The 72089-nt window shown below is 39.5% G+C and overlaps 2 protein-coding genes across 3 annotated transcripts; both read right to left on the bottom strand.

Moving 5' to 3' along the window:
• Window positions 1-328: 328 nt before the first annotated feature.
• Window positions 329-5175, bottom strand: krt5 (keratin 5). 2 transcript variants are annotated; one of them, XM_042004234.1, is made up of 10 exons: window positions 4500-5175; window positions 2768-2976; window positions 2599-2659; window positions 2401-2496; window positions 2134-2298; window positions 1926-2051; window positions 1599-1819; window positions 1446-1504; window positions 1329-1345; window positions 329-1286 (listed from the first exon to the last, which is right to left on the bottom strand). In XM_042004234.1, exons 1-10 carry the CDS (start codon window positions 5052-5054, stop codon window positions 1080-1082), a joined length of 1716 nt encoding a protein of 571 aa, XP_041860168.1. In that variant the 5' UTR covers window positions 5055-5175; the 3' UTR covers window positions 329-1079. The 2 variants fall into 2 exon arrangements, with proteins under 2 accessions (XP_041860168.1, XP_041860167.1); XM_042004233.1 differs by having other exon boundaries at window positions 329-1345.
• A 22775-nt stretch (window positions 5176-27950) lies between these two features.
• krt8 (keratin 8) lies at window positions 27951-33022 on the bottom strand. The gene is made up of 8 exons (XM_042003444.1): window positions 32481-33022; window positions 30760-30968; window positions 30129-30189; window positions 29929-30024; window positions 29479-29643; window positions 29239-29364; window positions 28883-29147; window positions 27951-28797 (listed from the first exon to the last, which is right to left on the bottom strand). Exons 1-8 carry the CDS (start codon window positions 32901-32903, stop codon window positions 28565-28567), a joined length of 1578 nt encoding a protein of 525 aa, XP_041859378.1. The 5' UTR covers window positions 32904-33022; the 3' UTR covers window positions 27951-28564.
• Window positions 33023-72089: the final 39067 nt, after the last annotated feature.

The raw sequence follows: 72089 nt of genomic DNA on the forward strand, positions 1-72089 counted from the left end.
GTTGACTTAATGCAACTATGTTGTTTTGTACAAATATATATAAGTTGTGTGTGTGACTGTATTTTTGAAGGGGGATTACATTGTAAACTTAGGTAGGATTCAACACCCACTCTATTGCCTAAATGTGGAATATGTATATTAAACTGTCAATTGTTAGCATGCTATTTTAGTTTGCTAACATGTATAACATTTTATGTACCTAAATTTTATTTATTTTAAAAGTTGAAAAATATTGTTAAACTTATAGATCTCTGAATATTACTACAGTAATATCTGTAGTACTACAGCTACAGTAGTTTAGAAAGTAAGAGTATCACATCAGCCAAAATGAATATCAGCACAGATTTATTTCAGATGTTTTGATGGTACACTTCACAATAAATCTGGTACAACCAGTCAGCCTTAAAACCAATGTATTTAACCTTGTTCAGGGTGAAAATGGAAGCAAAGTGAAATGAAAACCACCATTTATGTAAGGTAATGCAGAGCTCATTTTCTCTCAAAACAGAAGATGGAAAAAGAATTGTATAAATCAAAGATGTGTTATATGTGGCTGCTTTTGTTGATGTTAAACTGCACAATGAGAAAAAAAAGTGAGACAACAGAAGACATTCTGCATAAAAAAGGAGTGATGGATCTTGTGCAATATAACTGTCTGCAAGACTAAACACCCACTCCCCCCTGTAAGAAACTACTGTTGTCATTTTTGTGTGCAGTGGTTGTTGTTTTGTATGGATTCTCTGTCGTTACACTACAAGTACTGTCTTGTCTGCACAACAGCACATCCAGCGGCCAAAAGACAACCAGGCTGACTGATCAAAGGAAGACAGGACTGACTCACAACTTTGTGGCTGTTTTTTGTGCTCTAACAATCTTTCTGTCTCAGCTTGTATTTAGATATTAATTTCTGTCTCTTTCTCTTGGTTGACACGCCCGCTGGAAATGGTCAAGTGCAACATGTTCCTGAGAATGTTCTGTGTCGGCAAGGATGGGGAAGGGGGGTTTGGGAAAGCCTTTATGAATGGGACAAGAGGAGCATAATGATGGAGGAAGAGTGGAAATGAGACGGCCTGGTATATTTAAAAACGACGGGAAGACTGGAGGGTGCTGCTGCTGCTTCTGATGCTGCCTCCACCAACGCTCATGGAAGTCATGCCGCCGCCGCCGTATCCTCCACCAATGCTCATTCCCATGCTTCCGCCTCCACCCATACCACTGCCGAAGCCTCCGCCATAGCCACCGCCGAAGCCACCGCCGAAGCCGCCACCCATGCCGCCTCCCATGCCCATGCCGCCTCCCATGCCCATGCCGCCTCCCATGCCCATGCCGCCTCCCATGCCGCCACCTAGAGATGAGAATAACACATTTTTAAATGCTCAGTGATTACTGACAACTTTCAAGCTTTAGTTTGTACTGGAAATGTAAAGCAATATGTCTATACATACCAATGCCACCTCCTGAGGACTGTACATGGATGGTTGCACTGTCACCACCAGTGAGAAGTCTGCAGTGAAGTTCAGAGGAACAAGAATTTATATTCTAATGATAACTGCACAATGGAAACTGTAAATGTAAGACTGAAATAGTTAATTTTTTACCTGGATTCCTCTCCTTCCAGAAGCTTCTTGTATGTGGCGATCTCAATGTCCAGCGCCAGCTTGACATTCATGAGCTCCTGGTACTCACGAACCTGGCGTGCCATGTCCTGCTTGGCTCTCTGCAGGGCCTCCTCCAGGTCCCTGATGCGGGCCTTGGCGTCCTTCACTGCCAGCTCACCACGCTCCTCAGCCTCAGCAATCTGGGCCTCCAGGTTGGTGCGCTGGGTGATTGAAAAGTTAGCAGAAGATTGACATGAGAGGTTCCATTTTAAGAATGCTGTAAAAATGTAAATCATTTCCTTTCAGCATAGAGTGGGGAAATGTTACCTGTCCTTTAACTGCTTCAATTTCATTCTGGATGCGGGTAATCATGCGGTTGAGCTCAGAAATCTCAGTCTTGGTGTTGCGAAGGTCATCTCCTGCCTGTGTTGCGCTGGTCTGCATTTCCTGGAACTGAAGGAGTGAGATCAGAAATAACTGTTATTACAGACTCAACTGACCTCTCTGCTTTTAACACTGCAGAGTCTCTACTTGCCTTTTGTTGGTACCACTTCTCAGCTTCTGCTCGGCTGTTGTTGGCGATCTCCTCATACTGAGCCCTGACTTCAGCCACAATGGCATCCATGTCCAGGTTACGGCTGTTGTCCATCTCCACAATGACTGAAGTGTCTTTGATCTGTCCCTGAAGCTCGCGCAGTTCCTGCATGCAGCATAAGTTTTTTTTTAAAAATTTTGAAAGAATGCATTTAAGATAATACAGGTAAAATAGCTATTTATATGGCCTTCATGGACATTTTCTCACCGCATCATAGACGGCTCTGAGGAAGTTGATCTCGTCCTGAAGGGCATCAACCTTGGCCTCCAGCTCAATTTTATTCATGTAGGCGCCATCTACATCCTAAAGTTGGACAAGTAGTTTGCATTGGTGAAGGGCCTCAAAGAAATTGATAATTCATGCACCATTTGTTGAGAGGCTGTATAACAGCAGATCCACTCTCACCTTCTTGAGGAGCACAAATTCATTCTCTACAGATGCGCGCTTGTTGATCTCATCTTCATATCTGACAACAAAAAAAGGATATAGAAATATGAGTGGATGGAAAACAAGGTTAGGCATCATTAATGCAAGTTGACTTCTTTATTCAGTGATGTGGCAGTCTTGAACTCACTTGTTCTTAAAGTCCTCCACCAGTCCCTGCATGTTCTTCAGCTCTCCCTCCAGCTTGATCTTCTCATTGCCGAGCCCATCAAGTTGTCTGCGGAGGTTAGCAATATATCCCTCGAACATGCTGTCGATGTTGGAGCGGGTGGTGGTCTGGTCCTGCAGCAGGCTCCATTTGGTCTCCAGCATTTTGTTCTGCTGTTCCAGGAAGCGGACCTAAAAAAAAAAAAATACAGATTCCATATTTTAACTTGCTTTGAATGGGAAGCATTAATAACTATGACTGTAAAATCCTACCACTCACATTCTGTAAAAATGCATCATCAAAAACTTATAACAGACAAATACATTGATGATCGTCCTTTTCTCCTGTATTTGTCATGCTGGTTTTGAGGCTATGCTGATCCACTGAGCCACACCCCTGTGTGATTATTTCACACATATAGCATTTGTATACAAAATATTCCCAGGTGCTGTATTTACACACCCCTCTGGGAACTGATGTTTCAGACTCTGTGCATGGTGGAAACTCTTTGAAAATTTTAACTGAACTGTGTTTGTTCTAAAGAGACTATTATTAGTGTAAAGCTGACATAATCCTGGCACTGTTCTCTTGTTTCTGTGATAAAGATGCAGTTCTCTGACATTCAAGTTTAAAATCCAGACATGACTGAATGCATTTGCATGTGAGCTGAGTACTTTTACTTTATCTCTTGACAAAAGTTTCTGGTGCCACACCTCACCTCAGCCCCTCTCCTAAACACTTGCCATTAGCCACGCCTGGAGGATGCATACTTTCACTGAGTGAACTTGCCTGCCTACAAGCTCAGGAATTATTCCAAGATCTCTGAAGGTGAACCTGTCATACCAAATGAGTGGTCATCCTTTAATTTTGGATTATTTCTGCCATAATTCAGCATAATACATGCACTGAAATGTTTAACGCTAACTCATTTCTTGCTATGACTATTTGATAGCATCTTATTACTATTATTTTAACTTCTTTTCATGTCTGAAGTGTAATATAGAAGAAAACTTAAAACAATCAGGTCTCTAGAGTAAAAACACCTGAGGTTTGAGTACTTTCTTGAGAACTTCTCTTCCTGACAGAACTGGTCCATCATGAGTTTTTTAATTGTAGATCAACACCTAATGAATTGTAAATCTAAAACTTAAACCACAAGTTTAATATTAACGTAGAACTACATTGCAAACAGTTAAAATGTAATCCACTTTCTGCAGCACCACTTAAAAGGTTGCTTGTTTGTGCTGCCATGGTAACAGTTGATAACCTGATCTCCTCTTCCGCTCTCACTGAAAGGCACTGGTCACTGGATACTACCTCTCTAGTGTTTCCTGCCTCTTACTCTGTACAGAACCAGCTGGCAAGAGGCCAGTCATGACTAATTGAAGTTAAAGGCACCAGATGCAGAGCACCTCTTTGAAATAAGGCATGCTGCACTGCAGTTTAAAGACAAAATCATGTTGATGTTTATGGTACTGAGCTGGTCTGTACAACTTGCAGAGCCGTAGGCCTTAAGTGTGCACAGTACTCAGGTTTGGTTTAGTTGAATAGAGCTCATTTAATAGTGTAATATTTAATGAGCTCATGTGGTCCTTTGCAGAATGTTTGCTGCAGTATCAAATTCTCATATCTAACTTTCTTTAATAAAGAAATGTAAGCATCTGTAGTTCATTTAACAAGTATATGACATATAAATGAATAAAAGATTGCCTACCTTGTCAATGAAGCTGGCGAAGCGGTTGTTGAGGGACTTGATCTGCTCCTTCTCCTGGGTACGGACAGTCTGGATGGTGGGGTCGATCTCGAGGTTCAGAGGAGCCAGCAGGCTCTGGTTGACTTGGACGTTTGTGATGGGAGCCATTGCCAAACCTCCTGCACCACCACCCATGCCAAAACCACCACCAAAACCACCACCACTGCCGAAACCACCACCACCACCCATGCCAAAACCACCACCACCACCCATGCCAAAACCACCACCACTGCCAAAACCAGCGCCACCGCCAAACCCGGCGCCACCGCCAAACCCGGCACCACTGCCGAAACCACCACCACCACCAAATCCAGAGCCACCACCCATGCCTGACCTTAGCATTGAGCCACCGGCCATACTAGATGTGGACATGGAGTATGATGGCCTCAGTGAAACAGCGGATCTTGAGGAAAATCCTCCTCCACCAACAGACATACGGCTGCCACCGCTGAGACCACCACCGCTTCCACCATAGCTGGTCCTGGTGGTTTTCACGTTGACAGTTCTGACTGACATGGCTGGTCTGATTTCTTCTGAGGAAGAGGGATTTGCAGAGAAAAGGGAGAACAGAGACAGATAGAAGTTTGGCAGGGCAGTGGAGCACACTAAGAGGAGAGCCAAGTCCCTCAAAGTGACTTCCCTTCGTCCGTGATGGGCTTTTATCTGCCTCTGACCACGGAGGAGGTCCCAGTAACCTCAACCACTTCTGCACCTCCTCCCAACTCTCATCCAATCGCCTGCATCGTGTAGGGTGAACCCACATACAGGTAGATTTGGCTTTGAGCAGCTCAGCCCGTCAGACAGGTAACAGTGCCGCCCTTGTAAATTGATCCAGGCTTGACACACCCAGGTGCTCGCAGTGGAATGGCATCACCGCCCAGGGCGAGGGGGGGAAGGAAAGACATTTTTACTACGACCATTTGACTTAATTAGCTAGGGGCTTTCTAAGAGGTGTGGAAGGGAGTGGAACTCCAGTATGGACTCACCCAACCACTTTTTCTCTCTTTTATCCTTTTGCAAAACTTAAGACCTGCAACTAAAGTTTTAATTTTGAAGCAAATTCTGACTGCTCTTAACAGTAACCGCACATGCATGCATGAAAGCAAAGTACATTTTAATGATGCAATTGTTCATAGTTGGTCCGTAGTGTTCATAATGAACTATGGTGAGCTTTCTGTATTTTTTTCTTTTTTTTATCTTTATAAAAAAGACATTTTTATGTATTGTATACTTTAATTTATACATTTTTTTTCTGAGTTTAGACCCTTTGATAGCTTATTATAGACAGAGTGTCATGCATGCTCTAGCGTGGTAAAATTACTAAATTTTTTAGGCTAAAACAAAAAGAAAAACATTCACTTTTGCAAATTGTAATATGCTTGTTTTTCATTAGCTGTGCAACATGCACAAGTACTGCCTGTTCAAAAATGACCTAATGGATGTAGGAGTTGGATGAAAACTGAACAATTGACTGTCACACTAAAAAAGCTGTGGCTGATTAGGCTTCGGAATAAAAATAATAAATGGTTAGGATTAAATATTCATAAATGCACACTTTCAGGTTTGCACCTTGCCTGAATTATCTGAACTGTACATTGAACAATTTTTTTATTACAATTATCCACAAATTTTGCAGCTTTTTTCCACTGCAGAACATTTCCACAGTCTCTTCATATTGAATATATATATATATATATATATATACATATATATATATATATATATATACAGTATATATATATCCATTTGGATAAACAGAATAACTACACAGCACAGGCAGATTAACTTAACTATGACATTTCTTTAACTCAAAATTTGTTGACTTATAATCTCTCAGATGCATCTTAAAAGTTCAGGTTATAAAGGTTGAGAAAGGACTTAAAAAGAAAAACTGAACTTGATTCAAGATAAATACTTGAGAAATTAATTTTTTAGTAAGTAAAAAATAATATGTAAGTAGCTCGCAGAAAGCACTTAAGAAAAGGAAACTGGTTTTGCAAGAGGTCAACCTGAAGGCAGCGAAGTACTTACCCATAGCACATAATTAGAGTTACACAATGATTGACATTTAAAGTAAGATATACATTTAACTTGTAATATTTAGAAGATCACTTAATTTAAAGCAAAACTGCAAACAGCAGAAAAATTAACAAATTTATCTAAAATGCCACCTAATCTAACCTTAATCCAAGTTTTATGTGTGTGTTCAGGCCTGTAGCTGGTGGTTGCTTCAGGGCTTTGCAAAACATCAAACCATTTATGGCTCTGCTTGCTGTGACGATCATACCTCACTTCAAATCAATGCTTTGCATTAAATTTAGTTGCACAACATAAACATCTATTGCGCTGGTTTAAACAGTTCCATTTAAAAAAAAAAATCATATTAGTTGGGCTCTTTTGATGTAAGATCAGGTTGAAAAGTAGCCTGAGTAAAGGTGAAAAGAGCATTTCTTGTTCTGACAGAACTGGAACTGTCAATGCCTGTTGAAAGCCATCTAACAACTCTTCCCAGACTCTGTCTCGTAGTAGCATCTGAGTAAGCTGTAGGGCACAACTGTGAAAGATGGAATAAGCTGCAGGGCACAGCTGAGTCACGCCCAAAACAAAAATGCCAGAGCTTTACTCTTGCTTTAAAAATGTCCTTGTCCAAGAAAACTGCAGCGTGCACATTTAAAGGAAAATTTTTACAAAATGTTTCCTGTTAATACTGTAGGTGCATCAGCTATTCTAAACAGATTAGATACTTTTAGTAACCTGGTTTGTTTCAGTTAGATTGATTTCATGCACTAGAATCCACCCTGTAATCAGGTGTGAAAGGGTTATTATGAGTAATCCTACTTACATGATGTTTTTTTTTTTTTTCACATCGAAACATGCTTCACCTCCATGCTAGCCCCATTACATCACACCTTGGTGAGTCCAATGATGTGAAAACAAGACATTTCCTCAAACTGAGCTTTACAGCCAAGACGACACATGACTGAGCTTATTTACAGCACCAGATGCAGAAATGTAGATGCAGAAACACTTTTTTAATAGATCAATTCCTTTATTTATCCTGAATGGAGCAATTGTTGTGCAACAGTGGAAGCAATGACACAAGTACACATCAGTCACTCAAAATGTATATATGGTAGAATAAAAGTAAATATACTAAATTAGTAAGGGTAAAAATATAGATCAAAAGTATAGGTTAGCCACAGGATACCAAAATAAATGTAAAAAACAAAGGAATTAAAATAAAAAGATGTAAAACCAACACTACAGGTAAACTATCTTCTTATCCTTGAGGTTAGTAGGGAAATAGCTAAAGGTATAAAGAGTGTTTGTATCTATCAGATTTAGCAAGTGGAAGTTGAACAAGTGAACCAAAGGAACTGGAACTGTTGATGGAGAGGATGTGAGCAGTCTAGCAAGATAGATTCAGCTTTCTTATAAAACTGTAATTTTAAAGGATCCTGTAAAGTTTTCTGAGCAGATATTATTTTTTTCTGTTTTACCCGCAGTGACTGGAACCAACAAATGAAGGGAAAGGTAATCACACACTCAGTAAAAAACAATAAAATGTTTTCATCATGATTGAGTTAACCTAGAATTTGGAGAGTTTTCTAAGACAAAAGAGACCCTGCTGGCTTTTCTTGCATTGCTCTCAAATGCCAACCAATTGTCTATTATGGGTCCTAAATACTTGTAGGACTCTACAATTTCTACATACTGTGTTTCAATCACTGTGCTGTCAGGAGAGATTCGTTAGTGTCTAAAATCTATACACGTTTTCAAAGATAAAAACAAATCTACACCATTTTAGAAAATAGATGACTACGGGCATGAAAGTTTTCATCGCTGTTCAGCAGGGTCACGCTCTGTGTGTCATCTTTGAACTTCAGTATATGATGGTTTTAAAATGTGCTACAGCAGTCGTTAGTATACAGTATAAACAACAGAGTTAAGAGGTGAGCCAGTCGATATTACAGATAGATAAGAAGAGGTTTAAAGTTCGCAAAAGGGTGTCTTTAAAATTTTATTTTAACCCCCATAAAGTAATCCAAAGCAATTTACAAAATAAATGAGTAGTCAGGCCCATAAAAGAGGTCACCATAACAGAACTCTACTTAAATAACTTGTGGCAGAATAACTCAAAGAAAGAAATTAAACAAACTGACCTAACAACTGAGACACGAGGGAAGGTGGTCCATACAGAGAGCATTACACTCCCAGAGGGTAGAATAACAGATGAGGAGAGCTACAAGCACCTTGGCATACCACAAGCAAACGGCAACCACAAAGAAGCCACAAGGAAAGCTGCCACAGTCAAATATCTGCAATGAGTAAGATAAGTCCTGAGAAGTCAGCTCAATGGCAAGAACAAGATCTGGACTATTAACAGCTATGCCATTCCTATGATCAGACACCCTGCTGGGGTAATAAGCTGGCCAAAGGAGGAAGTTCAGACCACAGATGTTAAAACTCGGAAGCTGTTCACCATGCATGCAGGGTTCCACCCCAAATCCAGTGTCCAGAGGCTGTACACTAAATGCAAAGAGGGAGGCCGAGGACTAGTAAGCATCAGGGTCACTTTCCAAAATGAAACATCCAAGCTCCATGAATTCATCAGGAAGATGGCCCCAAGGGATGAAGCACTGAGTGATTCCTTCAGGCAATGGAACCTGGAGGAGAATGAAATGGAGGAACCATCATGGGAGGACAAGCTCCTGCATGGGATGTACCACCAACAGATAGCCAAAGTGGCGGACATGGTTTCTGATGTTTATATACAGATCATCAGTCACAGGTGAACGGGCTGCTTTCTCTGTTTGACAGAACCGCTGTATTCTGTCTGTCATTTACCTGTAAAAGTTGTGCAACCATTCAATATTTTGGTCACGTAGTGGTTTCTCTTGACTATTTGTACTTTGACAGGATTTCAAGTCATTGAGTATTTTTAAAATATGCTTGTATTTCATCTGAATATTTTTGTAAAAATCATGTTTTTACTGACTCAGGACTCAATCAGATATGCTTAGTAATTTTATGAAAGCAAAGCGCATGACTGCTCTCAGCTGTTCACCCATACAGCTGTTCTGTTCAGTGCCACAGTGTTTGTACTTTATTTAACTATTAATACATTATATTTACATAGATTCCTGTTACAGTAGTGATGTTATGATGGTGTTATTTGTCTGTGCGTACCAAGCAATTTGTGCACATATATTTAAAGATTTCTATGCGAAGAAGTCTTTTTAAACACGAAATTATTAGATTTATGAGGTTGAATATAAAATATTTATGTGTAAAATAGTAATGTGCATTTCTGTAATTTGTGAATGTATATTTTTTGTGTGTGTGTTTATATGGTTTACAAACCATGTCTTGCACATACAACCACCCCAAGTGACACACAAATTAGTTTGCAAATCAAATTTTACACGCACACGTGATATTGAGTGGATTTCCTCCTCATAGCTTTCTAGTCAGCACATGTAAAGGAATGTTTGCATGCCCATTTTCTATGTGAGAACCAAACTTGAGATGGGAGTTCACTGAAACTTGGCAAGGGAAACTGCTTAGAGAAGAGTTATTTATATGACACTAAAATTATTCTGCTGTAATTTTTTTGTACCAGTTTTTAAAGTGTTTGTATTCTACAAAACTTAAATGGATCTTGAATCACACCTTATGAGAAAATGCAGATACTGGGTAAAATTAAAAATTAAAAATATACATTCAATCATGTGCTGTTTGTTGCACCTCAGTGATAAGATCAGGTGAGTCAAGTTGAGAAAAAAGCATGCCATCTTTTAAAGGGCAAATGTTGGCTCTTTAGCATGATACTTGTACACTGGAAATAATGCTGGTCAAAGAGGAACCAAAGGTATTTTGCAGGACATGGATTTGGAGTCATGAGTCTGCACATTTATACAGGAAATGGCCACTTTATTAGGTTTATCTTGCAAGTACCAGGTTGGACCCCTTTTTTACCTTCAGAACTGCCTCAATTCTTCAGGGAATGGATCCAACAAGGTGTTGGAAACATTTCTCAGAGATTTTGCTCCATATTGACATGATAGCATCACACGGTTGCTGCAAATTTGTCGGCTTCACATACATGATGTGAATATCTCGTTCCACCACATCCCAAAGCTGCTCTATTGGAATGAGATCTGTGGAGGTCATTGGAGTACAGTGAACATGTGGTCTTCTGCCGCTACAGCGCATCTGCTGCAAGGTTCGACATATTGTGAATTAGGAAATGATATCGTTCATACCGAGGTTGGAACCAGTGGTTGAGTTACTGTTACCTTTACATCATCTTCTGCCAGTCTGCACATTCTCTGATCTTAGACATCAACAAGGCGTTTCCATCCAAACAGCTGCAGCTCACTGGATATTTTCTCCTCAGCTCTATGAAAAAAAAGCACGAAATATTCACAGTAAATGTTAAAGATGTGTTTCATAACTTATGTCTAGAGTATCAATCATCTGACACAATGCTTTGTTAAGCAATAGTCTTTAATCTTTTAGAGACAAAAGAATAAAAAAACAAAAAAAAAACAAAACAGAAACGCCACAAACAAATGAAAACATATAGTTAACCATGACCTGGTTAACTGGGAATCTACACAGTTCAACTATACACAACCTTCCAGCATGTAAGTGCATTATTTGGGGGTGGGTTGGGGTGAGGGTTGGTGAGCAGGACAGGGCAACTATTTTTAAAATTAGGGTGCTTCTGCTCAAATAAACCAAGCAAACCAAGCAAAAGTCTCCTGAAGGCAACTCACTTAAGGTTAAATCATGTTAACAAAGCTGCCTTCAAACACCACATCATGTAAAACCACTAACTGTGATCCCATCTCAGAAGTCAAGCTTCAAGTGTAACTAGAACTTAAAATCCATTTTATACATTTTAATACTAATACTGCTCTCTGTAGTATTTTAGTCATTGTCTTGATCATAATAGGCTGAAATGATTCATTAATATGTATATGTCTTTTTTCAGATAAGAACGTTTTGCTTTTGCAGATTTTCACTGCTTTGTGCATCCTGTTGCACTTTTCAAAGCTGTTTTCTTTAAACTGGAATGTTTTGTTATTAAAGTTTGACGCCAATGTGCACACAGATTAACTACCAGTTCCTAATCATACAGCTTTACATAAACAACTATGTGGGAATGTTATCGGACCGAATCTATCCAGCCAGAGGGGAATTCTACCCAATAAAGAACAACAGCCACACCTTTAGAGTGTTGAAGATGTAGTATGAAGTCAGATACCAAAGCAGCAACACACCCTCTGTCCAGGACACATGACCTTTATTGTTTAGTCTCATAAACAGAAGAAATGAATTACTTGACGTGACTTTTTGTCAGCTTCTTTCAACACAACTAAACCTTTTCACTCGCTGAAAACCAAACTATGGCTAATCAAAACAGCCAAAAACAGTATAAAAACACTCCAGGATTTTAGTTAGCTGTGCTACTCTGGCAGAGACAAGGGAAGAATTCAGTCATCTGCTGCAATTAAGAGATTTTACCCAAATAAAAGACCATGTTTGCTCCTTTGTTACTTACTTTCATGACATTGCAGCTTAATCGGTAAACTGTGAATTTTATTCAAGCAGCACCTGTCAGCATTTTGCAAAGGTGCCGTTCAGTGGCTGACACCCATCTATAATTTTAATCTTCTGCAGCCACACCCAGAACTACAATATCTGAAGGGCAAACTAGCGTAGCAGATGCAAAGCTGAACTTGACAGCAGCTGTGCAGAACCACAGCCTTACATATCTCTTAATCACCTTTAGCAGCAACTAAAACACAATGGATCATTTACATCTGGGGTAGTTTTAAAAAGTGATGATAATTTGTCATATTGGAACAGAAAGTTAGAGAGTTTTAGGATGATTAAAACCTTTAGTGTTCTGGTTAGATGGGATAGAAAGGTTTTTTTCGTTATTTTGTTAAAAAGATAAATGTGTGTCTACTGAACACGTGAAAAGCATCAAGAATTAACTACAGCATTGTTTTCTAAATGTAACTGGATAGACACACATCCTTTAAAATATCTGGCTTTTGTTGAGCTCAGTGTACAGTGTTATTATATAACCTGTTGCATTAATAAAATGAAGAGACATACCATCTTAGTAAATTACATTTAGATAGTACGATTAAATTAATTTTATAGCAACAAGGTGTGACTTTCTCACTGAAAAATAATGCAGAGAAAATATCTCTACACCATGACACCAGCAGCAGCCTGAAGCATTGATACGAAGAATGATGGATTCATGTTTTTATGCCGTTTACTTCAAATTCTAAACCTACCATCGGCATGTGCCAGCTAAAATCAAGCCTCAACAGACTAGGCAACATTTCTCCATCTTCTATTCCCGGTTTTGGTGAATCTGTGTGATTTGTAGCCTCAGTTTCCTGTTCTTAGCTGACAGGAGAAGCAGCCCGTGTGGTCTTCTCTGCTGTAGCCCATCTGCTTCAAGGCTGGACGTGGTGTATGTTCAGAGATGCTATTCTGCATACTTAAGTTGTAACCAGTGCTTATTTGAGGTACTGTTGCCTTTCTATAATCTTCAACCTGTCTGTCCAGTCTCTTCTGACATCACAAAAGACATTTTGGACAAAACAACTGCTGCTCACCGGATAATTTTTGTCTTTTTCTTGACCATGCCTACAAGCCTAAATACATTTAGCTGCTACCATGTGATTGGCTGTAAAACATTATTAAAAAAAGACCATCTCAGTATGACATTGTTCCTATGACTATAGTAGCTGTAAGCTCTTCAATATAACTTTTTTTGTTTAATTACAGGGCCTTTTTAGTCAAACATGATAAGAATCTAAAGGTCCACAAAAAGTCACACAAAAGAAGAAATAAGTAAAAACAAAGATCTAGCCAAATACCTTTCCGTGAATCTAACAGAATACCTTTGGGGGGATTTTAAAGAGATACGTGGAGCAATACATGTACTAGATACTAGAAGCCAATTTAAAAAAAAAATCTCTCCTGAAATTTGTGTAACATTTGTCTCGTCCCTGCAGACAAAAACCAAGGCTCATCAAATTAGAGGATATGCCCGGTACTGGGCTAAAAGTTGCTGTGACTCATGCTGGCCTGTGTTTGTAGCGTCATAAATCTAAACCAAGCCCTGCGATTGAACATGGAAGTTGCTGCAGCTGACGAGCTTTCAGTTGTTGTACTCATGAGTGTAGCAGTGAAAGTAAACTCTGATAGAATCTCAGGTGAAAAACTTTATGCCATTACCTTTTGTAAAAGTAAATCCCTGAATACCTGCTCTTGTAGGCAGACTTAAGTACAATAATGCCTGGATTATGTTAGGCAGCTTTTCTACAAACCAGTTCATGTGAAGTCTGCTGACATATTGAAGTTTGGAGAAAAGATGGGAAATGAACCCATTAGTAATGTCAGAAATCTGATCTTAACTTTAATTTCAAATGACATTAAAAACCTTCTTTTCGAACTGGTTAAGATAAAAAAAAAGAAGAAACATAACAGAAAATTTTCAGAACTCTACATTTCTCCTTTTGTTTGCTCTCCTTTTCTGAAAGTTACTAGCCTTTAAAATGAATGAGGCAAAGGAAAATCAGCAGACTGTTAAACAGTTACATGCAGACCTTGCAAATTTAGCATCTTAGAAAGCAAAACATTGACTGGAAAAAGATTTTGTTCCTTAGATCGCCACCATGAGTTCAACATACACTCATTTTGAGCAACTTCAGGCTTAGTTGTCACAAAATAAGCCTAAAGCTGATTTCTTTACTTATTTGGCATCTTGAACTTTATTCTATTTTTTTCCCATGAGCAATGAAAGGTCTGTTTTGATTTTCCAAACAGTTCAGGAAAAATGAATGCCTGATTTGGTTTCTAGCAGCACTACTTCCTCTTATGTTGGACGGAGACAAACCTCAGGGCTGCATGGCTCAGTGGGTAGAGTGGTTGTCTTGTAACCTGAGGGTTGGTGGTTTGATCCTGGCCTGGAGAGCTCATGTCAAGTTGTCCCTGAGAAAGACACCAAACCCCAAATTTTGGTATCGTTGCAGGTTTAGTAGGTAGAGTATAGGTATAGTATAGTAAAGCGCTATATAAATACTTACCATTTACCATTTTAATGTAAAAGAACTAAATTAAAGAAAACAAATACAAAAGGATTGACAGGATTAGTTGGTGTGGGGTGGTTAGTATGGACCTTTCCAAAAAAGTTACCTTACCCACTTTGACTCCACCAGGAAGTACCCCATATGAGTTTCTTCAAAGTTCCTTTTGTTAGCATTTGAAATAAACACAGCAGCCAGCTTTCAGCTGGACTTTGCTCTCCCTTGTGAAAGTAAAAGCAAAGATCTGTTTTTGTCATTTTCATAGTAAATCATATGTCTTATGTCTATGGAAGTTGTCTTACAGACGTCTTTCCCACTTTACACTTTGACAGATATGTATGTCATTAAAAACCAGTGAAGGTGTTTACATCACTTCATTAGGTCAGCACGTTGGTTTCAGATGGTACTTAATACCACCTCTCCACTTGAGAGAGATTTACGAGTTTCAGAAAAGTTTGCATGGACAGAACAGCTGTGTTAACAACAGAGCTTTAAAAAAAGATGTAGAGCAGGTAGGATGAAGAGAAGCCAAAATAGCAGGAAAGACTCCCAGAGTAAGACAGGAAGAGCATGTAAACAAGGAAAAAGTGTTTGAAAATAAGAAAAATGCATTAAAAAATGTCAAATCTATATCATTATACAGTCAAATGCTGTTATTTGTTCACACATTTTAACTTTTGAAAGATTAAAGCTGAAGTAAATGATTCAGTTTCATCATTGACATCAGCTGTTCTCAAGGTGAACTGTTGATAAAAAAACTGCATTAAAATAAGATAAAAGTGAGCAATTTTCACCAACATTTGCAAAAACAAATGTTTAAATGTTTAAAACTGTTTTGCTGACTTACCACCCACTCAAAGTTATATGAGATACGTGACAGGTGTGCCAACTTGCTGGACCACACTAATATTTACAGGCCTTAAACCCCTGGGGCATGTATGAGGGTATGCTGCAGATCATAAATCAAACAGTGTGTCCTGACATCGCATGACACTTTAAACAAATGTGCGCGTCACAGGTAGGTATTATATTTTAAAACTTTCATTTCCGCAGTGCTGTGCATGCCTAAGTGACATGTACCCCAGAGATGAGGTTCAGCTTTTGTGTTTACCTTCAGAGCATGAGTGTACTTGTCAAAGTTCATCTCAGCTGTTATGTAAGACCTTTTCTCATTAGCAGTTGGATAATCAATCTACTCCTCTACAGATGAGGCTACCCTATGGCCATGCTTCACGTAGAAGAGTAGCTCTAAGCTAAAACATGGGAAAAGTTGGCATGGATCCTTTTTTTTTTTTCAGACATTTAAACATCATGTTTTTTTCTTATTTTTTGATAACTTAGCACATAATGATGGTTGATTTTTTCTCTTTTTTTTCTAAATTCCAGGCTGTTATTAAGTCACTGCAAATACAACTGCAACAGTTTGAGGTACTCACAGCATTTATAAGATGTCTTCATTAGCTTAATGATAAATGCAAACAAAATTATAAATCTTGATGTAGCCAATTTTACATTCAACAGCACTAAAACAAAACAAACATTGCAGCATAATGCTGTGCTGTATGTTGACTAGTGAGGATAGCAGAAACAAAAATACTGATTTAGAAAAGTCACCCTCCACTGTGTCTGTACCTTTTATTTTTTTTTATCCTGTCCAGCATCATGACAGCAGAATGATGCTCTGGCTGCCATATTGTGCAGAACAAACTTACTCTGCTATGAGGACCCTTATGGATATGGGTCTCCGCTTGAATCATAAATGTTATTCTTTATTATTATTTTAAAATGTGTCTTTGCTTATAACCGCTGGACTGGTGAAACAGCAGAAGCTAAAAGGTAGAAAGAGGAGAAATAGGAAAAGAAAAGACGGATAAAGGGAAAATAAAAGAAAAGGTAGAAAACAAAAAAGATAAGGACCACCACATCAAAGATAAACAGAAAAACTAAACAGCTGCTGCACCTGTAAAAAAACAGTAAACATCCTAAAGGCTTTTAAGAAAACACAACAGACTATGTGGGTGTGTATGTAGGTGTGTGTACTAAGCATTAGGGTTGAGTTGTGCTGAGTGATCATGCAAATGCAACTAGGCTACCTCCAAGGACCAGAGGCAGACCGAGAGGGCCCCACACCCCGGGCAACCAGCAGCCACCACAGAGAGCAGAACTGAGACAGCCCACCGCAGGATATGCGTCCAAGCACAAGGAGGCAGAGGAAGGCTCCAGCCAGAGCCCCCCCAGCCCCACCCCCGGTCCATCAGCCCAGCTAGGCACCGGCCCCGGCCTGGCATGAGCCAGGGACAGAACCCAGGACCCAGCGTGCCCAAGGGCCACCCAGCACCCTGAGGAAGGCACGGCCTGACACCCGGGAGGTAAGGCCAGCCCAGACAGCCGCCTTTCCTGTTTCATGTTTTCTCTTAACCAACCTTTGCACATTTTTACACAACTGAACATATTTATGTCCAGATGCCAGTGTGGGAACCTACAGGTTAAAGTCAAATAATATTATGCTAGGCTCCCAGATTAGGCCCTGATACCTGAATATGAATATCTGAACAAAGTTACATAAATGAGTAAATATATCTTGTTTTGCAAGTGGTTCATTGTTGTTCACTGACTAAAAAGGCATTCAAAACAAAGAAGCAAATACAAATCTAAATAAGATGGCAGAAAATGGTTTGGTGACTGTATTTTGGTAGTGTTTCTGCATTTTGCTTTTACCTGTCATTCCTACTAAATAAAAAGCAGACTAACACAGAAGCTAAGAAAGTTTCTGGTAGCAAAAATGATGTTTTTTTTGCCAAGAGATTCTAGAGATCTGTAGCACAGTCAAGGGAAAAAACCTCCAGTGCGCGTATGCCTTATCTGCAGTGTCCCACAACACAACGAAGTAACAAACTCAAACACTTGGTGGTGGACAACCACCACTAAAGGCCTATTTATGCTTAACGCAGAAGATACACAGACTGACGGACAGTTTCCCCATCTTGTGCGTCAGTTACGTAATTTGGTCCGATTTCAGGGAACTTAGTTATCTGTCGCTTGACGCAGAAGACGGAGCAATACCACCGGAAATCGTGTTGGCAACTCACAACCAGCGAAAGGAAGAAACCAGAGAAGAAGAAGAGGAACAGCAAGAAGAAGCTTCACCTTAATTTACATCAGCAGAGAAGAAATGTGATCTTGAGGTAAAAAGCACGCTTACAAGCATATCTTAAGCGTATTGGATTGTTTTTTTTCACTTTCTCGTCCAACTACAACTTACCCCAGTAGTTGTGCCTCAGTCACATTTGAAAAGGTCATCTGAACTTAACAAACAGGCAGTGAGTAATTAGCCTCATCCCACAGGAGCCACTTCGACTAAAGCAGGCAGCAAGCAAGCATGATCAGTTATTTGATCGTGACATCTAAAAAATGCTAAAACTTAACTACAAAGGCTTGTAATAAAAATGTTCATTCTCTTGACAATTTTTTGCACTACAATCTGCATATATATATATATATATATATATATATATATATATATATATATGAATGATCAAATATATGATAGATTGATATCCTTTTTTAGGTACAGAAATCATTTAGTAATTTTTTTTTTTTTTTTCATTTTATAATGAGACTCTACCCTCTGCATAGATAAGTGACATCTGCAGCTATTGGCAAAATAGTATTGAATAGTATGATGCCACAAATGTGCAAACTAGTTTAAGATTTGTTTAGCTGTGTTTCTTGGAACGGTTACCTAACGCATCACATCTGTCATCTCCTAACATAACATGTCTTGAATGTAGCATTTTGGCTGCAATCCCAGTTTCTAGTTGACGTGTAAATTCTCAGCACAGTAAAACTGTGAGAAGAAGCTAAAGATGAAGCTAACAAACATTTTAAAAGAGGGTAGAGTCTCTCTTTCATAGCACTGCAGCAAATGGTTGATGGGACACTTTAAAGGACTGCAGTGGTTTTAAACTCTGACTTTCATTAAGATTCAATACATTTAGAAAATATGAAACCAATGACTATGTGAAAGTCTTTTGCATCTGAAAGGTTACATGTACATTTTTTAATGCTTTGGATTCTGCCTTTATATTCCTATATCCACAAATCTGCAAAACATGTTTGATCTATTTGAGCTAGAGCTTAATTTACACGGTGGCTGATCTACAGGCATCAGTTATTCATCTGAGATTTTCATGGGTGGCTGGTGTTCACTCCTCGGTCATCCTTAGACCTCAGAGTTTATGCACAAAGACAGGCCCTGACAAGACCTAAATCTGTTCTAGTAACTGCTTTATGAGATCTTTTCCTTTTTTTCTAAGATCTGTTTCATACTTTGAGAGTTATGCTGCTGCCTTGCCTCAACCTGCTTTCTCCTGGCAGTGGTAAGAACAAGCCTTGCCTAAAGGCACCAATCAGTGAAATGAGCAGGCTGTAATAAATGTGTTAGGCAAGTCTGGATAAAACTGACAGTGAAAGACTAAAGATGAGCACTGGGTGCCTACACCTTTGAAAACCTCTTTATTTGGACTTTGGGGTTACAGTGACAAGCCAGAGCAAGTACTGGGTAGGAGACAAGGAAAGGACCTATGAGACATCTTCTCTCACACACAGGAAGCTCAAATAACCTTTTTTACTACTCAGTACAACTAACTATGGGTCAGTAATATAAAGTAACAAATTCATTTACCAAAGCAGTGCACTTAACAAAAATCTGACCTTCTTGTACACTACATTTACTTCTACTCAACTACCTTACAGAGCAATAATGTACTTTGTTCCCCCAAATCAATATAAAAAAATATTTGAAAACATGAATTAAAAAAAAAAAACCTAATGTTTCTAGTTATGCCAGCTCATTTTCTTAACTTTAGGTCCTTGCCTAGAATATCTAAGCTTAATTCCAGAGCAAGCTGCAGCTCTGTAAGTCTAAGTATTTGAGACATGGGAGCAGATTGAAACAAGAGAAGCAAACAAACCAAACTGAAAACATGTAAGGTGGTCAGGACAATGCTGTGCATGTACACTTTAAAGACTACGGTTTGTTACAAGTTTTTGTTGGCTGGGCCATACTTTGCTCGTTCATTCATGCATATGCATCATCAATATTTGGGAACTTTGGGGAATTCTAAGTGGATATGTAAATCATTGTCAAACGACATGAGAATTTAAAAGTATAAAAGTCCATTTTTGAACACTCAAGTAGTTTTCAATGCACAACACCAAACATAAGCTATTATTAATCTGGCATAAACTTTATGTCTGAGCTGGTAACTGAGGCTTGCATATTCATCCACACTGTGCCTCTCAGAGTGCAACACTTCTGCCTGTTAAAAGCTGAATATGTGTTCTTGTTTATTGTGGGACACCAACATCTCCACATCCATATAAACAGTTGGATCATACCCCCATGAACTCCCAGAGGCAGCTGAGATTTTCTTGTGCCACACTGAGCTAGTTAAAAAATGTTTTTCAGTAGGAAATTGTAAAACCTTCTAACAGCTACTGTGCCTAACACTGGGAAAAGGCTGAAGGTACAGTATGCCTGGACATAATCTCATTTCAGATGGACAGAAACAGAGTGGGTGTGTTCTTTGTTCAGACAAGTCCAAATTTCAGCTTCTTTTGGGAGAAAACTGACAACATATTAAGACAATCTGTAATTGTAATTAGAGAAAGGTACAGGTTTGTAAGAGTATGGCAGTGCATCAACGCTGCTTCACTGGCACCTGTGAAGGTACCACTGAAGCAATGTGGATACTGGAATTTTGGAAATATATGCTATTATCAAGGTGACATCTTTTCTCAAGAGGTCCATGGTTATTACAGCATGACAATACCAGACCTCATTCTACACAATTTCTAACATTGTGGTTTCACACATAGTGTGTGTGTGTTTGATTTGGCCGGCCTGCAGTCCAAAGGCCTCTACTACGAAGCCGGATTTTCTCTTATCGAGATAAGAAAACCCGGGGTTTTCTGAACGATGATGCCGGTTCACTTCCTACAGGGATAACTCAGCATGGTAACTTAAGCTGAATGACTAACCTGCTCTGGAGCAGGTTATGTTCTGGATAAAAGATCAGTGAGTATAAAAGCAACACCTCCTGACCAATCAGTTCTGTTGGAAAAATGGCTGCCCATTCCTAGAACATCCTGTCCACTTTGATGAGCATATCACAAGGGGAGAGCTTAGGAGAGAACAAGTTTTTACTGGTAGATGACTAAATAAATACTTGTCACCGACCGCTTTAAAGAATGTTTGTGTACTTGTTCTTGACTTGTTCCCAACTCTGTTTAACTCCACTAAGGTTGCATCTAAAATAATGAGGTTAATTATAAATGGCCGAACTGCAGTACCTTGAATTTATGGAAAGCACAGCTTGTGCCATCATGGTGAGGAATTAATATTCCAACACAAAATGCGCTCATGCATGGTTGCTGAGCTTCTAAAGAGCTTAAAGGAAAATATAAAAGAAAGGAAGGTCACTGAGGAAGCGCTCTGCCCAAAATATCTGTGCTGTAATAAAGTGAAACTGAGTGATCAGAGTGCTGTCCGTTTATATTGTAATTTGTATAATCTCACAAATGTATACATTAACAGAGTCAGCTATTTTCTGCCAGCATTCCTTCTTGGCTGTTGCTGTGGCAACAATGTTGCTTTTGGCCTGAATGATGTGTTTAAATTCTTCATTATATTGAAGAATAATTGTCTGCTCCTCCACAGTAAAGTAGGCTGCTCTGCAGGGTTCTCCATGTCTGCGATGGGTTAGACGCTGCAAACACCACCCCTTTTATGTGAGCGTGCACTGATCTAGATGGGTACAGTTACAGAGGTGATAACCAGCTTTGTAGTACCGCTTATCAGGAATGCAAATGTCTGGGTAAATCAACCTAACTACAACAATTAGGAAGCTTTAAACATGATTTGACTTTACATGCTCTTGGCATCAAATTTAAAATGTTATATTTTCTAAATACACTGAAGTTAGTAGGTAAATAAAGATAAAGATAATCAACAATTCCCATAAGTTTTTCTTGTATTAAACAAAAAAAAAACTACATTAAGAATAGATTGCCAGTATTGTGTAGGACTACTTGTTTTGTTTAGTGCTTTGATTTAGGACTTGATTCAGACTTGTGTTCAGAATATAAATGGATGACAATGGACAGAGGGGCTTTCAGATAAACTCAGAGCAACAATCGAAGTGATCTACAAGTTTACATCTACAAGTTTACCACACCGTACAAGTAGTCACACATGAGAAATGGACTGATGAATATGTCCAAACACAGTGAACAGCTGTTCCAACAGTAAATTTAATTGATTATTACATATTGAAATACCTTTAAAATTTTACAAGATGGAAAATTTGTTGTCCAAAGTGTGTAACAACGCAATACTACTTCTTTGTGGGAAACTCCTTGTGATTTCAGGTTGCTGCATGTTAAAATGCTAAATACTACTGCTGCGACTCCTATGCACATTATTCTTTAAAGGACATAAATTCGACATCAGACCAGATAATTGAAATAATGTCACAACATCAAAATGACTGATGTGAGTGAAGCTTAAATTTTGGGGATTTTTTTTAAGGAGACACCGTGCCTTAACAAAGCTGTGAGCCAACTAAGGAAACTTTAACAGGTACACACCCACTTTCAAGTCTTTCTCTCTCTTGCAGTGGCATGCTTTTCAATCTTAGCAAGAAAATAGACTGAGAAAAATGGCTGTTTGGGCCCAGTCCAACAGCATTAATCCACCTGGATTTTCTTGTAGCACATTGAATTTTTGCAAATAAACTTGCAATTATCCAGTTTCTAATATGAACTGCTAATGGCTTAAAACTTTCTAATAGACAGATAAAAACCCTGTTCACCATTAGAAATGCACCATGTGCTCTGGAGGAGAACAAATCCTTACTGGAGCATTACTGGGATTTAAAAAAAAAGTGCTCTGATCTGATGAGTGCAATCAGTGCAGAAAACACACACACAGCAGTTCTTGACAGCAGAGTGACAAGGATCAGAAAAGGCAGTCTTCCATAACAAGGTACGTTTCTTTGATGGTGGATGGAGATTTGTTGGAATTACTATCCATAGTAAAAAATAACATAAATTACAGTATGTTTGCTAAATAAATCCTGCCTTGTTCAAACCATTACTTAGATGCATTTCCATAAAAAAAAACAACTCATTTTCAGTTTAGAAGTTAGCATTTTGTGGTGTTTAATCTTTTGGTGACAGATCAGAGCTGTTACACTGGCTCAGTTGGGTATACCAGCAGTATGCACAGATGTTTCAGATTAGATTTCATTGCTGTTATTCAGATTACATACCATATAGCGAATATCAAAATAAGATTTTGCTGCATTTGTCTCAAAAAAATAAAAAAAAAAGTGCAGCTACAGTGCTTTGTTTACTAAGATTTACATATTTGTAGACAATGTTGCGTATCTCCTATGAAAGCTGCTGAACCTTTTCCCAGAGGCCAGCCATCTGAACAGTCCATGGTGAAGATGACTGGAGCCTCTGGTGATGTTTGGGCACTGGTCAGATAGTGTTTCTGTACAATCATGACAAAATCCTTATGATCTTCTCTCTGCATGGATTTCCAGTCAGAAACATTACAGACTCCCAACCAGACATTGATGCAGCTGATAATGCTTTCTATGCTGTCTCTGTAAAAGCTGGAGATGATAAAAGGGGAAGATACAGTTCAGATGCTGCACTTTACACTGGCTTGTCCTAAAATGTAATTTGACTGACAAATTATATTTAAGTGTCTTACTGGGCCACTAGAAACTGTCTGAGCAGCCTGAAAGCAAACTTGGATTTCTACACGATCACCCTATACAAGTCCTTTCAGATCAAGATAGAATTTTTTATGACAAGATAAAAGTGACTGCTTAGCTGAAATCAGCTGTAGGATTAAAGCAGATCCACAGCAGGAAAACCTTTCCAACACTAACTGAAACCATTGTTTCAGCTCAATGCCTCCGTTACTGTACTAGTCCTGACCTGCAGAGTAATTCAAGTTTAGGTGATCAAATGTTGCCCCCTGGTGGCAAAATATAAGAAGGGTGGACATTTAATATGTTGTCCATTTACTATCATGCCACTATGCATGTGTGTCTGTTTACGCTTTGCTTATTACACAACCAAAGCACCTCACAATCATTGATGTGATGCCTTTCTTTCAATTAACAAAATCCTTCAGGAAGTAGCAATGAGATATCGACAGAGCAATTACTAACTGAAACTATTGTAAATGAAATTGTCCATTTAAAATCAACTTGCTTCTACATTGAACCTTACAAAACAAAAATCCACACCAGTGGTAGCAGATCTGCCACTCACCAGCCATGTGGAAAAACCCAGTCACAGACCGTACAGCCGGTGGGAGTGCTCAGGGGTCAAACTGCCAACCTTGTGATTAGTGGAAAACCTGCATCACTACATGAACTTTGTTTGCCTATGACGTCGTGGCCATTTCTATTTTTCCTTCATGGTGGGTGGAATAAAGACCAATTTCTGATGAAAATCCACTGTACAATAGAAGACGTAAACCGTTTACAGGTTCAATATTTTCCTGATCTACAGGGCTGCAGCATGCTTCTTATGCCATGGATTATTGTTGACACACACACACACACACACACACACACACACAAACAAAATAAAAAAACAAAAAGAAAAACAAACACACACACACACACACACACACACACACACACACACACACACACACACACACAGGATTCTTGATTTCCCTCCCCACACATTTAGCTGTGATGCCTATTCCACAAAAGCAGGGTACTCACAACTTATAGCTCATTGCAATGATGACTAATGAGGCTTCCCAACAATTTACAGTATCAATCCATTTGGTATTATTATTAAAGGGAAGAAATAATCGACCAAACAGAAATTTACCTAGTTTTGTGATATGTTTCTTTTTTCTTTTTTTTTTTTATAGATAATCTGTGTTTAGCATGTGGAAATGTTGAAATCTATAAAAACTATTACTTTATAGAACTAGCAGAGTTCTCTACACATAAAATCAAAGAGTAATTTTAAAACTGAAGATGTTTGCTAGAATGTTAATGCAACCATTGTTGGTGGGAGGAGAATCCTGAGAGGGAGGAGAATGCTGTAATGCGAGACTCTGCGAGACTTGGGAGGATCAACATGGCGCGCTACTGAAAAGAAACAAATGCCCCAAGCTAACAGAGAAAAATTAAAATAATAATAATATATATATTAAAAATAGGGTCGATATTCCAAACCACACCAATCCGGTCACTCTGGATCACAGCGAAGAAGATCTCACCAGCCCGACGGATTTAACCGAAGAAAGCTTCCAGCGGATCTTGATGGGGAAGTCGAATGCTGCAACTACGAGCTCCAAAACAGGCTCCAAAAGGGTTCGCCCGGCGGATTCCCCTGAAGCAACCAGTCCAGTTTCTCCAACTGGCAGCGATATAATGGATATCTTAATCTCCATCAATAGAAAGCTATCCAGTTTCAATGCCCAGGTCTCCCTGCTGGAAGTTCTTCATCATGAGTTCCAGTCTTTAAAAGAAAGTTTGGAATATTGCCAAAAGCAGGTGGAAGCTCTTGTTACGGAGAAGAAGAAATCAGTGTAATCTCAGATCCAGAAGGGAGATTCATTCTAGTAAGATTATCTATTCAAAATATGAAGTTATGCTAACTTATTTGGCCCAAATGTTGATTCTTCACATCACTTTCTGAACATGCAGATACCACACTAATCGCAGGAGGGGATTTTAACATGGTTCTGGGCTCAGCTGATAGAATTGATAACACTGTAAACCCTCTAAACTGGCAATCAACAAACACTGTTAAACAATATTTGGAAGATTTTGGACTTTGTGATATATGGCGGTCTTATCACCCTAATATCAGAGAGTACACCTTCTTTTCTTCAGTTCACCATTCATACTCTAGGCTAAATTGTTTTCTGGTTACCAGCGCTTTGGTGAGTGAGATTTCAGAGACACAGATTCACCCTATCACTATCAGCAACCATGTACCAATTTCCTAGCTAAAAGCTGGAGATTTAATACAGCGTTGCTTAAAGATCCCGATTTTATCAGCTACTTCACAAAAGAATTGGCTATATACTTAGAAAACAATGACAAACCAGGAGTCCCAGCATGTGTTCTGAGGGAAGCAGGGAAGGCGGTAATGCGAGGCAAAATTGTCTGATTTGCATCACATAAAAATAAGAAAGAAAACTAAAAAAAATTGGAATTAGAACTAAGAATAAAATCATTAGAGTGCTTCACCAGATAAACCAACGATGAACCAAATAAGGAAGGCTAGACTTGAATTAAATGAAATAATTAACAAGAGAACAGAATTTCTGGTGCAAAGATTACGCTTGGAGACATTTGAACAAAGTAATAAATGTGAAAGATTTTTAGATAATCAGTTAAAAATAAATAAAGAAAAATCTACTATATCAGCTGTTAAAGATTCAGTAGATAATGTTACGCATGACCCAGATGCAATCAACAACATCTTTAAAGATTGCTCCAAAACTCTGTATACATCATACTTAGATCCATCAGACAACGATATCCATCTTTTTCTTAACAATATAGATCTTCCAGGTTTAAAACAGGAACAAGTCAATTTAGATTGACTTTAGATTCCCCCCTCTCAGTGGAGGAGCTACATGAAGCCCTTAAACATATGCCCTGTAAAAAAGCTCCAGGTCCGGATGGCTTGGGGGGGATATGTTCTTGTACCTGGGTTGCCTAACCTTGGTGTAGGGTTAGCGTGGCCAGCGGTTGGGCCCATCGGGTTCTTGGGCGGGGCTCTGCTAGAGGGAATGGGTGGCCCTTGGGCCTGTGGGGTGCCTGCCCTCCACTGGGCCTGCTCACCGTCGCCCTGTGTTGCCCGGTGCCCCTGCCCTGTCACGCCGGGGGGCTCCAGTCTGGGGCCCCTCTGCTCTGGTCTGAGTGGGCGGCTGCTCTGTCTGCTTTGACCATCCTGGGCTTGGTGCTCTGTAGACCTGCTGGACCTTTGGGGCCTCGGGCTCCCCCCATCCCTTGCTGATGCTTCGGGGTGCTGCGTGATCACGACCCCCTTTGCAAGCAAACATTTCTTCCTTGTTGCATGGCCCCACAAACGTGCTTGTCTCTGTATCCGCTTCTGACTAGATGTTGCTGATGTTTGTGTGTTGGTTCGTTTCTCTGCAGGTACATTGGATGACTACTTTTTCATATCATCATTATCCTATTTTTCTTTATGTGTCATGTAGTACTGTGGTAGTTTATATTGTTTTTGTGGTGTGTTTTAGGCAGCCTAGACAACTGTTATTTCCACATTTTAATCCTGTTCTTTTCTCCCCTCTTCCTCTATCCCCCAGTCAGGTTCGGCACTGACATATAAAGACAAAAAATAATACAATAAAAATAAAAACAAACAATAAAAAAACTTAAGGGCAGCCATGTATATAACATGTCTCCCTTGGTAGAGCAAATCTGTCAAGCAAAATATGGCACACAGACCACCGTTCTGTATGTTAGGATGCTGGACTGGACAGGGTAAAAAAAACAAGAAAAGAATAAATAATTTACCAAGATTACAGCAGTTTTAAGTTAAAATCACTTAATTATATATGACAAAAAGGTTTTTTAAAAAAAAGGTTAAAGCTCACCTAAAACCAGTTTAAAAAAATGTTGCGGTCTACTGTTTTAAATCCTCTTTACCCTGGACCCAATGTGCCATTAATCAAGAGTGCCGTTCCATCTAGGTTACAAGTTCGCCTGTTCTTGTATTTTGTTTGCTGGCTCCAGTTTAAGACTAAGTGAGACAGCTAAATGGAATGCTGTGTTGTCTACCAAAGAAACGCTATGAAACTAATTTCACAACTTCTGGCCTGATTTTGTTAGATTAGTCTTGTGTGTATTGCTGTCATAAAGCTGTTGTTCTGTGCTAAGATTTGCAGAGCTGAAATGATTTTTTTGTTCTGCACCTTGACTAACTTGAATTCCTGTTACATTTAGTAGTAGATCTTCCTAGAGTTTAGAAGGAGGTGGATTACAGATATCCCAATATGGCCTGTGATATTGATGTATTTTATCGACTTTTTTATAAGAATCCAAATCATTCTAAATAACTTTGTAAAAGTAATCTGTCACGTTTCCTGGATTTATTTTATATATAGTTATGACATCTACTTGTTAATGCATTATAAGTCAATATTATTTGTTTTCTGTCTTTGGGTCAACATTTAAAATAAAAACAGATGAATCCTTTGTTTCAGTAAACACATTTTTATTCAGTTTGGTAGCAAAAACAGCACCTCAGGACAATATCTGACATGGGCAGCCTCCTAAGGGGTCGAGCAGCTTCAGTTACAGGACACGCACAGGGAAGACATGCACTACCTACTGTAGCAGGCAATTTTAAGACATTAGTTGACCAATGACACTGAAGCTCTGATTCACTATATTCACATTCCTTTGACAACGTCACTGTCCGCATAGTGCGAAACAACGGCCCTTCATGTATGAAACAGCAGTTGACTTCATGGGAACTTGATAAACATACTTTGTTTCCTACTTGCAATTTGCCCATTTTTAAACTTCTTGTTGTGACACAAAATTACTTCTTTTTAGTACAAAGAGTCAGACATCAAACATACAACGTAAGTTCTTTGGTCCCTTTTAGATCTTTGATCTTTGGTAGTGTTATGATCATTTTTTGCTTCATGAAAAACATGTTTATGATGTGGTGGAGAATGGCTGGTAAGCATTTTACTTCAGACTTGTTTATTACGATAGTTGAAGTGGGTGAACTGTGAGTACAAAACTACCAGAGAGGCAGAGGAGATCATAGCAGACGGGCAGCTACACCTCTAAACTAGACAGCTCAATCTTCATAGAGCTCAGAGGACTCAGAAACCACTCTGCCATCCTTGGTCTCAATTGTCTTGACAATGACATTCTTCTTGCTCTGGGTGGTGGTGGAGGTGTAACCGCCAACATTGCCACTGCCACTGCTGAAGCCGCCACCGTAACCACCGTAGCCGCTGCTGAACCCACTGGAGTAGCTGCTTGAGTAGCTGCTCTTCAGACTGTCCATGGGTAAACCACCGTAACTTGCTGTTGAGAGAAAATAACCCAATGTAAGAAAATCTTACTAAATCCAGACCACGAAAGTCTCAGTATCTATGCAAAGATGACTTACTGCTCTGCTGAGAGATGTTGATAGCCTTGATGCCATTAACCAATCTGTCCTCCTCTCCCTCCAGCAGCTTCCTGTAAGTGGCAATCTCAATGTCGAGAGCCAGCTTGACATTCATCAGGTCCTGGTATTCTCTGATCTGGCGTGCCATGTCTTGTTTGGCTCTCTGCAGTGCATCTTCCAGGTCTTTGATGCGGGACTTGGCATCCTTCACTGCCAGCTCACCACGCTCCTCAGCTTCAGCGATCTGGGCCTCCAGGTTGGCACGCTAAAAGATTATTTAGAAAAGAATGAGACTTTGTCCACTCAGCTGATGAAAAGCTCCTCAATCAAGTGGAATTTTTTTTTCCTTTCCATACCTGTCCCTTGACGGCATCAATCTCTGATGTCAGTCTCTGGATCATGCGGTTGAGGTCTGCGATCTCTGTCTTGGTTGCTCTCAGGTCATCTCCATACCTGCTGGCGGATGTCTGCATCTCTTCAAACTAAATGAACAACACCAAACCAAAGCAGATATTACAAACTGGACAGGCTCTTGATGAGCATACAGAATGCAGTGACCGAAGAACTGAAGACATAACAAAAGAGTTGTCTTTCACCTTTGTCTTGTACCACGTTTCTGCCTCGGCACGGGTGCGGTTAGCGATATCTTCATACTGGGCCCTGACTTCAGCCACAATGGCGTCCATGTCCAGTTTACGGCTGTTGTCCATCTCCACAATGACTGAGGTGTCCTTGATCTGGCTCTGGAGCTCACGCAGTTCCTGAGGAAATTCAAACAAAAGACAAGCAGGGGGGGGGGAGGGAGAGAGATTAGTCATGTCCACCCATCCAGCTAATGTTCTTCCAGAGATCATGCAGAGCCAAGGCGCAAAACAGATAAAAAACAGAAGGAAAGGAGAGACCTATTCCAAAATGACACCACAAATACTACAGGCATGCCATAACTGCAGGGATAAATCACAAGCAATGCTGATAAAAGCAGTAAGAGGTTTGAAGGCTGAAGAAGCCAGGAAACAAAAGCCATCATGTAAAACTTGTAAACGTACCTCCTCATAGATCGACCTGAGGAAGTTGATCTCATCTGTAAGGCTCTCCAGTTTGGCCTCCAGCTCGACCTTATTCATGTAGGCCTCGTCCACATCCTGGAAGAAAAGAGTTTGTCAGAGCGGTGCATCACAAAGAGTTGATTTATTTTAAAAACGCCACTATCAGAACGATGAAAAGCAGACAAAAAAGTAATAATTACCTTCTTGATGAGGACAAAGTCATTCTCACACTCGGTGCGCTTGTTTATCTCATCCTCATACCTGACAGAGAGAGAGAAATCCTTATTAGGTTGAGTTTCTGTTCAGTTTTTAAAGCTTGTGCACTAATGTAACACCAGGCGGTGCTAGTGGTCCATCCCTGCCTCCTGAACTCCTCAGAGGATGTTTGTCTCATACAATGTTGACTCAGGGCCATGTGTGGGAGGTGTTACTGATATTTCTCCCTTGGGTATTCCTCAGTTGATTTGCTTCATTTTTCTTTGGTCTACTAGCTTTGCTGTATCTGTATCTGCTGTAGTCATGTGTACATCAGCATTCATTTTCCCCTCCCCTGCGTAAAGCTACGAGCAGCCTTGCAGAAAGCTATGTTGGTTAAACCTCTAGTCATATGTCATGTACTGGGTGTTCATAACATGCTTCTTAAGTGTTGTAATTTCCTGAAGTTTTATGATGTAAGACAATGGACAGATGTAGGGAGGAGTTCATACAAACATTAACTCACGCAAAGCTCAAATTTGACTCGGTTTTAATCCAACTGAGACATATGAAATCTAATAAAATGACCACATATACATCCTGCAGGCCTCATATATTGCCCTCCTTCACACTCACTTGTTCTTGAAGTCCTCCACCAGGCCCTGCATGTTGTGCAGATCTGCTTCCAGCTTCATCTTGTCGTTGCCAAGACTGTCCAGCTGTCTGCGAAGGTTGGCGATATAGGCCTCAAACATGGCATCAATGTTAGAGCGGGTGGTGGTCTGTCCCTGCAGCAGCTGCCATTTGGTCTCCAGCATTTTGTTCTGCTGCTCCAGGAAGCGGACCTAATGTTGATAAAAATCAAGAAAAAAAAAAACCAAAATGGGTTAGAACATGGAGTGAAAATAAAAATGCCGCCTTTACATCTAATCAGTGACTTACATTTTTGTTAAAGGACACTCACTAATTTTTGAACTAACTAATTTTGAAACACAAATCTCCCTTAAAGGGTGTGATTATTCTACACAACACGACTTCAAGGTTAATGTCCTAGTAACCATCTTGTGTTTTGTAAGACACTTTGTAAGACACTGTTGACTGTTTCTCCACACAGGCATTCAGGAAGGCCTGCGTGACCAACGTGCATCCTGACAGGAGGTAGAGCACTGGAAAAATTCAGTGATGGAAGGGATGAATAGAGCTGGTTAACCCTTAACCTGCATGCTTTCCTGTTTTTCTGCCATGATGTAGAGAGGGGAGTGGCAAAATTTCAACAGCTGATAGATGCAGAAATGTAAAAATTTAACTGAGTAACAAAGGATTGATGAGAAAAAAGTGAGGGGCGATTCATTATTTGAGGAGGTGAAGAGTTTGCATATAGTGAAAACAGGTAACCCAGTGGACATTGCACTCTGTTGCTGGGAGCTAATCAAGTCCTTTGGCCTTTAATTATACTGGACTGAGTACAAATTAAAAAGTGACTTCAAATGGACTGCCACCAGGAGATAACAGATAATAAGGCAGAAGCTTATCAGCTCAGTGTTGAAGCATGCAAAAGGCCCTTTATCTTCATTTAATCATTGTGCCAAGAGGAGGAGAGTTGATATGTAGCCAGTCAGCTGGCATTGAGCAGAACATGAAACCAACTAGCCTTGTTAAATATTAACCCACCACAGAGACGTCAGAGGACTGATACTCTACTGAGTGTTATGCAGAGTGCATGAATTTAAAGTAGATTTCAAAGTTTAAAAGATGACCTACTCATCAGTCAGTCAATACCTTTTTTTATATAGTGTCAGAGGGTATTTTGATAAAAGCAGCAATAATCAACCATTACTGATCAATTCATTGATGGTTTGTGTGTGTGTGTGTGTGTGTTTGGAGGGAGTGGGGGCCAACAGGGCAGCAGAAAGAGCCACACCCCAGCTGAGGGAGGGACCATTCCCAAGGTAACTCATATCACAAGCTCTGAGCTCTGCCCTGACACACCCTTTGCTTTTTTTTTTTCTTTCTTTCTGTCTTTGTCTTTCCCAGTTTCTCATTTCTACATGTCTGTTTTTCATCACTATAAAAGGGCAGCTAGAGCCAAAAAGTAGAGGGCCAAACCCAAAGATGCCTGTGCTCCATTTGTGGGAGGCGTGGTTAGCAAAGAGAGAGAAGGAAATAAATCAACATTTTCTATGCAGAACAACTAACGAGATCAGCAGGACATGTGCCAAGCATAGATTCTCTATATACAGTTACATAACAATGTCACAGCTGTGAAACAGATTTTGACTGGGCTTAAAGCCCTAATAAAGAAACTTCTGTCAGTTTGAAGATAAAACTTTTTGACTCAATCTATAACAGGCTCTTACCTTGTCAATGAAGGAGGCAAAGCGGTTGTTGAGGCTCTTGATCTGCTCTTTCTCTTGGGTGCGGACAGCTTGGATTGTGGGGTCAATCTCAAGGTTCAGGGGGGCCAGGAGGCTCTTGTTCACAGTCACGGCAGTGATGGGGGCCTGAGCAACCATGCCACCACCAAAGCCCATACCCATACCCATACCCATACCCGTGCCAATGCCCATGCCTCCTGCACCGCCCATGCTTGAGCTCAAGCTGTAGGCAGAGCTGCTGCTGATTCCTCCAAATCCTCTTGCACTACCAGAACCTCCATAAGAGCTCTTGACAGTGAAGCTCTTGCGGGAGGTGACGCCACCTGGTCCAGCATATGAGCTGCTGCTGAAGTTCCGTGGAGCAGAAGAACTCCTGTAGGAGGTGGTTGAGGTCCTAAAAGACATTCTGAAGTAGGTTTTCTTTTGAATGAAATGAGTCTGGGATGGTCAGAGCGACTTGCTCAGTAAGGCAGGCAGGCAGACAGGCCAGCTGAGGGGAGAGACCGGAGTGGATAGACAGAGGGGAAAGTACTGAGGAGTTTTAAAGCCTGCCCCTGCTTTGGGAGGGGACTTGTATGAGTCACCATTGGTTGCATAGCTGAGTGAGAGGGAGGGCAGGGCTGTAACTTTACACCTCCAGACACAGTGCACGCAGAGAAAACCATTACCTACTGCTCTTACAGGCTTCTCTAAACTGTTATAGAAAAATTTTGTCTTTTGAGGGAATGTCAAAAGTGATATTTCTTTGCTTTCTCTATATCCCTCCACCAAGTAGCCTCTTCAGACACACTCCAGTATGTACAATGTGAGCGTCAGGTAAAACTCAAAGCTATAAACATGCAACAAAGCAGCCATGAATGAGAAACAGTGAAGAATTTATGTGTGGGGGTAATCTCGTTGGCTTGGTTCTTACAGTTTGATGTTGCTTTTCAGGTGTGTTTTAAAATTCACTGATAAGGTGTCTACCTGTGACAAGAAGGAGGTGCTGTGGGATTTCTTTTTAAACATGTGAAATGTAAGCTGTAGGGCTTTGTAGTGAATCTGAGCTCCAATCCATCCACAGAGAACACAAATATGACAGGCTGTTTTCATCTCCAGCAAATCTACCTTTCTGATTTCGGTTCCTTGTGAAACTCACCAGTGGAACCAAGCCTAAATATTTTACATATTTAAACATATACCAGGGCATGTTGGACCACAAGTCAACACGGACAGACAATACACTTATGTGGATGTGAAACACATGTCACTATATGTGCAATCAGGCATTTTTCAAATACAATAGTACCCTAGAGCAAGGCATTTTTTTTCTTTTTTTTTTAATGCTTCAGGGCTAAAAAGTTCCTTACAGATAGATAGATAGATAGATAGATAGATAGATAGATAGATAGATAGATAGATAGATAGATAGATAGATAGATAGATAGATAGATAGATAGATAGATAGATAGATAGATAGATAGATAGACAGATGCCTTTTCCCAGTATAACACAAATCAAAAATTCTTACACTCCACCAAAAACAGGACCACCAGTGGTCCTATACATCCTTACTATACATCTTTACTGTAATTTCAGCATGTTTCTAACCAGGTGGTTGCTCCACAAGCAACTATCCCTCCACCAATACCTACCCTGCATTCCTCTCCACCCTCCTTCTTTTCTGTGCCAGTCCCTCACCACGATGACTCACGAGTCTTGGCAAAACCAATCCAACCCCTTCCACCATACCCTCTCCCCTCTATCTAACCAACTTTTTTCCCGCCACTGCCTCTTGGCCTCTTTATCGCCATGGAAACACAGAAAAAAAGCACACTCCCATGATTGTCGCTCAAGTGCTAAAATGGGTGCCAGCTCATTGCTGGCCATTTGTGCGTGCACCAAGTTGTAAAGGAACTGACTTAGTCACCCTGAAAAAGATCATGCAGCAAAACTGAGACAGTGTTGTGAATCTAAGTTAGATCTTAAAGAGAAATCTGATAAGTAACAAAAGTAAACAGTACCAGTGGGGAAATTCCTCTTGTGCTTTGTGAAATTCACATGACAGAAGTGAAATCATGTAGTCTCAGCAGGGTCTGAATCATACAGCATTCAAAACGGGCAGTTTTCTCTCCAAGAGATTGGAAGTTAATTTAATTTCTGTAATTTCACCATGAATTGTGAACCATGTTTTGAGTCATCATATGACACTCATTATTCTAGCTTTACAGTCACTTAATGGTGTAATTAGGTTCTATTGATATGTTCACTGCTGATATAATTCACTATAATTCTGGACCTTATTTATCACACAGACATGCAGCAGGTAAAATTCTTTTCTTTTATAAGAATACAATAAAACCATTCCATCTCTTGTTAGAAAACTAAAAGGGAAAAAACAGTCATTCAAATTTAAGACAGCACAGGTCCACTTACTTAACGATTCGACATGTTTACTGCACTATCTAAAGCCCTTTTAGTTTAAGTGTGGAACATGTTGCACCAGTTTTTCATGTAATTTTTCATGTAAGTGTAATATAGTTCAGAATTCTTTAGCCTTTTTTATTTAACTAAAATCTACTAATATAACACTAACAAAGTGGCTTTTCTATTGATTTTATTCGCATCTTCATTGTATTCACATGACTAATGACCAAACTGTACACTAAATGAGGCTAAATTTAATTTTGCATGTGGGTTTTAGTTCCAGTTTACATGTTTTATTTATTGCAACTCTTTGATTGTTGTTGATTCAGCATGCGATAAAAGATTAAAGATAAATGAGCAATTTCTGCTTTAAATTTTAAGTGATCCTTTGAAAGCAGCTCTGACACATAAGTAGGAGAAATAATGTGACATAAATGTCTTCACTGCTGCAGAGGACCTCTTGTCCTTAATGGTGTCTTTGGAGGTTTGTTAAAAGTCTGATAAATTATTATATTCTCTGATTTCAGTATTGCTGTCTAGTCAGTTGGAAAGAAAATGAAGAGGATTCTTCTATTTCCACTTTGAGTTGTCTTGATTGATTTTTGTTTGGCCTTACTGTGCCCTCAGAAGCTCAATTTTACTGACACTCAATGTTGTGCAACAGCCTTAAAATTGGTTCATGCTCCTGTCACAGGTTAAACAGGCTGACTTGCCCTGATCAATGCAGCAATCACAAAATCTGTTTCTGAGGAAGTAAAAGGAATTTTCAGTTTCAGTCATTTCTGAATAAGGTCATATTATGACTATTGCTCACATTGTTTACCTCTGTGTGCTGCAACAAGGCTTTCATCAGAATCGGTCGCATTCGTCAAGTGTTTTGTTACCACCTGTCATCACACCAACAACATGAGGTTGATCCTGTATCTGCTGGCTAATCACAAGCTGACAAGGTGGCTGAATTATTGTCTTTGACAGAGTGACTGGTGTTGGCAGGATTATACAGCATGATAAATGAGAACCTTTAAACTCTGTGTCCTGCAACACTTCAGAAACATCTCAGAGGTCCTCCTACTATCAGCTCTGCTCAAAGGTGCCATAAAGTGTGTCTGAGAATGTCACAAGTGTTTGTGTGTGTGTAAGAAGGGAGTAAGGGTGTGTTTGTGGGTTTGGGTGGAGGATATATATTTATATATTTTTTTATTACTCATCTCAAAAAAATGGGAAGAATTAGCTAAATGCAGCATGAGTATTCTTTAACTCATTCTGAAACTCATCACTATCAAAAATTTGATGGTGTGTGTTTTTTCCTATCACAAGCATACTGTATCAAATTTTATATAAGCAGATTACATGTTTCTTTAGGTGTGGGGGTATGACTGTTTAAATGCAAACTATGTCTTAAGGTTGTCCAGCAGCCCTTTCCTGACAGGATACAGTGCAATCGCTCTGCACTTTGAACCTCCCTTTGTGTCTTAATTCTCCATTGTATTACAATTGAGCCTTCTATACCATTAAATGAAAAATGAGCTTCCCTGTCAGACTGGACAAACTTGTTTTCCTTTATTTTCCTCTAGAGAAGCAGGTCATGGTGAATGTTGTGGAAAGCACAGTGTAAGAAAACAGCTCTACCCTGTAGCATGAGGCTAATATAAGAATATAAAAATATTACCACTATTTTGAAGGATTGCAATGTGATTGTATCAGAAGCTTAAAATCTTTTATTTTGACGAAAAATATCAGTCTTGTTCAATGATGAGTTACGCCGTTAAAATAAATGTTTCAGTAACAGGTAATCTAACTAATTACTCTTTCCATCGTTTCCACACTGTTGCTGTTGATGAAATGTTACTGACTGCACGCTACTGTTGTAAAATAAGATAAATTTTTGTTTCTGTTTCTGTGAACAAACATCAGATCAACTATTAAAGGTTGCAGCCAGCTGGCGTCTTTTTGGTGATCAGTCACAATTAAGAGCAACATTTTTGCATCGCACTGGCTTGTGGTGATGAGAACACTTGTTGCCTGATAAGTTGTCACATCCATCATCATCTTATGCCCGGCTAACTGGCTGGAATGATTACTGAGTACTGAACAACTGCAGCCTTCTGGTGACATCTTGGCTTGTGCTTTTAGATGAGCAATACCACACCATGGACATTCACCTCTCATGCTTTTGCATACATTTTTTAAATAAGTTAATTAACTGCTGAAAATGTTTTTCTCACATTTGTCAGCTTGTAAGATGTTAAAGAAAAATCTAAAACAGAGCACATCCTCATAGACTCCCATGTTAAAAAGACCAACTTTACAGCAGAAATAAACATGTTTAAAGCCTGGTACAAAAATCCATTTTAGGATTCATAAGTCAAGTTTACCTTCATGCCAACTGTGAGGGGGTTGAATCTTTTTCTAACTAATCCGTTTGGATGTTATTTAATCTTGAAATTCGGCATAATTAGGGGAATGTTCTTTTGACTGACAGGTATCCAATATCCGCGGCAAGAAGGGAGAGAGCAGTGCACCTTAGCTTTAGCCCACCTACCTCCGTTAGCTGCTTAGTTACCGTTAGCTCTGGGTTAGCTCTGTTAGCTCTGGGTTAGCTCAGTTAGCTCTTAGCTACAAGCAGGTCAGAGTTTGATGAGTGTCAACCATCCACCCCAACTTTCACAGTCTCCCTCTCAATTTTTGGATTTTCTAGGAATGACGACTATGGGATAAGCTTTGTGCCACTGGGGAGCGAATCTGAATTCTTTATTTTTGAATTTGAATCATTCAATTTGAATCTGAATATGCCTGTGCTTAAAAAAACTGAATCCAAATGACCATATTTGATATTGAATCTTTGTTTTTTTTAATGTGTATTGTGGTAAAGTTGAAACTTTTGTATTTGAAAAATTCAGATCTGAAATTCAAATTCAGATCTGAAATTCAAATTCAGATCTGAAATTCAAACTTTTGTGCCACACATCCGGGACCTGACGTGAGGCAAAACTAGTCGATCGCAGAGGGAGTAACGTCAGTTTTGTGCAGTTGTTCTCAACAGCTACAAGCAGAGGGAGGGCGAGGGGAGGGTGGCGGCGGGGAGAGAGAGAGAGAGAGAAATGGAGAAACGCTAAGATCCAGGCCAACCACTCTCGCTACAACGGCAGTTACCGTTCCTGCAATGGCACTTGCCGTTTCTGTAGCGGTAGTTACAGTTTCCTCAACGGTCTCAGCGGTTTGCCACTGTGGGCTGGTTGCAGACGGAGGCTCTGTCCATCTTTTATATACAGTCTATGGTGTTAACGTGTAGCTTACAGTGAGACGGTTTGGTAGTAACTGCCTTCTGAAAACACCTGGGCCTGCTGCTCATTCTTTGTTTCTCCCTGGAGGCACTAACTGTGGAGATTTCTTTACTTCTTCATTTCTTTAATGTGATACAACATTTACATGTAATGTTCATCCTCTTCTGTATGCACTTCAATCACTTTGTTAAATAAGTTACTTAAGTTAATAGCTGAAAATGTTTGTCTTCCTTTGAAAATTTTCTCATAAAATAAAATAAAATAAAATAAAATAAAATAAAATAAAATAAAATAAAATAAAATAAATTGTGATGTGTGGTTTCTCAGCCTTGCAGGGGAACAACTGCTTTAAGTAAGTCCATAATGAATGCCAAGTACCATCAAAATGAATCAGAAGTACAGTAGTGTTGCTTTAAAAAGTTGATATAATGTCATGATGTCCTAATAAAAAGTCTGTGACATGCTTTGATCAAAATATAACAGAAAGACAGTAAAAATCTCCTTTTCAACCACAGATTTTCAGCTATTTTCACATGACCCCAATTTGATCTTTTCCACAAGAGCACTACTTTTGAGATTTGTCTTACTTAATAACCCTTGAAGCACATGATTAGAAGTGCTAGAGCATGCAGTAAATAGTCTGAAACCTAACACTAAAACAAACAGAAAACCAAACCACGACTATGACACACCAAACTGACATGACTGGAAGTTTTAATTGTATACTTGCTTTTTTTCATCTACAGTTTGGCCACAGATCGTTGGTTTTGATCCCTCTTTTTGTTGAAATCACAAGTATTAAAATAGACCTCATGCTTGCAGAGACATCATTTGCTAATGGGTTTACAATCTTTTAGCCTAAAAAATAGAGACAGTGCTTAAAAGGTTAGTGGCAGAGTTGCTGATGGTGCATTCAAACAACTCCTATCAGAAGTCATAGTTTCTGGTCTTTGAGATTATTTTGAGCATGTTGGTAAAATAAAACAAAACAAAACAAATAACAACAATCAACAATCAACAAAAGAAAACAAGCAGACAATCAACCCTGTAATTTCTTTTCATGTTTGATAAGGAATGGGAAAAAGTAGAAACTTAAAAAATAGACAAATTCTTAATTAAATATTATCATGTAATTTCTTTCTTAAGGGAATTATGTAACTGCTGATAAAAATTAGCTGTAAATGGCAAAGCACAGAGCAAGATAACAATCTGTAGAATATAATCTCCGTTTTTAAAAAAATATTTTCCTTTTTAAACTTTCTGAAAACATCTCCTCAAAGACATTGAAAACTGACCAGTAATGTCTTGAAAAATGGAGCTGCCACTTCAGTTTTGTAAATTAAAACAGCTGTGCAGAAGACAAAACATTTCCTGGGGTTATTAAAATTAATTAACTTCAAGGGCCCATGTGCAGGGCTCTGAGAATAACTGCTCTACTGTAAAATAAAATGCACTTTTTATTTTGTGAAGTAATTTAATCAATGCAAATCTCGTTGTGAAATATCAGACATCAGCTACTCTATTTTTTTCTGTTGGACTTACACCTCAATAGGCTTTCTCATGAATCATGTAATTTTTACCTAATGGAAATGTTGACAAAGCAGACTGTTTTCTTTCCACTTCTGAAATGGCAACATACACAACATGTAGGCTAGAATAACTCCTGCATGAACTATGTGCATGTTTTGGCTGCAGGAAGGTTGTAAAAGCTAAACCTGTTTCTGACTGATCTCTATAATTTGTGCTCCATTAAAAGCTGTTCTCAATGTCAATGTATAGCCCACTCCAGCTGACTGAACTTAAATTTTAAACAATAAAGAAACAAATGAATAAAAACAGATATAATGCTTATGATAAATCAAGTAAAATTCAGTGTCATACCCTGAAGAAACTAACCTTTTTTCTTTTTTTTTCTTTTTTTTTTTTTTATAGTGAAAACATCTTGAAAACTAAAGGCTTCTACCAAATAAAGTGGGAGCTCTAATGGTGGTTTCAAAGAGCTGCAGCTTCAGAGATTTAAAAATCATAAAAAGATTCAGTAGAGATTTGTACTAAAGCTTCTTCTGTTTGTTGAAATACTTGTGAAGATCCCTGCTTTCGCTGTAAACCTGCTCATAGCTGAGTAATATACTACCTGAAGCATAACAGAATGCTCAAATCAAGCAGGTTTTAGACTGGGGAACAATCTATACTTCACATTTATCTGTGACATAATTTCCATTAGGAGGTATGAAACAACACAAACAATATGAAACAACTGTAAGTGGGCTGTACCCATTTACAATACACGAGAACACTTATAGTTGGAAAATGAAAGGACAGTTGAATCAAACCAGCAGTCCGTCTCATGGACGTCTGCAGATTAACGCTGTCTATAAACACTTCCTGCATCCTCACTGCTGTTTTTGTGCAAGTCACCTCAATGTGAACGTTTCTACAAACTGACGTGATTAAGAATCTGACAAAAGCTGCATTTCAGCACGGAAATGGACCAATGTAGGTAACGCACATTTTGTCTTGAGATCAAAGTGTATTATGAATATTTTTCTTTATTAAGTGCTTTAAATCATGTTCACCTTTTTGTTTTGTTTTTTGGTTTTAGTCTGTGTTTCACATCACAACCTATCTGTGTAGATTAAGCAGGACACACACATAAAGATTATAGGGGTGTTTTTGTCTCGATTTTCCCCCTTTCTGACCAAGGATGGCAAATGCCCGATTATCTTAAGTCTTATAAGATTATCCTATAAAATAATCTTGTGGTCTGAGGTGTGTTAAGAGTGAATTTTTTTCCTGACAATCAGCTCTGAAACAGGTAGTGGCTGGCAATTCTAAGTATTAAATATGCTTAATATTTATAACCAAAAATCTTCATGTGTGTGGAGAAAACCGACAACTCCTGAGTCGGGACTCTGTGAATCATGACGTAGAACAGAATGTAATGCAGTCACAAAACCACCATCATTACCTTGTCTTGTATTTCCTCTTCCCTGCTGGGTGTCATGTTTTCCGGGTTGTTGCAATGGTTCTTCTTCATTTTTGTTAGATCATGTTTGATCACGTGAGATTTCTTGCTCAGAGGACTAGATTCTAGATTGGCTGCGGGACAGAATCGTTATGTGTGTGTTGTTCTGTGCTAAAATTATCAGAGCACACCACACACAGTGTACTCTGTTAAATGCCTGATTTTTTATCTTCATGTGTGGGGGCTTTAACAGATAGAAAATCTCTTCAGATATAGAAAAGCCTTATGTGTGTACCCAGCTTCAGGCACATGTTTAGGTTTAGGTACTGAAATGACAAAGTTAGGAGAAGGAAAAAAAGAGTTTGGATAAAAGTATATCTTCTTCCACAATGACAGCACAACCTTACAGAATGTTATTTTCTTGGTTGGCAAAGTTTTATCAAGAGAGAAATATAAACATGTGTTCTACTTCCTGCTTGAAAAAATTCTTGATGCATTTTTCTAAATTAATGCTGCAGAAGTTTAAATGATCTTTCCGAAGGGCACTGCTACAACCCCAAACAATCAAAGACTGGGTTGCTTATTGAAAGTGGATCATTTTAAAAACATGCATGAAGAGTACAACAACCGCACCAACAACCACATCACAAATCACAAGATAGATATTTATAAAAAAGCTTCTGTTATAAATTAGCAGGAGAATGGAGTAATGTGGATTCTCAATCATCCAGGTCATCCTAACAGTTTAAAATGAGCTAAACTTTTTTTTTTCTTGAGGTTTTTACTTAAGCTTTTTGGATGAAAGGTAAAATGTTTTCAAGAACCAACTAAAAGAACTCAAGTTGGCTTCATTCAAGCTCTTAGCATTACTAGAACATGTAATCTCGAGGTCATACACAAGAGTGGCTATATCCATGCTTCAACTGTTGCTCCGGAGGTGCTGCTGTTATCTTTGTATGAATACTAGGTAGATCTTTTAATCTATATATGCAATGAAGTTCAACCCCACATCAAAAAATGTTTGAACTATATGGAAAATTGATGCATCTTGACATATTAGCATTTTTTCTAATATATGCATCTATATGCATCGATTTTTGTATTTTATGCTGCAAAAATCAAAGTAAAATAAACAAAAAAGACAAGTTGAGAAAGAAGAGTTTTTAACAAATTTGTAATGATCCAATTCTTGCTCACAGCATTGCTGGCAGTAAGGATACCCAGTACTGAAGAGTTTATGACCATAATACATGTTTCCACTGTGACATGGCCCATTTAAGATGCCCCTGGACAAGATTAACATAAGTTTCAAGCTTGACAAAGGCCCCACAGTAATTCCTTTGTCCATGTTTGTTTGATCAGCTATTGATCAGTGACAGTGCTGTCTGCGGGATCAAGGATCACAGGTTTCCTGCTTAGACTTGCTGTTGTGTCCAGAAAACATGTGGATCACAATGTTGTAGTCAGCTAACTTTATTCAGGCTCATGGCCACACACACAAAACATCTTCAGACCGGAAGTGACCTCACACACGTGTCACGCCATTCCGGTACCGTGCAGAACCATACACCACATCTACCCCCCTTTTCACGAATCAAATCCCATACAGCCCCACAACACATAAGAACCTGAAAGAACGTAAACTGACTGGGTAAACCAGATAGACTGCTAGTTTACCCACATAGCCTCGCAGATTATTCTGCCACCTGACGGGCTATGAGCTGACTACCCATCTGAAATGGTCAAAAGTCTGTAACTAAGTCACTGAGGTAAGAAGGCTTCTGACGGGTCCGTGTAGGGTGGCCTCCAGACTGAAGGGGTCTAGCCAACTGTTCAGGTTCCAGTAGATCCTGGGCGGGATCCCCGGTTGTTCGTTTGGAAAATCCCAGTCCATGTCCGGGGGCCCCGGGTCGAGAGCGGCTGGTTGGTTAGAAAGGGACGGTGATGCCACCCGCCTAAGCCGGCTAGCATGACAGCGCGATCCATCCTGCAGGCGGAAGGTAGCTGGTCCTAACCGCTTGATGATCTGCTGTGGCGTCGATCAGAAGGACAGTAGTTTTTTTGGGATCGGTTGGGTCAACGTACTCGAACCCAGTCGGCTACAGCTAGCGTGGGATGCTTTACTCGGAGTTTCCTGTCAAATCTTTGTTTCATGCGGTGTTGCTGGACAGCCACCTTATCACCTGTGGAGCAGCCCGGTGGGGATTCTCAAGGTCCTGGCGGCCGCAGGCGATCCAAGGGAAGCTGCAGCTCGCGGCCCAACATCAAGAGAGCTGGAGAGCGGCCTGTCGTAGCGTGAGGCATTGCTCTGTAGTGGAGGAGGGTGTCCCTTGAAGCCGATGTGAACTGGAAACCGCTTGCCAGGTGTGCTCTGTGCCCATTCTTGAGAGTCTGATTAAACTGCTCCACGCTGCCATTAGCCTGGGGGTCATACGGAGCGGTCCTAATGTGTTTCATGCCCCATTCCTCAGTGAAAGCAGTGAAGTCGGCCAAGACAAACTGGGGTCCGTTGTCGGTGGTGATGGTGTCTGACATGCCCCAACATGCAAAGAGGGAAGAGAGGAAGTCAGTAACCACCCTGATGGTTACGGCGCCAGCCGGCAGCACTTCGGGCCACTTGGAGTGGAGGTCATAAACTACCAGGAGGAAACGTTGGTGTTGGGGTACATCATGAAGTTCACCACAGATGTCGACTTGGATGTTGGTCCAAGGCCTTGGAGGCCAGGGCAGGGGCTGCAGAGGTGGAGACGGGGGCGGACCTGTCTTCCTGCTTGTCAAACAGGCTGAGCAGTCTTTCACCATTGTCTCGATGTGCCTGTCGATGCCCAGCCACCAAACCAGCCTTCTGCACCGCTGTTTAACCTTGACCACACCCAGGTGGCCTTCGTGCGCCATGGCCAGAAAGCGCACCCTCAAAGTAATGGGAACAACTGTGCATAGTCCCCTCACCACACAGACGTCGTTCCAACAGGAGAGATCATCTCGGACGCGGTGGAAGGGCACTAGTTCCTCTGAATCCTTGGTAGGCCAGCCCTCGCGAATATAAGTGCGGAGCTAGGTGAGCACGGGGTCCTGTGCAGATGCTGAACGGAGCTCCTGCAGGGAAACGGCCATCTGGAGGGGCGTGTGCAGCATGAGGACCAGCTCTGGCTCTAGAGGGTCCTGAACTGCGTCCTGTATGGGGCTGACTGTGTCTCTGGAGAGCAGGTCTGCTATCACGTTGTCCCTGCCAGGTGTGAACTGTGTGGTAAAATTACATGCTTGCATTCTCTCGGACCAGCGATAGAGGCGTAGGGGCTTGTGACCAGAACCGGTTGTGGCCAGCAGGGCTGTGAGGGCCTGGTGGTCTGTCCATAATGTGAAATGGTGTCCATACAGGTACATATGCCACCGCTCACATGCCCAGACGCACGCAAGTGCTTCCCTCACACCGACAGAGTACTTCTGTTCAGTTGGGGTAAGCGACCGTGACACGAACATGCCGTGATGGAGTTGGGAAAAAATGGCGCTGACCGCGGCGCTAGAAGTGTTGCTGGTCACAAACGTCCGAGTCAGTATGTGAAATGGGTGAGCACCAGCGGGGAGGTGAGCTGTGATTTGGCGGACTGCAGCAGAGCATGCAGGGGTCCAAGATCAGGGGGCACCCTGGCCAAGGAGGGCACGCAAAGGTGCTGTGGTTTCTGAGTAACGTGGAAGAAAAAGCAGATAAAAGGCCGTCATCCCCAGGAACGACGACAGCTGGGCGGGACAGGTAGGCTCGAGCAGTCGTAGGATCGTGTCTACGTTTGAGTGGAGTGGGCTCAGACCATTTGCGGTCAAGCGGAACCCCACGAACTCTATGGCAGATGCTGCAAAAACGCACTTCTCACGATTGAGTGTGAGATTGTGGCGGGGGAGCACATCGAGCACCCTGGAAAGGCGGTCGTCATGCAGGGCGGTCGACGCGCCGTGCACCAAGATGTAGTCCAGGTATACGACCACACCTGGGATGCCCGCAAAAATGGTGGTCATGATCTTCTGGAAACAGCTGGGAGCCGAGACCAAAAGGCATGCGGGTATAGTGAAAGACCCCGGTGTGGGTCACAAAAGTGGTGAGGTTGTGGCTATCCGGGTGTAATGGAACATGTAGATAGCCCTGGCATAGGTCGAGCTTGGAGAAGACCGTTGACCCATGGAACTTAGCTGACAGTTCTTACGTGGTGGGTAGCGGGTATCTGTCCAGTACAACCGCTTTGTTCATCTGTCTGAGGTCAATGCAGGGGCGTAAGCCATCTGATTTTTTCTTTGCCACCATCAGATTGGATATCCAGGGTGAGTCCAGTAGTTTATGTAACTCTGCCATGATGTCGTCGCTTAGGGCCAGGGGCAACCGGCGCAGTGGTTGGATGACGGGACACATGGCTTGGTCTATGAGAGGCTGGTGGTTGAAGGCAGTGAGACAGCCCAGCCTGGCAAAGAGCAACGGCCAACAGTGCTGCCAGGGAGTGGTAAAGGTCAGAATAGTGGAGTACGCATTGTCCGTGATAGAAAAGCCCAGGGCACAGAACAGGTAAAAACTGAGTAGGTTGCCACCCTGGCGGGACACCTGAAAGGTGAACACTGGGAGGACTTGGGAGCCGTGACATACTGTGAGGGTAATGGTCCCCACCATGGCAATTTTAGTGTTCCCATAACCGTACAAGTTGACTGCATCCGCTATGATCCAGTGGTTGGGAAATAAACGTCGGACCGTAGGCTCGCTAAGCAGGGATCTCGATGAAGCCGTGTCCAGCAGCAAAGGTAAAGGCACAGCGTTCAGTTCCATAGTGCACCATTTAAATGGTCTTGCACCGGAGCCCACGGAGTGGATAGTGGTGGGGATCGATGGCCGGGTTGTGCGGATTCTCGAGTCCATAGATGTCAGAGCCGAGCGGCACACCTTGGAGAAGTGGTTAAGCTTACCGCACCATCGGCACCGCTGGCCTGTGGCTGGGCAGGTTGGAGCGCGTGTGTGATGAGAGGAAGATCCACAGTTACCACAGGGTTGGGGAGCAGTGGTGCCCTGAAAGCCCACAATATTCACCGCTAGGTCATCCTGTGGTGAAGGGGAAGAGAAGAGTTGCGCGACCGCAAGGGCCACGGACTGTGTCGGTAAGGGAGGGTGGGCCAGGGCCAGGTCGGGGATTGGTAGCTGCGATGATAGCAGAGCGGCAGACTCCAAATAGAAAGCCATGTCAACTGCTTTTGAGAGAGATAGATCGTCTGGTGACATAAACAGTTTTTCCCGCAGCTTGGGGTTGGTCGTGTGCTTTGCCAACTGATCCCGAATCATCTCGTCCTCCATGGTTCCAAACTTGCAAGGGGCGGCTAAACATTGGAGTGACTCACCCGGTTGTTGGTGGCGCTGGTGGAAGAGGATGCGTCGGACCACCACACTCTGAGGGGCGGCAAAATGACCAGCCAGTAGTGTGACACAGTCCGCATAGGTCCGTGCAGGGCCGAACGTGCGGAAGATACGTTGTCCCTTGACGCCCAGGCCATGGATGAGCATCGCCGTTAGCTGCTCGTCTGGAGCATCAGCTAGGCCGATGGCCGCCACAAACGTCTAGAAGGACTCATACCAGCGGGGCCATGGAATCGGAGGTTCGCCAGGCAGGGCGAGGAACGGGGGTAAAGGTGAGAACAGATGTACCATCCTCATCGCCAATGTTGTGTCCAGAAAACACGCGGATCACAGAGTTGTAGTCAGCTCACTTCATTCAGCCTTGTGGCCACACACACAAAACATCTTCAGACCGGAAGTGACCTCACACACATGTCACGCCATTCCGGTACCGTGCAGAACCGTACACCACACTTGCTTCATTTGTCCTTTAAACTGTGGAATTCCTCCAGATTCCATTACCTGTTTAATGATATTCTGCACTGCAGAGAGAGAAATACATAAGTCTCTGCCAAGGTTTTGTTTAGGAACATTTTTCTCACATATTTCACTGACAAACTGGATATTCTTTGTTTATCTTTGTTCCTCAGCCTTTCATGGATGCTGCTTTGATACTAACTTATGATTACGATCACCTCTTGACATCACCTGTTCCTTTACCTTATTACTTGCAATAAATTTACCCTGTACAAACCTTCTGTGGAGTGTGTTTTGTCTTTTATTTTCTGATTTTGGGGTTGTAAAATACACATAAAACATGTGAACCATCAACGGTCAAATCTCACTCAAAAGTGAGAACTGATTAAGGCCTGAACGTAACTGAGATGTTTCCACCTTATTCTTAGATGTCAGCTCATATTAAAGGTGAATTTTATGATTGTGATCATTAAACTGCATGAACCACAGTAAGCATAAGAAATGTGCAGATGTTGGTGTTTTTCTCCTCATGCTGATGTTGCATTTAATTTACCACAAAGATCCAGATATGCGAGTTGTCACAACTGCCACAGTTATGCTGTTTTGTGTGCTAAACACAAACAGGTGTGGAGGGCACGCCTATGTTGCACAAAGCAGCACTGTGCTGGGAAGGATTTGAGGTAGATCCAATATAAATAATAATGGTGCATGATGTACGGTGGCAGGGAAGTGTAAAACAATATTACATTGAGTGAAACACTTTTTCATTTTTGCCATACACATTTACATCACAGAAGCCATGTTTACATTTACAACAGTACAATGCTGAAACATTGCTAGCAAGGGCTAAATAACTTCATATTTCAGAAAAAAACAGCTATACAAAATGTGAAACACTTTTACAATCCTTGATGCAAACTTACATGCAACTGCAAAACTATGAAGTTCTGAATACATTGCTGAAACACTTTTAACAATGACAAAGCAACATTACACTGACGTGAAACAGTTTTAGAAGTTTAACAAACACTTCTAGAAGTTTAGGAAACACAATTACAGAGATTTATACCATGGTCTGGGTGTATACTTGATTCTGATTGGCTGTAGGGTGTCCATTAAAAAGTGATAATGGACACCTAAACGCTAGTTGGGAACTGTCGCAACAGAAACTCAGATGCTGAGATAATGTCTGCGACAGTGCATTGCTGTGAAAGCAGCTTGCAGGGTTGTTGGGCTCCATCAGTCCAAGAGAGACGGGAATGGAGCAACATTTTGTCGTCCAGCAATGTCCCAATCAGCAATGGTCAGGGTCCACAAACGGATCCTTCAAACGTTACTGTGGACATGCCAGTATCTTTATGAAATGTCACGATCAACGGCAATGTTGCATTTAATTTTTAATAGTTTGTCATCTGTCTTTCTTTCTTGATTACCTTACTTACTTAGTTGATACAGAGTGAATGGTGGATAACATTATAAAAACGATTTAGGATAGACTTGCTTGATACGCATTTAATGATCAGAGTAAATGGTGGATAATATTTCTTGCAATAAAAACGATTTAGGAAACAATCTGTGGACTTTGACTCTTTGAAACAAAATGGGGCATCATCCTTTGGATACACACGCTATAAGAGCTGAAACTGCACCTGTGAAAAACAACATTAACGTATTAATAATTGATTTAATATTTATTTCTTTCGTAAATGACCATGGTGCAAGCGAGATAATCCCCTTCGAGGTGTCCATTATCATAAATTAATGGACTTCACAGAAGCTTCTGACATTTCACGCCTCCACATCGCGTTGGACGGTTGACACCTCCATATCGTCCATTAATTTATGATAATGGACACCTCGTCAGTCATTATCCCTTACATGACCCAAAAGCTAAGACCGATCAGAATCTGTGACCGCTAGGGGCAATAATGTACATTTCTCTGCATGTACGTCTAAGATGAGCAAATTCTTGAAAATGCTTGTATTGAAGTCTGCAGGTACAGTAAAGTCACACATTCAGAAACAGTGTCCTATGTCACCCATTTAGTCTGGGCTCTTCTAACATAATGTGTGACCCTCACATAGCCAGGATCACAGAGATCACCATTTCTGAAAGCGTAGAAATGTTTCACATGTAAGTTTGCATCAAGGATCGTAAAAGTGTTTCATGTTTGGTACAGTTGTTTTTCTCTGAAATGTAAAGTTGTTTAGCACTTAGAAAGGCCAGACAAGGCAAAATGAAAATAAAACTGTTTCAGGATTCTACTTTTGTTTTGTAAATGTAAACATGGTTTCTATGATGTAAATGTGCATCGAGACAATGTAAAAGTGTTTCACTCGGTGTAATATTGTTTTCCACTTCCTGGCCATCGTAATGATGTGCTTTAAAACAGGTGAAACACTTTGATGGCAACAGCAGAACATGCAGTGATATAAAGAGGACAGAAGTTTGAAAAATGAATATCTCTTCATATAAAGTTATGTAGGCATTTGAAGAAACACATTTATGTAACACTCATATGTAAAGTGGATTGTTTGTCTTAGTTTCCTTTTTATGGTGGTTTTGTACTGCTGTTAACCACATTTCTTCAGTAGCTCTCATTCAGCAGGTGTGTGCAGGTCTAATAGTAGCCTCAGTCTGTTCACACACAGTAAATCCTTCCACAGGCCCAGAGCTATCCTCTGCACCAGGATCTCACCTATTATTTCATGCATGCCTAGCATTCCTTCTCAAGCAACTTGATTGCACACTGTATTCTGCCTGTAACCCACACATGACAGCTCTGTGGTTGCCCAGGGTAACGTTCAGGAACATAATCACTAGCACCTGTAGAAATCTGAGAATAGGCTGACTCCAAAACTTTTTTTACTTTCTTGTTCTACAAAGTCATGAGCAGGATTTAAAGTTTAATTACTTTAACTCCTCCCTGTAATATTATTCAATAACTAGTTTATAAACCAGAACCAGGCACAACAGGTCTGTCAGGCTTTGTACTTTGTTTCATATGCAGGAATGATCTGCCTCAGTTGTAGCATCGCACAAGCTAAGTACACAAAGAGTGTGGGGGATGTGCAGTGACACAAAAACGTAGAACAAAGTGTGAGAAGCTAACTAAATGGATTGTTTAAGGAAAAATAAAGGTCAGTTGTTAACTTGTCTTAACTAAATACTGTAGTTGGAAGAATGAATGTTTATAATAGAGCTTCCTTCGGCACTTAGACTGATTTGTCTTTTGTTGTCTGCATTTCTTTGTAGTAATTTAGCATCTTTGTGAGCATTTAGTCAATTTTTGGCCTCTTATGTGCTTGTGTTTTTTTTTGGTGCATCTGTTTATGATCATCTTCTCTGTTTTTTTGTCCCTCAGTGGTCATTTTGGGTTTCTTTGTAATGGTTTCACCTGTTTAGTTCACAGAGCACAGCATCTCTTTGTAGTATTTTTGTGTGTTATGGTCACTGTTTTGTGTCTTTAGCAGTTTGCTTCTCTATATGGTCATTGTATAAGTCTGTAATAATTTCTTCCTCCGTCTTTTTGGATTTGATGTACGGTGTTGTGCTTATTTTGCCTCTTTTACAAGGACATTTTGTTCCCTTTTTGCATCTCATGATTTGCATAAATTTGCTAGGAACTGGGACTAAACCAACAACTCTAAATATAAAACTCAGCCTTATAAAACTTGCAGAAAAGACAATTAAATGAAAGCATGTGCAGTTTAAAATTTTTGCAGCCTCGGTTTTTTGGAGTTTGAACTTGCTTCTTCTCCCGCCTGATCCATGATATTTATAACCTTCACATAACAGTTTGAACAAATTAAATAAAGCATGGACAAAAAAAAAAAAATTGTGGCGGGAACAGAGGAAGGGGGGAAAACTAACATATTCCATGGAAAAACCTGGTCCCACTCAGCTTGGTGGCCCCAAGCCCAGTTTACCCGTGCCCACATAAAAGCTGGTTCCACATTTAATTTACTGTCTCTTGCTCTTTCCTCCTGAACAGCAGCCTTCTCTAATTTACAACACAAAGACTTTACTTGTGTGAGTGCATGTGTGCAAAAACTTTTCCCCTCATATTTAGATTAGGCACATATGCATTTAATCTGACTTTTCTGTTTCTATCAACACACACCACATGTCCCTCTCAAATTTCTATATGTGCATGTATGTGTGTGCATATGTATGTGTGTGTGTCGTTTTACAATTCCCTTGTAACAGTTTTCCTCTGTCACTCTACCCGCCCCCTGTCACACCCACAATTGCTATGACAACGGGGTTTACCACAGAGCAGTAACGGCTTATCCAGATGCGTTTGGGACTGCCATGGAAATAGCTTCGTAGTCATGGATACAGAGATACACTGAGCCATACAGTGTGTAACTTCTCACTGTGCGGGACCTAGCTATGTATGGAAAGTGTGTGGTGTGTGCATGTGTCACTGGAATTTTATTTTTTTAGTTGCTTCTCTTCCTGGCAAGTGACTGGACTGGCAGACTCATACACAGACGTTTTCCTCATGTAAAATCTAATTTGCAGGAAAGCGCCCAGCACTTTTTTTGGAGACAGAGGGATAATCCAAACAGCCCTTCCACAGGCTGTAAAACAATGCAAAGATAAATAAACTATCAGAGCTTTAAACAGGAAACGGAAGTCTATGAATTTGTGACGCTTTTTGCATGAAGGAAATTTAGAATCAGTCTCTCTTTCTGCTTAACCTAATCATGAGTGCAGAAATCTGTTTCTAATCAAAGTCCTGCTCAAAATACTTTCCCTTGTTTTAGTTTGTGTGTGGTTTCAATTACTCATCTGAAATAAGTAGATGTGCAGTGGAACATGAGGATTTTTATAGTTTAAAGACAGCAGGGATGAATGATGCGTCTTTAATGACTTTTTTTGAAAACCACTTTGAAGTTTCCTCAGGCTATAATCTGTTAGGAATACAAAGTGCAGGTGTGTTCATCCCTGGCAGTACCTGTCTGGACATGATGCTTGTCTATGGGCTGGTTTCTTTTCATATCTTGAGTGAAACCAGTATACATGATAAATGGTTAAATGTTATGTAACTTGGCAAGAAGCTGACTAGCAATTTGTACAGCATGAATTCACCCTTCAGAAGGATTTACTTTGTACTCTGTGAGTATATTTGTGTTTAAGATACCATAGGATCATATCTTATGGTATAATATCAAAAATAAATTCATATTACTATCTATTAGACATCAAACCAGAAATTGTTTTTTACATCAAAGAAGCATTGCTAAGGTGAGAACTTAGGTGTCAAAGACTGAATTTAAAATGGTTATCCATGCTTTTATTTCTTCTCATATAGATTACAGTAATAGCTTTTTATTTTACTTTTGAATAAAAAAATAGCTCAACTGTCTGCAAGCTGTTCAGAAAGCAGCTGTACAGCCTTTAACTTGTACTTATAAAAGAAAGCACAATACCCTGTTTTTTGCATCTTTCCCATGGTTTACCTGTTCATTTTAGAATTCATTTTAAGATTCTGGTCCTTACTTTTAGAGTCCATCATGGTCAGATTCCTCCTAACATCTCTGAACATATTTATCTCCACTTACCAGCCCGTCCTCTGCAGTCTTAAGGTTAGTAGTTACTGTAGTCCCGTGCACACACTTCCAGACCCTGTTTACAAGACGATGTTTCCACGCAAAACGTGTTTTTTGTGCTTTTGAAAAACAATGCATTTACACAACAGCAGAATGAAAATTATGTCCGTGCAAGAGAAAACACAAAGAGAACCAGAAACGGTGTAGTGTGCATTCCAGGCCTCTAGTGGGTAGTGAAATTTTGCAATGGCATGCCTAGTTGTGCATCCTCATAAAACCGCAAAACACACACAACAACAGAAGCTTTAGATGTCAACTGCTAGTCATCTGGTGCATGTCACCAGCCGTCTTTGCTGATGGCATTAATACTCTACCAGAAACAGACCAAATAATTTAAAAAGATGTAGTGGCAAAAACATGACACAACATTGTTGTTGTGCATTTCGCGAGTTAAGCAGGGTCTGATTGCAAAATTCCAAGATGACGTGAAAGAGGTCATCATCGCCAAAAGATTCCACTTCCAGTTTACACTGACAGGACTCGCCTTGCGTTGTGAGAAAATTTCACTCTGGAGGCCGCTGTCAAATTTTTGCAGTTTTATCCACCCAAAACTGTTGCCGAATAAATAAAAGGCCAGAATGCAACAACATATGTTACTGTTTTACTGTCTCAGTGTTGTGGTGTAAACAGGACCTAACACTAGAGGTATTGAATATTTCAGGCAGTGGCATCCAAACTCTGGATCGCACTGCCTTTCTCTTTAATTAAGATGCTTAGACTGTGTTGATTATTTTAAAAAGTTGAAGGTTTTTTTCTTCTTTTTTTTTTTTTTAAATTCAAGAAGGCTTTTTGTTAAGTGATGGGTTTTATGACTGTATGTGTTCATATGTGCTTTTTTAAAATAATCTTTTATGTCCTTTCATGTATTTTTTGTCTTATTGTAATGTGCAGGACTGTGTGGTTTTTATCAGTGAAAGGTGCTATGAAAATAAAATTTCCTTCCTCCTTCCATGAAGTCCTGGAAATTTAGCTCTTGCGGATCAAGTAGAGTCAAATAGAGTCAAGTAGAGTCACTAAAAGATTTTCTTAACCTTGCATCCTAAGTGAATTGATTTCAAGAAGGAATTTAATTGCATAAATGGCATTGAAAAGTCTTTTTAGGAATTACCAAAGTGCACATTCTAATGTACAATAAGCAATACATAAATAAACTCACCTTCAAAGTTTCATTTCTCCAGGAAGTCCAGCAGAATGCCCTGCATGTTCAAACATAGTGAGCAAAGTGTCTCTGAATAGCATTTACAAGTAGTTTAAGCATCTACAAAGATCTCAATAATTAACAAGAGTAAAATTTCAATGTTATTTTATCACATTTATAATATCTAATAATGAAATTTAACCATGGGGGAAAAAGAAAAACAAGCACCAGAGAGAGCTGCTCCATAAGGTTACTTTCACTTTGATTTATCTCTATGGATTCTTGATCCATCTGGAAGTCTTTAAAGATATACAGTATGGTCTGGCTGGCATTAAGGGTGCTCTGCTTACAGTTATGTTTTAGACTAACATGCTATCTTAGCCTGCAGAGTGCAATCAAGCAACAGCACTCCAATCCATTTCAAGGTTGTAACTTTGCAAATAATTATCTAAATGTACAACTTTGTGCAAGAAGGAGCTGCAGAAAACATCAAAACGGTTTTGTACTATAGACAGAGGATTTTTAAAACAATAATAATAAATTAATGTTATTAAAGTGCTAACTGTGCCTTAGAAAAGTTTCTCATCATAGCATGTATTGATAAAATCAGAAGAAAACCCACCAAAAACATAAATATAAGTTAGCACTTACAACTTTGACATCTGAGCTACAGATATAAAGGACGACATGGCCAGAAGGTGGGTTCCATCTAATAGGGCATTTTATTCTTTTAGTGTCAATACTAGGTAGTTTATTCAGCAATGGATCAATGACTTGTTGTCCCCATTGAAAATAAAGATACTGTAGGAATCTAATCTGTATTCATAGGGATGAGTAAAAGGATGGTCCACACTGGAGTCTATTTAGACTGATGTTAAACAAACAGCATCCATTTTACTGGTCAGTCTCCTCTAAAGCGTCCTTCCTGAAACTGCCCCTTTATGGTCTGAATAAAGCTCACAGCCCAGCCAGCGGCTCCACATGTCCCAGGACTTAGTAATAAATTCCAAGGTTAATGCCATTAATGAGGCTGTGGCTTTGCTGATCCAAAGGTCAGTAGTGCATGGGAAATTGGGTTTCTGTGTTCATTTTATTATTTCGTGTAGCACAGGAAATAAATAATTCCCTGACAGACTTCATGCCTTGGATTCAGTTGTTGAATAAGTTATTTTAGCCAACGTTGTTCACAGTGGAAGTCAGTGGTTCCCAAAACATGGACAAATTTGTGAACATACCAATGGGCAAACGATGATGAATCAACAAGAGAGATTTCAACTACCAAAAACAAAAAAGTCAAAAAAAAAAAAAAAAAAAAAAGACAAAATATGATGAGACATATCTTTCCCTAGGCTTGACCAGGTAATGATCAAGTAATGGTAATGGTCACCAGTGGGTAATGAAGAGAGACCACAGTGTGCTGTATTTCTCAAAATATTAACATCTAACAGTATTAAGTCAAACAAGTTACAACATCCCTTGGTGACTTTTCATGGTACATTTCTTCATATGTTCATTGCAAGCATTGGAGTGCATGTCGCATTGGGATCAACAATAATGTTGAAAAAGGGGCCCTGCAGAAAAAATCTGGGAACCACTGGAATCCATCCAAATGTTTTTAGCTACAGCCTTGTTCATTTTCTGTGCTTCAGTTGATTTGACACCATATTTCATTAGGTATCAAATAAAGGAAGAAGGGTACAGTCATGAAATGGGAACAAGGGAGACAAGGTGGTAGGTCCAAAATGCAGGACTGAGAGGCAGAAGGCAGGCAGATGCAGGAAATAAAGGCTTAATTGTCAACAAACCAAAAACAGACTGGAAAAAAAAAAAAACGACAACACAATGACAACATTGGAGAAACTTGACAATGACCTGGATATTAGTAAAAGAAAACTTGGAGCATTTATACACAGAAGGGCTAATTATGAGATGAGAAGCAGGTGTGACAATTAATGACTGGAAACAGGGAACAGGAAGTAATGCAGACAGAATACACAGGGGGAAATGACTACAAAATAAAAGAAGAATTGGGCAACTGGAGTTCAAAAATGGCAAAAGGCTAGAAACCAACAGACCACAGAATAAGAACTAAAACCTACATATCGTGACAGACTGCCACAGTTCTGTCTAGCTCCAACACGAACACTAGTCACCTATTCAGCCCTGGATAAATAGCTAAATAGCTGTCTTAATGATAACAGACTACTAACTTGTACAAGCTAATAATTCAGTGGCTAACGTTAATGTGTGACATGGCCAGGTTATAACAGTTGTTTAGCACTTCATTTTTGAAGCTGGAGCCCTCCCGATGGGAGGGTTGGAGCTCTACCGGCTTGTCAAAATTATTCATAAAGACAAGGTTTTCAGTCATTAAAATGTTTTGTATATTTTGCTTTACTTCTCATTTTTGTTGCTAACACCTTGTAGCATGGTTTGCATATGGAAATATTTTTATATTTAGCCTTTCTGTGTACACAAAGTACTTCCAAACAGCACTTTTACTGTTTTCATGTTAGAATAAAAGTTATAAAGGCTGTTTAACAGCAGCTCTTATTGAAATAAAAAAAAAATTAAGAAGGAAAACTGGCAACACCAGCTAGCTCAGGGTTGTAAAGAAAAAATATCACTGCTCTAAGAAGAGATTTCTCCAGTGAGCCATACAACTGTCCTGACACCTCCTCCCTTTGATTTTTATGACACCCATAGATAAATACATAGATATTCTTTCTTTATTTTGCTATAAACACCATATCTGTCATAGTCTGGTAGTAAAAGTATAACTCTCTTCTTAGCATCATAAACTGAAATGTGACCACCCCATTGAGTCCCAGAACAATGCCTACAGTGTGTTTCAAATGCCAGAACATTTTAACCAAAGGACTCAGTGGTGCTGAGAAAGAGCATGGAAAGGAAAAGTAACAGGAAAAACACTGGAATGGAGCCTGGAAAAAAGGCTGTTTGGAGTTGCAGTGGGAGAACTCAAAGAAGCACATTACAACCTGGTAGCGATAAGTGACACTTACCCTGACGAGTGGTATTTATCAGACTTATAAAACTCCAACTTTAGCTCATCTTCATGTCACAGCTGAATGTCTCAGAGGTTTGGTGAAACCCATAACTGGAAAAGAAGTTATGTGTAGCTCTGAGCTACGCAAATACAGTATGTTGTAAATTTATTTATGAGCAAAGTGTGTCTAGCGTTCAAACTATGTGTGGTCTTTATTCTTTCTGCAAGTGTGTGAATATCTGTGTGCCAGTTTAAATCAGTAAAAGGCACAAACTTTGTTATCCAAAACTTAGTCAGCATGCTTTTATGAGTCATACAGGCAAGGCTGCCAGCTGATATCTGTGACCGATCTATTCATCAAGCAACACCCCTGTCCTGTCCTTATTGTGCCAGTGTTTGTCTGCACTGTCTACCAGACAAAACATTTCCGCACTTTTTCTGTAGAGCAGAAAACAGAAAAACTTCTAATCTAGCCAGCACTTACACAAATAGTTAGGTCAGAAATGCACTAGAGTGGCCTTGTGTAGGAGATTAAACAATCCCACACCAATAAGGTCACTCTGAAAACTTGATTCTGTACCGATGTTTATTGTTAGTCCATCTTTTCAGGCATTAATAGTCAAAGTAAAATAAATGTTGTACATATTCTACAACACAGTACTGGTAAATACCATGTTTGTAGACAAACACAAGTGGTCATCTCTATTGGTGGTTCAGGAGGTTCGCTCGTTATAAATGAGGTAGAAACCTCATCTCTAAGCGCACAGCACGTCCAACCTCGAAGCAGATGGGCTACAGCAGCAGAAGACCACAGCGGGTGCCACTCCTGTGAGCTGAGAAGAGGAAACTGAGGCTACAATTCAACAGACTCACCTGTAAAAGTTGGTCAAATTCTGAACTGTTTAAGCTCTGATACAAATGTTTGTAATTTGTGTTTTAATAGGGCAAGGCAAGGCAGTTTATTTGTATAGCACATTTCATGTACAGGACAATCCAAAGTGCTTTACATAAAACAAAGATATTACAGATATTTAGAATAGTAAAAGGCATCAACACATAATCAACACATAATCACAATAAAATAATAAATTAAATTAAAATGATTAAAAGCAAGATAAGTTAAAAAAAAAGTTACCGTGCAGATTTCATGCATAGGCGCATGAGAAAAGAAATGTTTTTAACCTGGATTTAAAAATGTCTACATTTGGGGAAAATTTAATCTCCACTGGCAGTTTGTTCCATTTGTTTGCAGCATAACAGCTAAATGCTGCTTCTCCATGTTTAGTCTGGACTCTGGTCTGGACTAGTTGACCAGAGTCTTTGGACCTAAGAGCTCTGCTAGGTTTATATTCTCTGAACATATCACAGATGTATTCTGGGCCTAAACCATTCTGGGATTTGTAAATGATCAGAAGGGTTTTAAAATCTATTCTGTGACTGACTGGAAGCCAGTGTAAAGATTTCAAAACTGGTGTGATGTGTTCAGATCTCTTAGTCCTGGTTAAAACTCTAGCAGCAGCGTTCTGCAGATGTTTAATGCTCTTTTTAGGAAGTCCTGTTAAAAGACCATTACAGTAATCCAGCTTACTGGAGATGAATGCATGGATGAGTTTCTCTTGGTCTTTCTGGGAAACTAAACTTTTAATTCTGTTGATGTTTCTGAGCTGGTAAAAAGCTTCTTAGTGACAGCTTTGATGTGGCTGCTGAAAGTCAGATCTGAGTCTATCAACACTCCCAGGTTACGAACTTGGTTGGTGATTTTAAAAGCCCGAGTCTCCAGGTGTTTGCCAATGCTGACCCTCTTCTCTATGCTACCAAACAGAATAATCTCTGTTTTGTCTTCATTTAATTGTAGAAAATTCTCCCTCATCCAGGTGTTTATTTGCTCCAGACACTGATACAATAAGTCTATTGGACTGCAGTCATCTGGTGACAGAGACACATAAAGTTGTGTATCATCTGCATAACTTTGATAACTAATGCTATAGTTCTGTAATATTTTACCCAAAGGGAGCATATACAAGTTGAACAGAAGAGGTCCAAAGACTGACCCCTGGGGGACTACACAAGTCATGGCCACTCGCTCGGATTCATAGCTGCCGATCGTAACAAAATAACTCCGGCCTTCTAAATAGGACCTGAACCAGTTAAGGACCGCTCCAGAAAGTCCAACCCAGTTTTCCAGCCTGTGCAACAGGATTCTGTGATCTACAGTATCAAACGCAGCACTGAGATCCAACAGAACCAGGACTGATACTTGACCAGAATCAGTATTCAACCTAATGTCATTTAACACTTTGACCAGAGCTGTTTCAGTGCTGTGATGAGGTCGGAAGCCGGACTGAAATTTATCAAGATTTCCACTTTCATTTAAATAGTCATTAAGCTGGTGAAATACAACTTTTTCAATAATCTTGGAAATAAAAGAGAGGTTAGAGACAGGTCTATAGTTGTTCATTATAGAGGCGTCGAGTCCTTTTCTTAATAGAACTCATCTGACTCAGTATGTCCTGCAGCTAAGAGCATCCAGCACATGGTGACAGATGAGTGATGTAACTAAAAACCATCAGGTAGATATACATAGAATGACGTAAGCAAGAACCAGATGTGGTTAAGAATCATCAGTTATCATTCAGGTCTGTTGCATTTGATACATGCCTCAACTCAGCATCCACACACAGTGAACAACACATTCTAATACATGAGCAGTGGGCGGCCTGCTTATGTTCACGATAACTGGTCAATTACAATCAGTTTCGTGTCAAGCCTTCCTGTTTTACGTGGCAGTCTCCTGGCCTAAGAAGATCAAATGTGATCACATCCATTGTTCGCGGCTCAGCAGGATGACCGGTCCTTTGAGCCCAGTGCTGCATTACTTTACCTGCTGTTGAAGTTCAATTTACAGTATATTAAGAAATAGTTATATAATGTTTTTATTTCTTTTCTTTTTTAATTAGAATAAATCTTTGCTGAAGTATTAAGAGACCTTCTCTTGTCTTTTTGTTCTCAAGCTTCCAATAAAAGAATCTGGTTCTAACACACCAAAACTGGACAATAAAAGATGGAAAACCATATCCTGGTCTGATGAGCCTCCATTTCAGGAGCAGCATTCAGATGGTAGGGTCAGAATTTGGTGGAAACATCATGAAAGCATGTATCCATCCTCCTTTGTATCAATGGTTCAGACAGGTGCTAGTGGTGTAATGGTGTGGGGGATATTTTCTTATGGCCCCTTTGTATCAACATCACATGGTTTAAACACCACAGCCCACCTGAATATTGTCCATCCCTTTATAATAATGTACCATCTTCTGATGGCATCATGTCACAAAGCTCAAATGATCTCAAACTGGCTTCTTGAAGATGACTTTGATTTTACTGGTCTCCACAGTTACCAGATCTCAATCCAATAGAGCAGCTTTGGGATGTGGTGGAATGGGAGATTCTCATCATGGATGCAGCCGACAAATCTGCAGCAACTGTGTGATGCTGTCATGTCAACATGGAGCTATAATCTCTGAGGATGCCAATACATGTATGCATAAATAATTATGTCAGTTCAAAAGGCAAAAGATTATACTGACTATACTGATACTAAATATTTACTCTAATACTGATTATGTTTATGTAAATCAAGTTCTTTTAGCTGATCTGGTACTCTCATGAAAAAGAATTCTGATAAAAGATATGCTGCAGTGTTTTTACTGGAAACAGATGTTTTGATCCCTTTCTGTTTGAGGTTAGAGACAGACAACATTACATGAGCTGGAACAGTTTATTTCCTTGAGATTAAATCTCAAACACAAGGAGTGGCATACCGTCACTTTCATCTACTGTAGCTCCACCTCCCTAAACAATGTCTGCCTCACACTGCTTCTGTCACATGCAGAATGTAGTCCTTCTTACATTAGACACCGTTTTTTTCACTTTCGTGAATGTGTCAGGCTAATTCTTCCTCACAGTGTGACTGTGAGTCATTACGGTTAGGCCATGTGATCAGCTAGAATAGTCCTTTTTCTTCAAAAGTAGTACAACGGTGAAAATGCAGCTGCAGAGGTAATTAGAAGATTGAATCTCAACAAACACATAACAGAGTTACGCATCAAATAGGTTTTTGTGTTGTATACCTTTTGGGCCTTCAGTAAGCCATTCAAAATGACTATTGTTTAAGAATAAGCAACATGCATGGTACAAAGAAAGGGATTAATGTCAGAAAAAGTCATATAAATATGCAACTAACAATTCCATATTTTTGTGGGATTCGTTCCTTAGCCAGCCAACAGAGGGTAACCACTCTGCAGAGTGTAAGTAGCGTGTTAAGAGTTAAGTTTAACAGTATGTTTTCAGTGTTTTTACTGCTATGTGATTTTGGATATAGTGGGAGTGTTTGTTAGGTTACCAGTAAGCGTGGGTAAACAGACATGTCAATACAAAGAAAAAACATATTTAAAAGTATTTTTTTAAAACGATTCTTTTTATCCCCTCTTTTCTCTGCTTAAACAAACTCTTTCTTTATAACAACAAAGACAGGACATGAGTACATATAGTCATGTTTCAGCTTGGCTCATCTGTGTTTGGGCCATAAAGAAAGTAACAGGGTGTGTCTGTGTTTTAACTAGCACCAATGTGACATTCGAAGCCTGATTGTACAGTTTAAGTTGGGCCTACTCTAATGTTTGACTGCTGAGTGACACCCTCTGTGTTGGTGTAACTTGCTGTAATTTGGGTTTAAAGACAGCACTTAGTGTGGGTCGCATGGGAAAAACATCGTTATATAATCATTTTGACCATATCTTATTATATATCATGGCACTGAATATTTGTTTTATTGGAGTTTGGTAATAATACTGAATATTGTTTAAATGATCAATTACACCAACAGTAAGTCTGGATAGCTTCTTCTTTTCATTTACATCTTTTTTTTTTTTTAAGCCAATGGTGAAAATCGTCACTCTTCCCATTACTCCTATGTAGTACTTTTCTTGTGTTGTTGTTACTGTTTTTGTTGTTCTCAGCCAGTGGTTAGCAACAGTGACCGATATTTACCATGGCAACATGATTCAGTTGTTTGTTTGTTTTTTTTTTGTTTGTTTGTTTGTTTGTTTGTTTTTTTTTGGGGGGGGGGGGGGTTACATGTAGGTTTACATTAAAAATAATTATTTTTCACTTGCAATATAACAACTAATTAAAATGAGGAAGGATAATACAACAAACAGTCAGAAAAAATATTGTGAGATATTCTTTGTAATTACACAAACTCCACACTAATGGAAGCCTGGTGCAGCGTCTCCGTCCATGATGTGTCTTATTTCTCTACTTTAGATTCTTTTACTGAACCATTTTTTCCCGTGAGGATGAAGATTTTTGTAAATATTTGTTGACTCTCATGCTGCTGGTAAATTTCTGCCAGTGATTCTGACACTTTTTAACATGATAAAATCCATGCTAGATGTTTACACAGGAACATCTAAATGAGTTTTTAAAGCTCATGTAAGGCCTGAAATTAGACTCCAAATCCAGATTAGCTAAAGAGCAAGAGTAAAACTGAATACAAGCAGGAAGGAGGTTATTTCTTACATATTTCTTGTATTGATTTTCATAGGAAATGTGAGGTCACTGGCATATAAAATGGACAAATATTAAGTGCTGAAACAGCAGGTGTACCAGGTATACAGGATCACTTCTTTCAGTAACATATTTTAGACTCTAAAAGCTTCACATGGCTCTAAGACTGTGTGTCCAGACAGAGACAACAGACAGATTGGTAACACTACAGGTGGTACTAAAATGCTGGGAAAAGATATTCTCACAATATTTCAGTTTAATAAAATGTTGTGAGACTATAATCCTGTATAACAGCCTTTCCCAAACTGAGGGTCCCAACCCCACAAGGTATATATTTATCAAATAAGGTAGAGATTTTTGTTAAGGCTGTTGAAATAAACATGTTGATGCAAAGAGGTTAATCCATGGATTAATGTGTGAAAAAATTAACCCATTAATTTTAATGGGTTATTTTTTTTACACATTGGTGCATGAACACCAAACTTTATACGTATGCCATATTAAAAATCCAATATTGGCATTGGTGAGAGAAGATCATTTTGGGCACATAGATGTCTTGTTACAGCCAATATTATCTTAATTTAAAATATTCAAGCACGAAAACAGCAAAAATATTAAAATTAAGGTTTGTGACTGTTTAAAAACCTTTGTGAGAATGTGTTTAAAATAACAAAGTTTCTCATCTGAAACAAAGCTGTCTCCTCCATCTGCTCACAGTCACACTTTGTGAAGAATGTTCTGTTCTGGCCAGATGATGAGCTTTATCGAACGGTAACCAAGCGAGTGTGATGCTTTAACCTAACCAGACTATGTGTGAAAACTAAAGTAAAGATAGAAAAAAAATGCTTCACACTGGGGTCAAACTCACAGATGAGTACAAACTAAAGAATAGCTTATTGGACAGTTCTCAATACTTCCAACTTCCAAGCACTTGAGCATGTTTTGAGTGATTTTTTTCAACATAATCTTTTTTTAAATTATGCATATTTTTGGTGTCTAGAAGTAATCTAATATTATTAGCAGTTTTAAAAGCCGACTACAACTCCTTTTTGCTTAAACCTTTTCCATTAAGGAGACAGTGATCTTTGAGAATTTACTAACACAATTATTCTGTCATTCTTTTGACAAAGAGCTAAGAAAGTGAAATGTTGCCCTTGTTACAATCCAGACATGAAGTATCAGAGTGTAGTCTTTTAAACTATTTAGGCTGTGTGTTGGGTTGCAGAGACATACTTTCAGACAGATCCTCCTCTCTGAGGCAGAAGATAACAGCAAAGAGAGAAAAATGCCAAAAAGGTCAAGAAGGACTTTTCTTTTTGGTTCACCATAAGAGTACAAAGCTCTGCTTTGGAAATGCAGTGGGGGGAAGCAGAGGAAAGTGATTCTTCATGTTGGATGTCTGTTTCAAAGTCAGCAGATTATCTGAATCCAAACATAACCGTTATATAACTTTTGAAGATGGTTATATTTGTTTGCTGCAGTATGAGGAATTCATCATGGTTGTGTGGCAAACTACTACTGAAAGATGGGACATTTTGGGCATTGAAATAAGAATTTCCAAATCATAATAGGAAACTACAGAAATACCATCTTGTTTAGGAGAAAAGATCACTGACTTCATATAAACTGAGGGGTAACATCTAGTGTACACCCTCTAAGTCAGCTCTGGTCCTCGAAGGCCACAATCCTGCAGGTTTTTGATGTGTCCCTGCTCCAAAACCACCTGACTCAAATTAATGAGTCATTGTGCAAAACTTAATAGGCTGTTGGATCTAGTTAATTTGAGTCAGGTGTGTTGAAACAGGAAACACTGAAAACCTGCAGGACAGCAGCCCTCGAGGACCGTCTTTGGACACCCAGTTACAATGAAATATCGAACACTGATAGCCTTTTTTTTTTTTTTACTTTATATATATATATATATAAACTGTGATAACTGTATTAAACAGGCAGAATGTGGCCTTTAAGATCTTCATGAAGAGTTTAAGTACTGTTAATCCCTGTTTGTCCCAGGTTTGGTGGTTCAAACATCACCATTTAAACTGTATTTGCAAAACCTCACCTCTTTCCCATGTATAAAAAACGTGAATGTTGGCACCTTGACCACAGCATTTATCCCAAAATACATGACTTGAAATCTGGTTTGGCAATTAAGCTTTTGACACCTTCCAAAGTAAGCAAAAAATGTACATTGGCACAATGAAGGAGAACAATAAACAAGAAACACAATGGTATAGTTAAACAACTGGCACTCACGAAAGGAAAATAATGCTGACGTGACTCACTCCCTCATGGCTACTCTTTTGTGAGGAAGAAAAAGAAGTGGCAAGAAAAAAAAATCAACTAAACATCTCCAAATCTGAGCCTCAGTTCTGGTTTATGCTTCCTGTCCAGACCACGAATGACTCATAAAGGGCAATTATATGTGGATGGAATGGAGTAGGTTCTTTGCCTGTTTTCTGCACCAGAATTTGCAGGCTTTGGCAGTAGACCTCAGTACTTAGAAGAAGAAAATAAGAATAATGCATAAGAGCCCACAAGCTAAACTTAAACATTGGGATATACATACAGTGAGATATGCTCAAAATCTTCAATACACATATAAACCATGCTTACTGGCACGCTGTCCTTTTTTTTTTTTTTTTTTTTTACTTTGTGTGTAGCTGGAAACAGCAGGAAAGGAGTTAAGAGTAACACCAAAGAGCCTTTGTCTAAAGCTTGGTTTGCCACAGAGAGGAAAGCTTGCCTGTGTGAACAGCAGGTATGATGGAAGAAGATAGGAATGTGCTAAAATGGGAAAATGGAGTAAGGAGAGACAAGAAACAGGAGCGAACGTCATGAACTATGGAAGGGAGAGACTGTAGGATGTTGAAAGAGAAAGATAAGGAGGGTGGCATAAGGATGGGTCAATGGTTAGTGAGTACAAGAGGTTAAAAGAAGTAATACATAACTTAACATAATTAAACTGAGTGAGCTTTCATTAACTTGTATGCATTTAGAGTAGATTGGAAGAAACATGTTCTTGTACTCAGATTTGTTTCCTAATAGTACTTTATATATGAACTGTAAGTATTTTAATTACCTAGCCTTAAAAATATCTTTTATTTGCTCAACCCATGCATTAAAAACTGATGTGAAAAGCTCTTAAACAAACAGCAGTATGTTACAGTTTTAATTTAATATTATAAATTATTTTCAATACTCAAACTTTTGCATGCTTTCTGAACCCAGAGAAGTAATTTTCTTACACTAACAAAGTCAGTTTGGTGCAGGAACCGGAAAGATTTTTGTTTGTTCACGAGGCAAATATTATTGCATGTGCTAGTTTTGCAGAAATAGAAAATAGTAAGTTTTCACCCTGGTGCGGGCATAAATTTCACAGACAGTATTTACTTTGAGGGAGACCCGGAGTCCCCATTCCTGTGCTTCTGTCTCCATCTAAAGCAGAGCTACACAGTCCTTCCTCTGGTGCTTTAAATCTATCACATACAAAGTAGTATATCTTGACTCGCCCTCATCCAGAAAGAGAAAAAGTGCATTTCACAAAATGTTGCATTTATTCTTGCAACACAAGATGTATCAAAGGTCTTAGGGGGTGCTGCAGAGAACAACGGACAGGAGACTGCAAGACAAGACAGAGTATAGTGAGAAAGGAGAAAAAGGGAGTCTAACCAATCTCACGAACTGTCTCTCATGCAAACAGTGAGGTGGGGAATACAAGCATGAGATTATGGGATAAGTAGGGGGAGTGGAATGAAGTGAAAGAGCTATAAAAAATGGAGTCAAGGCCAAACAAGGGCTTCACTGTGAAGAGAGAAAGTAAGATTTATGTGTTAGAATGTGAGGTGTCCAGTCTTCTGTCCATAACTTGTAATCCTTTCAAGAGTTTTAACATGAGCAAAACTGCAATCTGTTTTCCTTTAAAAAGAAAGGCAAACACCATCAGAAGTATGTGATGTAAATCTTGCTTGCCCACAATGAAATAAGTTTGCTTGATTCTGGCTCCATCCAGTTTAGGGCTGATAATCAAACATCTTCGTACAACTAGCTTATCTGATCCACTCCCATTATCTCTTCAGTACGATCTATGATTTACCCTCAAGGAACTTCCACACCCACTTAGTTACTCAGTTACTCAGACATTTGGAGTAAATTATGAATGACCCAGGTCACTGGGAGAGGGTGTTTAAGGGGGTGGTGAGTGTTGTATGTATGTGTGCTCATGGTAGAGCACAAATAATGTCAAAGTGGAAACCAGCTGCTTTGGACTATGGATATTACCTAATCTATTTGTAGTAACGAGTGAACTGTCTTTGAAGTCGGTCTTTCTTCTTTTCATTTCTGCAGCAGCTGTACATGTGAACACAAACACACACTAAAGCACGTATTCACATACTTCTGCATACAGACGCTCATCACAATAGTGCTTGAGTAAACTAGCAGATGAAAGTAGGTTTCTCCTCTGTCCTGTTGGATATCTCTTTGTGTGAATGTGTGTGTGTGTGTGTGTGTGTGTGTGTGTGTGTGTGTGTGTGTGTGTGTGCGTGTGTGTGTTTGTGTGAATAACACGTAACATCTGGTCACACAGGTTTTAATGAAACACACCCACAAAGGTGATTTTCCTGTGGCAACTGATGGGATAACTGATATTAACAGGTTTAAACACCTGCCTGAACTGGGTCAACACTGGATTAGCGACAAAATGTGTGTCAGCACCTTATAATGAGTTGCTTTTGGGGATGGAAACTAAAATCAACATTTTTTCCTGCCAAATGATCCGAATGACAGTACAATAATTATTTAGAGCAATGTACTGAAGGAATAAATGTTTTGGGGATGTATCTGCCAACTTAAGTGCTCAAAAGAATTTTATACAAAACAAGAAAAGCGTACACAGTTTCCTTCTCCACAGGATTCACATCTGTTGATACTTGCTTCATTTTTTTAGTGATGGGAGGGGAATTTTGTTGAGGTTATTTAGATAACATCACTGCATGCAATTAACATCTGAGGGGCCACAAGGGCCAAAAAGATTCACTTGACAGCTTAAGAGACTTGATTTTGTTAGGTAAGAATGAGGTAACTCACCATTCTGCCTTTAAATCTAGAAAATGCTGCTGATTGACTGCAGGACTTCTATTCAAGTTAATCAAGGGATTTCTGATGAATAGCTTGTTTAAATGTATTTATGAGGCCTAAATGATCATTTATTCTGTAGCAATAACAAGACTTTTCATGATTAATGGATGCAAATATGTGTGTGTACCCTCCATGGTTTGTTTGTGTATTTATCACATCTGTCACAGGACTTCGGATAATACAACGTTATATGGCCCATCTCCTGGCCCCTCACATCCACCCATTACCACATACAAATGTATTTCATAACTTTGCATTGGAGCTTTATCTTTAAAAAAATGTGGGGGTTGGTTATGCTAAACACACCCAGGTTAAAGGACGTGAATGGTGCAACAGGGTGTGGAATCCATCCAAACTGTATCCACAAAAACATTAACGTTATCAGCTTTTTCTCTTTTAAATGTCCTGAATAAGGATTGATTGACATTTTTTTGTGCTATAACTAAACTGTGAGCTCATTATTCTAGAAATGTAATTCTTTTCCACAGTCTTCTACAATACAGAAAATGTTTTTTCCTCTATGTATATACATTTTCTACAAACCAAACACAAATCAGGAATATTTTAAGGTGACTATGGTTCAGCTCTATGTCAGTTTTTTTTTTTTTAATTATCTAAGCATCAACGAAATGAGACAAAATTCTTTATCAACTTTGACAGCTTTAACCCATAAACATTAGTAAATAGACTTCTTGTCATTTGCTTGGTTCAACTGCTTTTCAGATAATGTGTGTCTGAAGTTAAACACAGTGAGTTAAGCCAGTTACAATACCAAGGTCCTGAGGTCAGTTTGACTTGGACATTCCCAAATCCGGGCTAAATTTTAATTACTTTTCTTAATAGTATTTTATTATCCTGTTTCCTGTTATAGTTTGATTTTATGGGAAGCACTTTGGTTGTTTTAAAATGTGCTATATAAATAAATGTCACATTAAGTTTTCAAGATAACTATAACCTGGATGTCTGCTAAACCAAATATAGGCGACATTCACCCTGCAGGTTAATCGCCAATACTTATTTTATGCTGAGATTTTTTTTCTTTTTTAATGATTTAAATATGACCACATTAAGTCTCCTGTGTGAACAGTTAATAACACTCATGCACAAACGAAGACAACATCACAGGCAGCACGTTGTGTTTGTGGAGGTAAATATGGATGCTGCACATACTGTGTGTATCAGTTTTGAAGATGTTGTGCCATCAGAGCCAATAAAATTATAATTTTATTTTTGTTCACATATGAAAGTGGCCTGGGTCAGATTTTTGCTGTTCAGACTGTCATAAAAAGTTTCTTGTCTGTCGGCTTATGTTTGTAGAAGTGATAAAATAGTCAGTGCAGTAGATATGGTTTCATATTGCGGCAGCACATATTAAACACAGTTAAGTTGCTCTTGTGTAAGGTATCAAAGATATTTTGCATTTTCATGTGACTCTGTAAGATCAGGATGATGTTATTCAAAAAAATAAGGGACATATTTAGCCTTGATGTTAGTGGATGTACAGCAGATACAGAACACAATGTTAATGTACTCTTAAAATTACACTATTAATTGTTTTGATCCATTAGTTTAATAGACAAAGCGGAAAAGGCAGAAAAAAAATAATGGATCTAGTGGACTTGCTTTCATTGCTGCTCCTTGTTTGCTGCTATGGTTGTTTGGGCTTGTTGTTCCACAAAATGAATTTGTGACAGTTGAGTACCTCCCTGGAGGTACAGACAGACAACCATCTACACATCTTAAGTGCCTTGAATCCTTACACAGCACATCATCTTTAAAAGGTTATTTTCGTTTGTACCACTAGCTAATTGCACAGGAGTGGGAAAGTAATGTCGAGTTTTATCTCTTAGTCATGGTTTTTCCAATGCAATCAGACACTGACATTGTGTTAAGAAATGCTATGATTGTCTTTAATTAAATGTATCTGACTCTAGAAGATGATGGGATGTTTTATTGATTAGATTTTGGTGTTTATTTGAATGCAACACATACAGTCAAAAGTTTGGACACGCTTTCCCATTGAATCTAATGGGAAACCATTCTAGTGTAAATGGAGCTAATGGTTTTCCCATCATAAAATGTGACCTCAGCACATATCATGGCCCGTTAAACCAGATAATGAGAAGGTACAGTGATTGGTGAAGAGTAACTCCACCTCCTCAGAGCCCCCCTACTGATGCAGCATTTGCTCTTCAGAAAGTGTTATTCCTTCTTTTTCTCCATATTGTGCTCTTCCAGGACTGTATGTGTATTTTCAGTTTTCAGAGTTAAATCCACTACATATGTCGTTTAAAAGAAATTGCAAAGCAGGTTGGTATGGGTTAAACAACAGAGGAACCTCAGGGGAAATACCTGGAGAGAGAATGTGCTGATTATTTCAGTGCACAAAGCCAGATGTTAGTGTCTCTGAACAAAGAGAAGACAAAAGAACTGAAGCAAAGATGGAAAAAGAGGAGAGGAGTAAGACAAAGAAGCGAAATAGAAGCTTCAAAGCAGTTTAAGGGAAGGGTAACAGGGGAGTTAGGGGCCCTGGGAGGGGTCCAGCTTGCAGACCTGTTATTTCCTACCCAGTCGGTATGCTGGGTTGAGATAACACTTAGTAATGCAAAGTTTATTTTCTCTATAAAATATTGTTTTGGAAACCAGTAACACCACCTTTAATGTTGCTAACTCCCTTGGTGCTGATAAGAACAATGATTCCAGGAACACACACCTACACCCACGCATACACCCACACACATACATATGCCCATATCTTTGCATTCCCACAGTGCGTAGTCACACCCCCATCATTCCAGCCCACCCACCCTCACCTTTTTGACTGACTCACATGGACACATCAATTGAACTGACCAAAACTAACTCATGTCGGATATGTCCACATATGCACAAGACATGGAAATGAACATTACACAGTGCAGGATATGTTGTAAAAAAAAAACAAACAAAAAAAAAACCTCCTCTGAGGAGAGCGTGCAAAGGTCTGGAAAGATTAAAGTGGAGTAGATAATGTTCATCACCTGACACTTAAACTTGTACCTGTACTACACCTGCGTTATACTGCCCCCTTCTGCTGTAGCAAATAGTTTGATACATGAAGAGTAAAAGTTGAAATGACATAAATTGTAAAAAATAGAAAGGGACAAAAATGCTCTGTTGATGTTACTTCCTTACACTGGCAGTGTTGGACTGTGTTCTTAGTATAGTGGGAGGAAAAAGGCAGCATGCAAATGTTTGCATGTAAGATGATACATGGCCTTACCGGAGGAGATTTGTGTATCGGCAAATTAAAATTGTGGGAATGTTAAGCCTATTCACATGAAAACAGGGTGGATGTTTGCAGCAGTGAGCAACATCTTTTTTTATATATTTCAAGTCTTGTCCACTTCTGTCAAAGTCAGTTGAGTCATGTTTCCATGGAGATTGGTGCGTCCCCAAGCAATGCTTCATGGGATATTTGTGCTGGCATCCATGACTAAGTAGTAACAGTCAGCTTCAGCTCAGTCAACTCAAAGGTCTCCGTTTTTGTTGTTGAGTGAAATATTTGTTCAGTAGTTAAGGACTAAAGGTTATGCCACTTCTGTAAAGAGCAACACAGGCAAACGTGTCATGTTAATTCCATCATTTCACAGAAACTTGCTTAAATTTGGTTAATTTTTGCACAAAATATCATCAAGCAAAACATCTAAGACCAAAAGTGGGTGAATAATTGTCAGCTATTTTAACAGAAACATGGTGATAATATTATGAAGTTAACTCAACCCAGCATATTTTTTCTAGTGATGGTACTGATGGGTGATTTAACAGAAAATATATTTGAATAGGGAAAATAAATTTATTATTCATATTTTGTGTTTTTATATGTTTTTAGGTTTACTTTTCTTTTAGAAAGGTGTGTAATATCCTAAATTAAATATTATTAATAATATGTGGCCCTAAAAGATGATACTAAGAATTATTGGTATGCTGAAATGTTATCAGGAACTGAGAGAGGGTCACAAATAATACATTTCATAACATAAAGAAGGAAACATCAAAATGGTGGAGACTGTAGAGGCACAAGTGAAACAGTCTTCATTACTGTAACAGTTTCATTCCACCACAGTGTGGATTTTGGTTCACTTCGGCTTCTGTCTTTTCCACAGCAGAGCAAAGCTAAAGCACCAACACAACCAAGAGCAGCCCCCAGCTCAAATGGTAACATATGTTTCTGATACAACTCCCAAAATGAGAGCAAAACCTTCTAAAATATAGATGCATGAAGATTCGATGCAGGGACCTCTAAGACGTACAGACCCTGCTGTAACATCAGTTGCTGGGCATATGTAGCATGCTACAGCAGCAGACCATGTTATGCTAACCTGCATCTTTAACTAATGCAAAATTGACACTATTTAAAGGTTCATACATTTTTTTTTTTTTTTTTTTTTTTTTTAATTGCTATATAATCGTGGAGGTTTGAGTTGTTTAAGATGGTGAAATTTTGGTCTTCTGATGGCCCTGTTCTGAGTAGCTGAGGAATTTATAATGGTTCATCCTTTATAGGTCCTTCCTGACTCTCTAGCAAACCTTACTTAATTTTTTGATATACTTATTCTTAAATACTGATGTTTTGTCAGAGGCAGGCAT

Source organism: Melanotaenia boesemani, chromosome 13 (assembly GCF_017639745.1).
Source record: "Melanotaenia boesemani isolate fMelBoe1 chromosome 13, fMelBoe1.pri, whole genome shotgun sequence".
NCBI lineage: Eukaryota > Metazoa > Chordata > Actinopteri > Atheriniformes > Melanotaeniidae > Melanotaenia > Melanotaenia boesemani.

Bases quoted from the DNA above. Each gene is read 5' to 3' on its own strand.
- krt5 (XM_042004233.1), bottom strand. From the start codon at position 5,054: ATGTCAGTCAGAACTGTCAACGTGAAAACCACCAGGACCAGCTATGGT. The intron at 2,299-2,400 runs GTGAGAAAATGT...TGCTGCATGCAG, and splicing joins TCAGAGCCGTCTATGATGCG to GAACTGCGCGAGCTTCAGGG. The intron at 2,052-2,133 runs GCAAGTAGAGAC...TCACTCCTTCAG, and splicing joins AGAAGTGGTACCAACAAAAG to TTCCAGGAAATGCAGACCAG.
- krt8 (XM_042003444.1), bottom strand. From the start codon at position 32,903: ATGTCTTTTAGGACCTCAACCACCTCCTACAGGAGTTCTTCTGCTCCA. The intron at 29,148-29,238 runs GTATGGAAAGGA...ATAATCTTTTAG, and splicing joins TTGATGCCGTCAAGGGACAG to CGTGCCAACCTGGAGGCCCA. The intron at 28,798-28,882 runs GTAAGTCATCTT...TTCTCTCAACAG, and splicing joins CAACATCTCTCAGCAGAGCA to CAAGTTACGGTGGTTTACCC.